The sequence below is a fragment of the Protopterus annectens genome, chromosome 1.part0 (assembly GCF_019279795.1).
Source record: "Protopterus annectens isolate FY-2018-M chromosome 1.part0, PAN1.0, whole genome shotgun sequence".
Classification (NCBI taxonomy): domain Eukaryota; kingdom Metazoa; phylum Chordata; order Ceratodontiformes; family Protopteridae; genus Protopterus; species Protopterus annectens.
In genome coordinates this window covers 126,470,898-126,542,986 of record NC_056725.1, presented here as the reverse complement: position 1 = coordinate 126,542,986, position 72,089 = coordinate 126,470,898, and positions in this window count along the sequence as shown.

The following is a 72,089-nucleotide window of genomic DNA, read 5'->3' as shown; positions in this document are numbered from 1 at the left end:
ACTACAGAATGACTAGTTTAAATTACATCCATCATATGAATGCACACTACTTCTCTCATACAGAAACACACACCAACCTAGTGCACTTACACACAACACACACACGCGGCACACACGCTACCTTCCACTTACGAACGGTTAGTTTATGGGCTATGCAAGCGCGCAATGGGCATGGAATGGGATGTTGATGTGCATGCAATGCACGCATGGTCCTCCTTACAGAAGATGCTACCAATGTAGCAATTAAAGTAGTATTACTTTTTAATTTGGCGACCAACCAGGCCCCCAGCCTCATACTCCAGGGCCGTCTGGAACCATGCCTATGTCACCTAGTGCTGGATCTAGCTCTGGAACAGACTGCAACATATGCCACAAAGCTAAAATTCCTTGTTTTCCAAAGAGGATTCAGCATCACCTCATTTTACTTTCATTAAAACTTTATACAGTACTAACAAGTAACAACATACTGCCCACTCCAGGCTGAACCGGTTATATATTTGAATCTGAAATCAGGGTACTTAGTCTTACTGAAGATATCGAGGTGACCACTTCCCTATAAGTCTTCTCTCTTTCTCTTTTATTTTTCTTCTTCCAGCTTTTTAGTTAGGGGTTGCCAGATCATCTGTCATCTCTCTGCTCTGATTGGAGTTTTCTGGTGTTGAGTTGCCAGCCCAGTGCCCAACCTTCCATGGAAGGTGCACACACACACACACACACACACACACACACACACACACACACACACTCCTAGGACCAATTTAGAGTATCCAGTCCACCTACAGCATGTTTTTGGGAAGAAACCAGAGCACTCAGAGGAAACCCACGCGACCACAAGGAGGGCATGCAGACTCCATACAGAAGGCACCCCAGCCGAGGATTGAACCGGAGAACCTCTTGCTGTGAGATAACAATGCTAACTGCTGCACCACTGTGGCCGCCCTGACTTTTATCTTCTAAGTACTTATAATAATAAGGCTTCAATACTCTTTGTAGGTAGATTTATTTATTTAGCTTAAGTACAAGCTTTCTTTAAATATTGCTGTCTATTATTTTGTCTGTTGTTTTGATATTCCTTGCACACTTTCTCATTCCTCTGTACATTTAAGCTGCATCTGTATTGTTTGCTTTATTGTTGAATTAAAGTTTGTTTATTCACTTTTAAACTCTTGTGGCTGGTCTTTACTATTACTGCCGTTTATTATCTGAGGCAAGTGTAAGATTATTTGTCACTATAGACTAACAAGCTCTTTTTTTTTCTCCATTTAGCTAGATCATTTGACCTACTAACAGTGAAAGATATTCATTTGTATATTTATATTTGGTAAAATTAAGAACAACAGGTAGCTGATGGCCTTTGGTCATCTTCAAAGTGGTAGCAGTATGACTGTGCCACCTGTGGCTATATTCTTGTTATCAATGCATCTTTGGCTGTTTGGTAATCCACCCATTTGTGGGTACTGATTTGATCATTTATCTCTGTTTGGGTATTAGTCTCCTCAACCGTCCTTCTGTAGACATTAATCTAAACATATGAGCATATTAGGTTTGTGTTGAACTCACATTCTTATTAATCATCAGCATTGCTGATGTTGCTTTAGTTGTTAAATCCACTGCATTTGGAAGTATGCTGTTACATACTTGTGGCAGCATTTGATCATGTCTGACCCCTTTTGGGGTGAGTTTCTCTGGCCTTAAAACAGCACTACTGGGCCTCTCCATGTTTGTAAACACAAATTAAAGCATCTAATGTTAACATGTTCGTCACAGTCCAAAAGTGTTATGTGCAGTTTTCTTCTCTTTCTGTGTAGACACTTCTTGGTGGAATATTAAAAGGTGTAATGCAAAGTTATGACACTGGCTCAACATTCTTAAGCATGATCACATTTTAAATGTCATTCAAATACTTAGGTGTCACCCATCAAGTATCCATACTTGTGTGACGACTAATGCATTTGATTGTAATATATAATATGTATGTGCATGCGTGTGTGTTTGTGTGTGTGTGTATGGAAACACCCAACATGGGTATATGTCTTTCTTGCTGAATACGTTTTGTGATGGGTAAACATACCAAACAGAATATATTTTGGTAAGACTGAGCAGGAGACTCATATTTTTGTGACATTCTTGATTATCAGAAATGGGGACCCCCCCCCTTTTTCTTGTATTCTACAGTCTCAGAGTTGGCATATTGTGTATATTTAAGCTAGTCAAGGTGTGGGCAGGAAGCATTCCCCCACATGGAGGGAAGCAGAAAGGCTTTTTATTAAAAGCACTCTAGTAATGGCTTGTTCACGCAGCACTCCTACTATAAATATGTTCCATATTCATGCAGGTCCAAAGGTTTCTTGTTATCTGATGTACTATTTTCTTCTCTTTCTTTGCTAGCCCTTCTGTCTGATTTGTTGGCCTAGCACCTTGAAATACTAATCACACACATGAGCTTGCCTGTGCACTAATCTGTCTTGTCCAAATTGCATTATACACTGCACTGAGATGCACCAGACTAGAGAGGGAGGTTCCATGCTTTTTTATGTGCTTTGTAGACTACAGAGTTTCACTGCGTTTGGGGGTTCACATCCACATGTAAGGGCTTACTGCAGGTACAGCAGCATCAGCATGTACTACACAATCCATAACAAGGGCAATGTCTCACAGGCCATAATGTGGTACAACATAGCTTTATCTTCAAGTCACTGATGTGTACTCGCCTCCTATCCTTCTCTTATTTGTGTATTTTGGAACATTTTCAAGTTTCTATACATGCTATTAATATATGAGACAGAACTTTTAGTTGTATTGAGCATCTGTAGTACACAGACTTAGCTAGAAGTTCAAAGGCTTGCAACTAAATTCAGTCAGCAACCCCAAAATCAGTTGTGATGAGTTTACAAGGTCAAACATTAATATGATCTGGTGAGCAGTCATGTCTATAGATATTGGGGATTGGCTTAAAAAGATTTGTAAAACATAAAAAAGACAGGGGCATTTAGAAGCCAAGCAGCTGAAACACATGTATGTTCTTAGGGGATAATTTCCATATATGCCATAGGCCTCTGTCAAAGGAGGTCTAAGGTGTTACACATACAGTGATGTCTTTGGTTTCCTTTTTTTTTGTCTATGAGCTTTTCTGTTTGACCTTTTTATGTGCTGTTTTCCACATTGAGAGTTCATGAAGTAGAACTCAAGAGGTCTTTGTAGTTCCAGTGATAAACAACTCAATGGAGTGCCTATAAGATAGACTTATAAGCAAAGAAAACAAATTATGTGATTCTCAAATGACAGGTTTAGACACAAATCTATTAATTCAGAGGATAAGAGAAAGCCTTACAAGTATTCAGTATGAAGTATACAGGGGAGTCCTTCTCCATAAACATGATTTTACTAACAACGTGATTTGTAGCACTGAGACACCTGTCCCTGCCCCACTGGAATAACAGTGACATCAGAAACAAGTACCATGGGACCAGTCAGCAAATTAAAGAGATGAAGTGCTGTTCTGCTACTGTAGCATGATACTAAAGGGAAGCCAGTCCCAAGAGCTTCTCCGGTTTGGCTCTTGGCTGGGGTGTCTTCTGTGCAGAGTCTGCATGTCATCCCTGTATTTGTATAGGTTTTCTCTGTCTGCTTCAGTTTCCTCCCACCTTCCAAAGGCATGCAGTAAGTGGATCTGGAACTCTTAAATTATCTCTAAGTGTGAGTAGGTGCATGTTTGATATGGAAGAAACATCTGACAACCTAGTTCTGTTTCCCCTTTTGCCTTACAAACTCTACAGATAGCAGTGGCTGCCCACAGGCTCACCCTAGGAGTTGTCTGTGACTTGTAAGATGGTGGTGGTGGGGGCAGACAGACAGAGCCAGACAGAGAGAGATACCTTTGGTTGTGGCATGTAGCAGGTAGTAAATTTGTCAGTAAATGAACTGGCATGGAAAATACAATCTGATCAGTTAAAGAAAAACTAAAGTAACATTGCAGTTTCGAAGAAAATTATAGCCAGTGTAGGTATAAGAATAAAAATAGCACAAACACGGAGGCATAGAAATAATGAAAGAAGTACAAATTTTAAACATAAGTACATGAAAAGATCAAAATGGATACATAAGATAACATCTTTTATATACACAAACATATGTGTGTGTGTGTGTGTGTGTGTGTGTGTGTGTGTGTGTGTGTGTGTGTGTGTGTGTGTATATATATATATATATATATATATATATATATAAATATGTATATATAGATATAGATATAGATATTTTTTTTCCAAAGCAGGAGACATTTCAACAGACCACAGCCCACAGCACCACTAACTCCAGCTAGAAAGAAATATACATCAGTACAAGTGGCACTGTGTGTAAACATTAAGTCCTAATACTTTTTATTATATCAGGCAAGGAGCTGCTGGGCAGGTTAACTTTTTAAAAGATGTGTGAGCTATCCTCTGTTAACCCAATTGACATCACCGCCAGTGCCAGAACGGCTGTGTCACAGCTCAGAGTTTAGCCTTCCAGTAGACGTAGCTTCAGAACTGATGTTTCAACATGAGTTGTTCTGGTATTTCTCTCACTTTCTGACTGACTCACTTAGCTTCACACCTTCATATGGAAGCATAAAGACATATAACTGTTGTGGTGTATGTTTGCTTACAGTACAGCTGTGAAAAAAAAAAATTCACGCTACTTTGAGAATATACCTAAACATCAAATACTTTATCCCCAGGCCATTTAGTGTATTTTTTTTTTAAAGAGCTCTATATAATTTGGTCAAGAGTTATTTCAGTACTCCAGTGGTAATTTTCCTCCTGGTGAAAGTCAGGTGGAACAAGACAGAGCTGTACCTGAATCGTGTCTTTAGGGGATACAAGCAACATCAGACCTGCAGAGGAAAATCTTTCTTTGTACATAGTTGTAGGCAACATAAGATGTCTTATGATTGGCTAATTTAGGGGTAAATTGCAAAGCAATTCCCACTTGCATGCAAAGCTGTCCCAAAATTGCACTAAACATATGAATTTTCAAAAGGGTTGTGCACTTCCAAGTGTCCAATCCTTAGGTTCTAAAGTAAACACTAGGCTAGCTGCCATTGTGGACCATTTTAGTTAGAGGTTTCTGTAACTTCCAGTCCTCCCAGAAAATGGGTCAGCAATTTTTCCACATAACATGAGTTTCCTCTGTACACAGAGTCTTGGCCTCTTTCTGTGGCTTTTATTAGGTCCTCTATTTCTCTTGTCATCCGTTAACTGGGAAATGATGGCAGCATTGATTAAAGCTCATATTGAAGTGGTTGTCCTCTTTGCCCTCTCCATCTCAAATTCAGCAAAGCAGGTTCCCTTTCCTTCCACTTCTGTTGCTCCTTTCCCTGCCCTTGTTTGCCAACATGCAACAGAAATAATGTGCCAGGTGTTGACTGCTAATTTGACATTGACTTGACAGCTGTGCTGGTGCTAACTCTTCACCTCTGCACTGGTGAATTCTGCACCAATATTTGTTGTAATGAGAGTCAGTTGGGTTAAGGTAATCAATGGAGGTGGCTAGCACTGCTTTTGATGCTGACTACCTCTGTGACATTGTCAGTGCTGGCAAGGTTGGCATTCAAGGCCTTGTTGCCAAAGCCTTGTTCGGTGTTGGTGTTGACCTCAACACTGGAAACCTGACACATCCCATAGTCACTGAACCCTTGGAATTGAGGCCTTGAATTCCATTTTCACTCATAGTGTTGAACTCCTTCACCTTGCCAACATGCTCAGCAAGTGGATGCAGGAAATAATACCCAGAAGCTACACAATCTCTTTTATACCCCCCCCCCCCCAAAAAAAAAATGGCCTTGTTTCCTTTTCTGGATGGTCCACACAATCAAAGGGGAGACAGACAAAATGGTGGTAACAAACTTGTTAGAGAAAATAGCAACCCAGGAGGTCCCACCAGACCAGAGGCTCTCTGGGGATTATTCAAGATTCTTTGCAGTTCCCAAAAAAACAAAGGGCATTAGGTCCATACTGGTTCTAAGTAGACTAAGTCTATATGTCAGGAAAACCAGATTCTCGCTGTCATGATACAACCAGTCATTCTGTCCTTACAGAAAAGTAATTGTCTCTCCAATATGCCTAGCTAAACATAAAGGTAATGCCAGCATCAAGGATATTCCGGCACTTCCAGTAGTAGATAGCTACTGCAATTTCATGCCCCTTCCATTTGGTCTTACCCCAGTCCACAGAGTATTTACCAAATGCATGGCAGCTGTGATCTGTTCCAGCCTACCTCAGACTGAGGGGCACCAGGATTTCTCCTTCCTGGAAAACTGACTCCTGGCATCTACAACAGTAGTCTTATACAAGCATCACTTACTTCTTTTTTTAAGTTCTGAGCCATCTTGATGAATACCCAAAATCTCAATTGGAGCCATTGCAAGTACAACATTCATAGGTCACCACCTGAATAAGAGAATCTGTCTGGCAAGTTTCCCTGCAGACACAGCAAAAACTCTACAAAACAATGGTCAGCTTCTTCTGACACTTCCACAGGTTTTGGTAGCATTGTAACTGAAAGTCATAGGTCTCATGGCAACAGTGATATATCGAATACCTCACACAAAATATGTGCAAGTTCTTAAATGTGCAATAAGGATTCAGAGGAAACAGAATTCAGAACCTTTGTGAAAGTAATACAATTATCTAAGGTATAGCTTCATCATCTTCAGGTCTGTTTGTTATTTCTTCCTCCCATCCCTCTTTCCCCTCTGAAATAGTCAGAATAGACAAACAGTCCAGGGAACTTGTTTTCATCAGAAGGCCTTTTTCACATCAGTGTTGCAGATGTTAGGGTGATCCTCGTCACTGTAGGTACTGCAAGATTTATTTTTTTAAGGTGCAGTTTTTATTCACTAGCACTATATAGCGGTGGCTTGTTTTATCGACAAGCGGGTAGGAACTTGCTGTTATTCCTTCTGTCAGAACGAGATGTGTAGATATGAGAATGAGCTTTGTCATCGCAACACTTTTTTATAGCAAGCCAGTTCTCTGGTGGACAAGCTAAGTTGATGTTTATTGATGCCCTACAAGTGGTCCTTAAGTCAATCAGTAGTGAACATATTTTTTAATTGCTAGGGAAAGAATTGCTGTGACATTATTATCATTATTATTATTATTATTATTATTTTGCTTCCCTGACTTCCCCATAAGTGCAGTATCTTCCTTTTCCTCATCCCTTTAGATGGACTAATACCCAGGATGCACTAGCTCAAAAGTGGCCACTGGTCTTTTTTATGCCTTTCCCTCATTTTCCCTAATCACGAAGTTCTTAGAGAAGGACAAACTGAGCAAGGCCAAAGTAATTCAAGTTTTCTTCAACTTGCTCTGGCCTCTTCTAATAGAAAAAACTCTCCTCCTCAGACCACTAAAAGGTCTGATGCTTCATGTGCCTGGAAAGCCTCACCCATGTCTCTATTCACCAAATCTAATTGCATGGTTCCTGCAGTTCCGCTAATGTCCAGTCACCCCCTATTATCCTACCAGGGTGGTTCACATTTTTGTGTTTAGAGAGCTAAGTTTTCACAAGTGGGCTTCAGTGCTGTTGCAAGAAGGAACACAAGGTACACAAGGAACTTCAGATATATTGTAGTAACTTTGTACAAGCTCATCGAACCTACAGTGCTTCCCAGTGCTAACATTACAAATCTGAGTGAAGATAGACTTTAAATGTAGTGCTGTAAGGGCCGTTCTCCTTTCCTGAATTGTGCTATTGGTTTATAGAAGAAATACTCCACAAGGCTCAGTCATACTGCAATTTTTTAAAGGCAACTACTGATCTGTGAGCAAGAAAGAAAAAGAGGCTGAACTCTGAGTCTGAATTCAGTTGACACACTGAACTGAGGAACATGTTGGCTGGGAGATATTCAAAAAATGTAAAGGTTTGTAATGAATGCCAACTGCTGGAGGAAGCCGTAGTTCTATCTATGATTATGCTTCTTTTCTTTTCTTTCCTTCATCTGTACTCCCTGGCATTCACTGTGACCAAAATAAATTTTCCAAATTCTGTCTTGATATGTGTGTGTGTGTGTGTGTGTGTGTGTGTGTGTGTGTGTGTGTGTGTGTGTGTGTGTGTGTGTGTGTACCCACTTCTTAAAAGCTTTGCAGTTAATAAAAAATATAACACATTGTTATATTTACGTTATTAATCTGAAACTACCAGCATCACTCTGTAATTGATTCATATAGTCTGTTTAAAAAATATAATAATCATATCCCGTGCAACCGTACTGCAGTAAATAGGCCCAGTAGGAATTAGGTATGCAAAGATATGTCAGGGATGGTAGTGCACACAAAAATTGTAGTCACCATGTAATTGGATAGACTGCACTATGAAAGGTCATGTGACTGATATCCATCGATATGTGCATGTGCTTTCCACAATGTTTGTTCACACATCAAAACACACATACCACACCACACCACAGCAAAGCAGAAAGGCCTTACAGGGGTAACACCCAAAAACTGACTTTGTTTATTTTACAAATTGTAAGGTAACTGGGTGTATTACAATCAGAAGGAGAAATAGCAATACACAAACAGTCGGAAAGAAGCAGTTGACATGGCATATGGGAAGGCGGGCTATTATTTTGTTATTTGTGGGACACATGCCCTTTTTATATTTTAAGAGGGGAGACAAAATCATATAACATGAAGACTGAGCGGAGAAGTGGCTGATACAAAAGTGAGGCCACAAAGAAGATACTCAGACAGACAGACAGTGGGCAAGTGTGATGGAGATGAGTGGACAACAAACAGTGAAGGGCAAGAGTTGTGTAAGGAAAGGGAATACCATTGTGGTGGGAAGGGTGGGATGAGGACCGATTGCAAAGCTGTTGCAGTAGGGACCCAACCCAGAAGTCAGTAATTTCTATGGCTGACATTATGAGTGGGCTCTGCCATTAGTAATTCAGTGATTAGAACTGTGCATTGTAGATGACACTCCCAGCTGCATGGGGATGCAACCCCGAGTATCAGTCCAAATTTCATGCCACTAGTTCACTTCTGTGCTGAACAGTCACAGCACCTCCTACAGAGTGACTCAAGAGGGCCCCTCTGTTTCACTTCCCAGTGTTGAGCCTACCTCCTCCACTGAAGAAGCAGCACCAAAGTCCAACAGAGTGCCTTCCAACTCACTGCTGAAAGAGTGACCATTGCTACCTGCAGAGAGGCTAGCCTGAGAACTGCTGGTGGGAAGCAGGATGCAGGTTATGGTGACCCCCCTGCTGCAGCACATCATGCTACACAAATGACTTTGCAGGATAAAGAAACACAAATAAGGAGAAACAAAACAGCAAGAAAAAACATTAAAAAGAATAAACTAACAGAGAGAGAGAGAGATATAGAGAGAAAGAGAACAGGACCAAAACAGCAATGGTCTGTATGATATTCACACTTTGCCCTGGAAGGTGAACAATACAGCCAGCAGAGCAAGATGATTTACATGCCTAGAGAATTCCTATGATAAGACAGGGAATATAACTGGCTGTGCTCCTATCAACCCCATGTAGGACAGCAATACAGTTTATGAATGGTAGCCAGTGGGCATGCAATGGACAATGAAATAAGGAATCGATAACCAAACTGTACACTAGGGAATATAACTGGCTGTGCTCCTATCAACCCCATGTAGGACAGCAATACAGTTTATGAATGGTAGCTAGTGGGCATGCTAGGACAGTGAAATAAGGAATCAATAACCAAACAGAAAAAATGAGATCTACAGCCCTGTGGAAAACAATGTGGAGTTGTTATACACAGTGTATGACATATAGAGATGTGTGGCACAGTTTGGCCAAGTACCACAAAGAGCATGCAATACAATACTAACATAGACAATGGACAAGTAATTACTGCTGCTATATTCTAGTGGGAAGATTAAGCCTCAGAGTAGTGACACATAGCTTCATAATAGTTGTCACATACATGCTATCCTTAGTATAACTGGCACAGTGAAAGACAGTGCCATGGGCATGAATACATTACAAAATGTCAGTCTGACAAGAGCATTAGACAACTATGCAGTGGTAATCCCATTTCTGGAAGGCATTGAACAATAAGATGCTTAAGTATTACAAAGGAGTAAAAGAGGTTAATCATTTGAAACACCAAGACTCTTCAGTGTGAGTCCCAGAATATTGAAACTAAGGGATGAAATGCACAATTATATAAACCAAATTCGAAACTGACATTTTTTTGAATATTCCATTTTCGTTTATGTATGGTGATCTTAGAGTTGGTTCATGCAAACTTGTTTGTGTCAGCATGTTGTAGAGGGTGGCTTGTTCCCTTGCAAAAACAACTTTAAAGGAGAAAAGTGATGTTCTCTATTCTCTGTTCTCCTGTATTTTTGGTCTTTTTAAAATTTTCAGTATTTCAGGATTCACTATTAGGAATCTCGACATTTCAATAGCAAGACATAAAACAACCTAACTGCACTGACACAGCTAAGGTCAATGTCAGAAATAACTGGCACATCAGGTTGGTGGCACAGTCAGTCCTACAAGCAGTGAACAACTATGCACTGGTTATGTTTTATAAAGAAATGCAAAACTAAGTAGTTCTGTGAAAAGCAGATGCAGTAGTGATTTACAGGCTTAACAAAGATTCAGTAAACTTACCATGATGCCCAGAGTGTCTGGCTTACCTACTGTGGGAGGCAAGTCAGTCTTCTGCAGTCACTCCAGTGATGAAAAACACAAAATCAACATTAATGAAGACAGTGTAACCATGGGTATCAGAAACAATCTATAGCTATACAGCAAGACCTACTGCAACATAACAGACCATTAAATAATCATTACTGTAACAGACTGGTTTTCTTTCCTTAACCTCTTCTCATTGGTAAAACAGGTCAAGATAGTGCCTCTTCAGACTCCTCAGTATGTCAGCACTGCTCAACAGAGTGAGTAATGCTCTCAGCATCACTCACTGCCTGGCAAGTGAGTTCCATTATATGTGCAACACTGTACAAAGGTCGTCATAGGAGTCCTACAGCAGCACACCCTGTGCTGTGTGCTCAACAGTTGAAGAATGATTTTAGTTTCCCCGTTGTAGAACACAAGAGTCTTGTCACACTAAGATCCTGCAGATGCCATAGACACTCACCAGATCAAGTCAAGGAGCAAAAATTATAGCTGAAGTGTAATGCTGCCCTTTACAGAAATCACATGGCACACCGATTGGCAGCACAGTATTGTAATGCATCCATCTATGGCATTGCAATGCACATCATCTGTAGCATGCCCCAAGCTGAAAGCTGTGAGGTCATGATTCTCAGGTGTGCACACTCTATCTGATTTACTTCCCTGAGCACTCCCTTGATGGTCAGCTGCATAGCAGAATGCCTGGACACATTAAAACAATGTGAATTTGAAGTGGTGGCAGTATAGTACAATGTTCTCTGAATTGCACCAGTAATGCAATGCAATGCATTATCAGCCTCATAATACTGACCAGGGCAGATAATGCATTGCATTATTGGTGCAGTTCAGAGGACATTGTACTATACTGCCACAGTAGCATAAATACTGTTCCATACACCAGTAAGTAGCTCAATAAACACCTCAATTGATTTTTATAAAAGAATGTTTTTAGAGAAAAAGAAACTTTTTGGCTCTTTCTTTCCTAAACCACTGTTTGATAGTGACCAAGTTCAAAATACTTTCCCTTCAAAGCATGGTATCCCTTCTTCCTCTTTTGATTTTTTTTTTAATTGACCTTAGATTTAAAAATGCATACCATTCCATTCCTGTTCATCCACATTTAATTTTTTTCTTAAGGTTTTATGGGTTGGGATCACATTATCAGTTCTCAGTCTTACCCTTTGTGCTATCCATCGCTCCTAAGGTGTCCATAAAATGTCTATCTCCTATCTTTGCCCATTGCAGGCTACAAGGTATACCTATTTTTCCATATTTATTCAACTTGCTTACCTTTACAGAGTATTTTTTAAAGTATCTGGAATCTCTCACTTGGGTTTGAGATCTCTTATACAATCTGGTATTCCAAGAGAATTTTCAAAAGTCATTTTGGCCCTTTCGCACTGGTTTGTGCACCTGGGGGGTCTGCTACACACTTCAGTACAAAAAGCCTTTCTTCCGCAGGAAAAATAGATCTATATTTAGATCTGTTCCACAGGTTTTCCACTCTGACTTTTGGTACTGGTAGGAAATAGCTCATGATTCTGGGTCCTATAGCTTCCATGATTCTCATAATATTTCTTTCAAGACTCCACATGAGAAAGATAAAATGGTATCTGAAGTTTCTTTGGTCCCAACAACATCATCATCATCAACATCAGCACCATCAACTCCCTTTTTTCCCATTTTCTACATGTGGTCAGGGTGTTGTGTCAGCTGTCGCTATCTCTCTTGATTCAATGTCACTCTCCTCCTTTTTTGGCAGTTGTGTCTGACTGTTGCAGGATTTGTCATACCCAATACATCCATCTGTTTGCTAGACATCTTAATTTCCTCTTGCCTTCTACCTTTCTATCCCAAATCTTCTTCTCCAGATTGTCTTCTGATTTTCTGCACATCTGGCAGAACCACAGTAATCTATTCACTTTGACTTCCTCTGGAACTGGAGCTATTTTGGCTTCTGCTCTGAAGTCCCCATTTCTTTGTCTGTTCCACACTGTGCATCCTACCACCCATCTCAGGCAATTCATCTTCATCACCTCTAGCTTCCTCAACTGCTGTGCCTTTACTGCCCACGTTTCTGTACCATACAGTAGTACTTGTTACACTAGTGTTTTGCACACTTTACTTTTCAGCTTCTTTGGCATTTGTCTGTCATACACTAACTCTGACACATGTGCAAGTTGGCTGCAGCCATTCTGATTCTAGCTTTGAACTCTCCTTTCCTCAAATCACCTCTTCCAGATATTTGAAGCTGTTAACCTGTTGTACTAGTTTATCTTCTATTTCAAAACTCAGCTTCTTCTGATTCTCCCTATTTGCCAATATTACAGTGTCTTATCTGTACTCACTTTTATCTTGCGTGCCTTCAGTTTTGCATTCTATTTCACTGTAGTTGGCGGAAGTTCTTGCCCAGAGTCTGCCCGTACTGCCACATCATCTGCATAAAGCATCTTTGTTGATCTCTCCCCTCCAACATGTTTCCTAATGTAGTCCCTCACCAGTGAAATCAGAGGTGAACTCTGATGCAGACCAAATCCTACTGGGAACCCTTCTATTAAACCAAACACTGTTCATACTTAGTCATTGGTTCCTTGTATATAGCCTGCACTAATTCTACTGATGTTTCTGGATTTAGAACCACTGAAGGACTGCACAAATCAATTTTCTTGGGACCATTTTATATGCTTTCTCCAAGTTTAGGAATGCCCAGTTGGATTCTTTACTCATTGCTAGCTTCTTCTCAACTATCTGTCTCACTGCAAACATCGGGTCGGTTGTGTTACATCCTAATATTACTTTCTACTACTCTGCGTATTCGTTTATCGATCACCCTTTCCAGAGCTTTCATGCAGTGTGACAGGTGCTTGACAGCTCTATATCACCTACAGTTGTGGATGTCCCCTTTGTTCTTGAATACTGGCATTAGTGTGCTTATTCTGCAGTCATCTGGGATATGCTTTTCTCTTCATACTGCTATGAGTAACCTCAGGAACCATTCCTCCCCTATGTCTCCCAACATCTTGAGCATATCTGGTGTGATCTCGTCTAAGCCTGCTGCTTTCCCTGACTTAATTTTCCTAAGTGCTGTTCTTATTTCATCTAGGGTGAGCTCCTCCTCTTCTTTTATTGTAGGCTGTGCGTGGGGTAGTACAGCTTCAGTTGAGTTATCTTCATTCAGAAGCTGCTAAACGTACTCCTTGCATCCATCTTTGTTTTCTTGTGACTTGGTGAGCAGGTTGTTGCAGGCATATCTTACAAAGAGTGTGTGACTATCTTCTTTATATTTCTGTCTTTGTCTTGCAACCTGATATAGTTTCTTTGTGCCATCTACAGAGCAACTTTTCAGAAGTTGGTTGAGTGCGTCAAATTCCTTGTTCTTTGGTATTGCAATTTCTGTCTGGCCTCTTTGTTAGCCAGCCAGTATTCCTTTTTAGTCTGGTCCATCTTTTCTATCTCCACTTTTTCCTGCACTCTTTTCTTTTGATCACTTTGTGGACTTCTGCATTCCACTGCTAGCTTTCCTTACATACCTTATTTCCATATCTGGCTCAGCCGGTTTACTATCAAAATCTTTATGTTAAAAAAAAAAAAACATATTTAATGTCAAAAGACAATGTTGAATTCATGCATAATAATTAGGTGAAAATGTTGAATCTGATGAGTGAATTCAGCAGATTTGACATTGTTACCCAATATTGAATGGGATGTCCATATAGGTGCTAAGGTAAGTCTTGGTCCTACCCTGGAATTCATTGTTTTGCAGGGGTCAAGACCCCTCCGAGATCTTACGACAGTGAGGAAAGGGATAAATTTGCAAATATGCACTGTACCATGATCTCTACTCATAACATCGAGCTCATATCAACGAATACACAGTGGCATTCACTGATAAGGACTGTCACACAATTAATGTTCTGCAACACAAGAATTGGCCATCTGCTGTTCAACATGCCCATGCTTGCCAAACCTACATTCTAGATTTTGATAGTAAACCGGCTCATCCACATAATTGTTTTGCAGTCCACACACATGCTGCTTTGAGAGGCTGGCATTCTTCTTTAACTCCACCTATTTCTTCTTCTTCTTTAGGTGCTATATCCATGAGTAATTCCTTGATCTTGTTTACTTTCACCCCAGTCATCTTCCAGGTCTTCAGCCTAGTCTCAATTGACCTTAGCTTCTTCTCTGACCACTGTGTACAGTTGATTGTGGCATCCACTCATTTATACTGTGGGCCAACTGTTTCACTGGAAGTGACTTTACAATTATTAATTCTACTCCACTGCCCTTTCCTCACTAGGAGGAATTCAACCTGAGTTGCATGTAGGTCACTCTTGTATGTGATCTTGTGACTGTCTGACTTGCTGAACCCTGTTTGGCAACCATCAAGCCATTTGCCAGACATAAGTCTAGAATGTCCTCTCCTTCCTTTTTTGTTTCCCCACCCATATGGACCCAGCAGTCCTTATAACCTGTTCTGTCTGTCTGTCCCAGTGTGTGTGTGTGTGTGTGTGTGTGTGTGTGTGTGTGTGTGTGTGTGTGTGTGTGTGTGTGTGTGTGTTCAGGTCACCTGTTATCAACACCAATTCCTGTTGTCCTGCTTTATCTAGCAATTCCTACAACTGCTTTCTGAATGCATTCCTTTCCTCACTATCACAACCTACCATGGGACATAGGCTGAGATTATGAATAGTGCACTATCCTCACACTGTTATCTGATTGCCACCATACATCTGTCACTAATTCTGATGATACCACTTTCAGTGTTTTGAAACCTCTTTCTCACCACAGTTCACACACCGTTTCTACTTTGTCCTCCTCATGAGTAGTAGACTCTGGATCTCAAGCCAAGTTTCTTTGCTGCAGTGCTATTTCATCTTGCCTCCTGGATACAGTGGATGTCCAGCCTCCTTCTTACCATCATGCCATCCACTTCCAAACTGCATCCTGTTAGTGAACCTAGTTTGAGTGTAGCAATCCTTAATTCATGTTTAGCAGGTTGATTTGTTTTATGTCCAGCTTTCACCCAATGTAGTTACACCAGGAAAAATAAGATGGGCAAACTGGACACTGGCCAGCCAGTATCTTAATGTTCCAGTGCTGCTGAGTTTTATGATAAACGCACATTGGCCAATGGGGGTGCATAAACCTCCCCCAACACTAGCATGGGTCCCTGGCAAAGGTCAGAGTAAGCCAGGTCTTGAATCCACTTATCACAGGCAAATACCCATGCCTATTGTTAGACATTAGTCAACACAACTGAATCACCTAGAGAAAAAAAATTTATACCATTGAGAGGCTAGCCCTGACACTGCAAGCAATCTGTGATCCATGTTCTGCTATCTTGAGGATACTGCACAGCACATTCTATGCACAAAGTGTTTGGTCTGTATAACTCTTCCCCTTATGGGGCACCACCTAGAGTCTGTGCTGCTGCTGCCAACAGCTCCACTCTTGGGTGAGGTTGAGGTGGAAACACTTAGCATGTTTTTGGAAGGTGACAGGGCCCCACAGATGCCACATACAGATCATGCAAACTCCATACAGCCATTGGGTGGAGGTGAGAATTGAACCTTGTACCTTAGCAATAGAAGGTGAAGATCATAATCATTATGCAAATGATCTCCTTAGCCCCAGCATCAACATCCATTATCCTTTCACATTCCATTTCTGAGATTTGAGAAAAGACAAATCACTTGGTAGAGACAGCAAATATCCCTGAATCCATGACTCCCCTTCTTGTGCAAAGCAGTGTGAGGAGAATACCTAAGGTTTCTGAATCTCATGGCTTCCAAGATTCACATGATACCTCTTGCAAGACTCCACATGAAAAAGATGGTATCTGAAGTCTCTTTGCTCCCAGCACTATCATCCACTATCTTTTCACATTTCAGTTCAGGGATTTGTGAAAATAGAAATCACTTGGTGGAGACAACAAATATCCCTGAAATCATGTCTCCCCATCTCCATTCCTGCTCCAAAATAGTCGGTCAGTCACCGCAGACATCTTGGACTTTGCTTGGAGTGCAGTATCAAAGGGGATAAAAGTGCAAGACCTCTAGGACAGGAAAGACAGACCAAAGCACATAAATGTAAAGGAGATGTGAGCTCTTATCAAGGCTATCAACTCTCTGAATCATCTGTGGTCCTCAGGTAGTTACCGACAATACCACAGTTATGTGTTACATAAACAGGTAAGGGGGATCCAGATCTTACCCCCTATGCAAACAAGTCATGTTATCATGGGATATAGCACAATCTCACTCTACAGGTATCTTACATTCTGTCAGAGCAAAACTGTGCAGCAGTCAAGCTGAACAGGACCAAGGCAGACCCACACAAATGGAAACTAGATCAGGAGGTTTTCTAATATTTCATCTATTTGTGGGAGCTCCTTAAGCATACATTTTTGCCTCTTGTCTGAATATCGGCTTACAAAATTCTACTCCAGGACTCCATGAAAGAATGCCTGGAAATCAGATGCCTTTCCTTTCCTTTCCTTTTCCTTGGACAGAAATGTCACTCTATGCTTTTTCACCCTTTCCACTGATATCAAGGGTACTTCTGAAGATTCAGAGGGAATCCCCAAAGGCCATTGTGGTGACTGTCTTCTGCCCCAGGCAACAGTGTTTCCCCTATTGTTTTGGAATTGACCTAGGTCAATCAACAAAAGCTTCCTCATAGACTGGATCTGTTCACAAAAGACTAGGGGTGTTTGATTCATCCTGATCCCAAACAACTACAAATGGCTGCCTGGATGAATGGATACCTTTTAGGCATCTGTTTAGTAACAACATGCAGCAAATACTGATGGAGGTAAAAAGGTTGCTACTAGAAAATCATATATAAGCAAATGGAGTAGGTTTTCTACTTGCTGCCAGCAAAATAACCAACACCCATTCAGGGCTAGTCTTTCTCTGGTGTTGCAATACTTATGCAAGTGACTATCCTATGGCATGTCTTATTCCTCTATCATGGTTCATGTGTCTGCCATTTCAACAGGTCTGCCCATGGATCCCTCTCATTCAATGTATTCTCATGTGAAAATATTTTTGAAAGGGGTGTTACAAAAGAGACTTCCAAAGAAAAACAGTGGCTCCTCCTTAAAGATATTAATTTTGTGTTAGAAAAGCTAACACTTGCTCCAGGTAAACCAGCTCTCTGGTCAACTTGAGGTTCTTAAAATAGAAAACAGTTTTACTGATTACTCTGACAACTGAAAAAAACGAGTATCTGAGCTGCAAGCTCTCTTAGTAATCAAACTTATCCCATTTTCCACAGAGGCAGGGTTTCTTTGAGAACTCATTTTTTGGGGGGGGGTAAAACAAGTGTCCAGATTTTCTTTAAGCCTGACTCTCCATCTCCCTGTGTAGTTACCTGAACCTAGAAATGAGAGAGGAAGGATACTTTATACCTTGAATGTTAAATACTAATTTGACAGAACGAAATCTTTTAGAACTTCCAATAAGTTGATAATTTCTTATGAAAGTAAAAGGAAAGGATAACCTGTGCCAAAGCAGACTGTTTCAAAGTGGTTGTCTCAAGCTATTATCTTTTGTTATTCCCACCACAACACAACCCAACACAACTGTTCCAGGCAGGGTCAAAATACACTCCACCAGGGCCTTGTCTTCATCTGTGGCTTTTTGGAAAATGTTGGACTTCTGAAGTATCTGTACATTCTTTTACAAAGCACTACAAGCAAGATTCCCTTTCCTGAAGATTTATTTTTGAAGTTTAGGTCAGACTTTGCTAGGATCGCAACAGTGATCAAAAAGATGAACATAGAATAGTTATTTAAGTAAATTTACCATAACAGTAGATGGTTGAATAATCACTGCTGCATTAGCCACTCCCTCCTTCCTTCGTTTCTCTTTTGTTTTTGCTGTTTTTTTATGACAGGGGATGGACATGTGCTTTTCTTTTCTTAGCAATGTTCTCCCATAGCTTAGCTTCCCTTCCTCAATTGGCATGAAAGTTCTGAAGTTCTTGGCACCCAAACCTGTTATGTTATGTAGTCCAATCTTACCTACATTCTTACCCGTAGGTTCGGAGCCAAACCTCGGCACCGACTCAGCCATACTCTAGCTCGAAGTCTTTCAATTGTCTGGGCTAAGAAGTATCCCATGCTGCACTGCTCCCTTTTCCCAGATCTCGTTTGCCGCTCCTAAAGCTCAGACGTGGTCTCGCTCTTGGCTGTGGCTAAGTATAACTTTTTGTCTTCTTTGACTAAAATTTTGTTGCTCCAAAAGCTATTTTCATAGCTAGGTGTGTGTGTTGTTGGTTTGTGGAAGCTTTTTTGTGCGGCCTTTCATGGCCTTTGTCTTACTTTGTGTCTTGGTATTCCATTAGCTATCTCCCACGGGCTAGGCCCATTTCTGTTAGAGTACCTAGTCCTCCTTTGGTTATCTGTTTACCCTTCTGTGTTCATTTTTGTTTTTAGGTACCTATCCCTCTGGGCTAGGGCCGTTTAAGTTAGAGGACCTAGTCCTTCCCCTCGTTTCATGTTAGGGCTGTTTGAGTTAGAGGTCCTTGTGTGGTGTCTGCAGCTTATTTTAGTCTAGTTCCCGCGCTTTGTTGCTGGTGTCTGTTTTGACTGTTGTGTTGTGTCTAGTGTCCTGACAACTATGTCCAAAGATACAAAAGAACATAAGCCTTCGGTCTTTAAGAAATGTGCTAAATGTGGGTATAAGATGTCGATTACTGATGGGCAATCTATGTGTGTTTATTGCTTGGGGGCAATCCACTTTCAGGAGTCTTGTGCATTCTGTCACGCATTCAGCCCTTGTGTTCTTCAAGAAAGGAAGAACAAACTAATTCTGAAGGGACTACTGAAGATTTGGAGAGGTCTTCTAGTGCTAAGTCCTCTCCCTCTAAATGAGACAAAACATCCAAAGCAAAAAAACGATCTCTGGCTCCGTCAGTACTATCGGACCCTCTGGAGAAAGTTACTAAGATTACTGTGGCATCCTCATTCTACTCTGTTCGTTACCGAAGGAAGTTTGTGAATCGACAGAACCTACATCGGCTCCCAGCCTCTCGGAGCTGGTCACGGAGATACTAGCTCGGAGCCAGTCTTCAATTTTTAGACCGGTTTCTCCTCCTCGCAGGTCTCCTTCTGAGAGGAGGTCTAGATCTCCTACCTTGTCCTCTAGGTCCTCCAGGACACTCTCTGATGTGGATGTGGATAGAGTGGTGCAGAGACTGCTCCAGTCACCGGTGCTGGCTAAATTGCTTTTGGCTCCAGCCCAGTCGGCTCCGGAGCCCATCACCCATCCATCATCGATAGATCCTCCTCCGAGCAAATCTCAGCCTTCGGAGCCAGAGTGGTCAGCGCCATCTGATGCTTCTAGGTCGGCTCTGATAGCCCATCCTGGCTTATCGGCTCCGATCTCAGCTCCAACCCCATCATCTCCATCCACGGGGTCTAGGACTCATGGTTCCTCAGTCGGACCGGAGAGGGAGGTCTCAGGATGCTCTTCGGCTCCTAGCCTCCCTCTCGGTGCTTCGGCTCGGGTGAGCCTGACCCTTGCTTTGGCTTCGGACCTTGTCCCTTCTGCTCTGAGGTATTTCACGGTTGATCGATCTTTGGAGCCAGGGGGACCAGCTTTTGAGGTCATGCAGAACGTGTTGGCCAGGTGCTCAGCTGCATCATACAGCACTGACACTCTACCCCCTCCAGCTCCGGTATCAGTCTCTGATTGCCCCCTATCTTTGGACAGCGGAGACCCAAGGCCTCAGGATACCTCCATGAGTGGTCCCCAAATTTCTCAGGGCCCCCCAGAGTTTTTGCCTGAGGAGCCACCCAGAAAAAGAACGTGCAAGAGGAAGCATATCGACTCCCAGGAAGAGTCTCTCACGTCGGACACCGACCTCGAGGAATCAGAGAGGTCCCCCAAGTCATCCTCTGAGGATATCTCTTTCTCTGATATCCTAGAGATCTTGAAGCAGAGAGGTGACTGGCCCTCTAAACCCCCCTCCGAGGAGGAGTCGGTGTTCCTGAAGGCCTTTGGGGCTCAGCCCACGCCTCCTGGGTTTCTCTGCCCATCGACGAACTCCTGGATCTGGTTTGTCGAAGTGTGTGGGAAACCCCTGACACTGTGGAACCAGTCCCCAGGAGACCCAACAAATTTCTGTCCGCCCCCGCTGACAAAGAGTTTCTCACGAAGGGCGTTCCAGTAGATGCCATGGTGGTGGCAGCGGCCACCAAGAAGGAACTGGCTGAGACTTCATCTACCGCCCATCACCCTAACAAGGAGTCTAGGACCATGGACCGGTATGGGAGGTGTATGTTTTCTTCAGTGGACTTTACTCTGGGGTCGCTGAATTACTTGTCACATTTTACATGGCTCCAAACAGATCTCCGAAAAGAGCATGGAGATTCTCTGCAGGATAACATTTCTGACGCAGTGGCTCAGAAAGTCAATGCTCAGATGTCTACCCTAAATTCTATTGCTAACTCCTCCATGAGGCTGATCTCTTATTCAGCCAAAGGGGTGTGTAGGGCAGCGAGTTCCGGAGTTTCTCTCAGGAGGCACTCCTGGATGCACCTCTGTAATTTCACGGAGGTCTTCAAGTCTACATTCACCAACGCCCCATTTGATGGTTCCTCACTGTTCGGAACCAAGGTGAAAGACACTCTCACTAGGTGCGAGCAAGAGGGAAAAACTCTGTCTGCCGTGGGAGTCTGTTTTTCCATGCCTTCTAGACCTTATCCCAAGGTCCAGAAGAGTGGGAAAATGTGGTTCAGAAAATCACACAGGTTTTTTCATGATGCACAAAGTGATTCCCCCTCCAGAGGCAGGGGAGGGGGTGACCCACGTAACCAGGGAGACCATGATTCCTTTCAGGGTTCTCCCTACCAGCACTCCTGATGGGTGGCCTGACTGCGTGTTTCCAGAGCCAGTCGGTGGTCACATTTCACTATACCCAGAAGCCTGGCAAGACATCACCCAGGACCAGTGGGTATTAAAAATAGTTTCCGGAGGCTATCACATTCCCTTCTCTTCTCCCCCCACCAATCAAAAGAATCCCAGATGTTCCACCCAATCAAAGAGATTCTGCAGCTTCAGAAGTTATAAAGCTGCTAGAAAAAGGAGCCATCCAGCATGTCCCCTCAGACCAGATCGGATTAGGGACTTACTCCAGATTCTTTTTGGTGCTGAAAAGAACAAGGGACCAGAGACCCATCTTGGATCTCAGCCGCTTGAACCTCCACATGAAGAAGTCCAAGTTTGAATGGTCAGGTTGCAATCTATTCTCCCATTGTTGGGAAAAAAAGTGTGGATGTGATCCATCTACCTCAAGGATGCTTACTACCATATAAAGATGGACAGGGCATCCAGAAGTCATCTACACTTCCGGCTGGGAGCCAGTCATTTTCAATTTTGTGCCCTGCCCTTTGGTCTCACCACATCCCCCAGGGAGTTCACCAAATGTATGGCAGTGGTGACGGCTCACTTGAGATGTCAGGAATTCCAAGTGTTTCCGTACCTGAATGACTGGCTCCTTTCTGCCACCACCAGGCATCTACTACTACAGACCAGAGGTGCCACTATCGAGCTGTGTCAGCAATTGGGTATCACTCTAAACTGGGAAAAGTCTGCCTTATTGCCCTTACAGAGTGTCACCTTTATAGGCGCCAAGTTAGACACTGTGCTCATGAGGGAGTTTTTGCCACAAGAAAGGATTCAAGGTTTGCAACAACAGATAAACGTGTTACTCCCTCTGAAAAAAGTGAAGGAAAAAACGGTTATGAAATTGTTAGGGACAATGGCTGCAACAATTATGCTGGTTCCTCTTGCGAGGCTACACATGAGGCTCCTTCAGTGGCTGCTCTTCACCCAGTGGTTTCTACAACATCTTCCGCTTTCTCATCTCATAATGATCACAGACAGGTGCAAGCAGGATCTACGCTGGTGGCTTCACACCAGCAACCTCAATGCGGGAAAACCCTTCTTCCCATCCCCTCCTGTTGCCACAGTGACCACGGATGCCTCCCAGATGGGGTGGGGTGGCATTATCTCAGCAGGACAGTCCAAGGCACGTGGCAGGAACATGAGATACATCTGCATATCAGTATCTTGGAGATGAGACAATTGAGATCCACTCAGACAATATGTCAATGGTATGGTATCTGAACAAAAAGGGAGGAACCAAATTGTACCCCCTTTGCAGAGAGGCCATTCAAGTGTGGCAGTGTCTTCCCAACATTTTCTTGTAACAACGCACATTCTGGGGAAATCCAACGTGCTCGCCGACAGGTTGAGCAGAGCTATTCTGATGCCTCACGAGTCGTCCCTGAACAGTTAAGTTGCAGAGCAGATTTTCCTCAGATGGAGTCAGCCTTGCTGTGACCTATTTGCCAGTCCCCTCAATACCAAGTGCAGCAGCTACTTCACCCTTACCCCCCTTCAGGGGGAGTCACCCAGGGATGCTCTAGTTCACAGTTGGCCCTCCGGTCTACTTTATGCCTTCCTGCCTGTTCCTCTGCTGACAAAGGTTATTCAGAAAGTGCAATCCTTGGGAAGCAGAATGATTCTGATTGCTCCACACTGGTCTCGTCAAATTTGGTTCCCCTTTCTCCATCCCTATCTCAGGGACGCCCCCTGGATTCTGGACCCACAGCCAGATCTACTGACTCATATGTCAGGGCAGCTCCATCCCTCTCTTCATATCGTCCGGTTGACAGCCTGGCTATTCCACCCATCACTAGTCAGGCTTCATCATTTTTCTCCAGAAGTGGTAAATATTCTGTCTTCCTCCAATAAGCCTTCGAACAGAAATATTTATTCCAGTAAATGGAAAAGATTCTCCATCTGGCTCTTGCAAGACAAATTGATCCTTATACAGCTCCAATTTCTTCAGTTCTGGAATTTCTCTCCATGCTTTTCAATCAGGGGTCAGCAGCCGCAACCATTAAAGTCCAGTTGGCGGCTATTTCCACTTATCACATTGCTAATGAACCCAGTCTAATGGTGCATAGACTTTGTAAGGCATTCTTGAAGGGCACTATGCTGCTTTGCCCTCCAGTCTTTGACCCAGTCATGCCTTGGGACCTAAATTTTGTGCTACAATATCTCACTTCGTTCCCCTTTAAGCCTGCAGCTACTTGTGAATTGAAATATTTGACTTGGAAGACAATCTTTTTGGTAGCCATCACTTCAGCTAGATGTGTCTCGGAGCTCCAAGCTTTGTCAATCAGACTACCTTACTTGATATTTCACAAGGACAGGGTTTCCCTCAAATCAAACCCTTCCTTTATGCCGAAGGTGGCTTTGCTTAGTAATCTCAACGAATCCATTGAACTGCCTGTATTTTTTGCAGAGTTTTCTAATAAGTCAGAATTTAAATTTCATCAGCTGGATGTTCACAGACAGTTGCATTTTTATTTGCATAGAATGAAGGATCTTAGAAAATCGGATCAGTTATTTGTCTCATTTTCAGAAAATAGGATTGGGTCTCCTGTTTCCAAAGTGACCTTGTCTAGATGGATCTCTAGTTGTATTTCCTTCATTATGCCTCAGGTGGTAAAGATTTACCATTTAGAGTGAAGGCTCATTCTACCCGATCGATGTCTACCTCTACAGCATTTCAGGCCAGGATATCTATGGATGATATTTGTGCTGCGGCTACATGGGCATCTCCTCACACCTTTATTACTCACTACAGATTGGATTTGGTATCCAGAGGCAGGTCTTCCTTTGGTTCCACAGTGCTCAGGAGTATTTTCCACTGAGCCTCCCAGGGTTCAGGTGCTGGGGACGCTGTCCCACGGGTAAGAATGTAGGCGAGATTGGACTACATAACATCAAGAAGTTATGTACTCACCATAACGTTCAATGTATGTAGTCCATCTCGCCTCACATTCTTACTTACCCCCCTGCCTTCCCCCATCCTGGAGGACCTAGAGGTTAGGTCTGGTTTCAGTACTCCTTTTGTTGTTGGAATGTTCTTCCTTCTCTATGTGTTATATGTATGGAGGGTAAGTGATTGAGCTTGCAGCAAACAAGATCTGGGGAAAGGGAGCAGTGCAGCATGGGATACCTCTTAGCCCAGCCAATTGAAAGACTTCGAGTTAGAGTATGGCCGAGTCGGAGCCGAGGTTCGGCTCCGAACCCAAGGGTAAGAATGTGAGGTGAGATGGACTACATACATCGAACATTATGGTGAGTACATAACTTCTTGTTTTTGTCAGCTCAGCTGGAGCTGTCTAATGGTTTGTGCGCATGGAGGGTGCCTGGAAGCTTTGGAAGCTGGCCAGCTGATATATCCTTAGCAGAAGAAAACCCATATTGCTTAGGTTTCTCCAGCAGTTCTAGCAACTTTCGAAATTTGTAAGAGCAATATTTAATTTTGTCTTTATTTTGGGGCTTTTGCCCTCCCCCCACCATTATTTTTGGCTTTGTCCAGATTTCTTGTGCCAAGTGTTTGAGAGGTATGATTCTAGGGCAAAGATCATCACACTATGACTGGATTTCAATAATGCTTATCATAATATGGAAACCTTAACTCAAAAGATTTCTGCATCACAGTAAGCCTGCATAACCAGTTAACAGATGCTGTCCCACTATCTTTTTCCCATATTGGTGGCAAAAACCACAGAGATCGGTCTTGCTGGGTAAGACGCATCCCAATGCAGCAGTCAGGGGGAATGACTAATGTAAATTGTTCATGTGCTGTAGCTGGAAATGGCATCAGCAGAAGATTAACATGTAAGAGTGAATGAATTGTCTACTGAGTCAAGTTTTTGCTGGGGGAAAAGTGAATGCTAGCTTTTGATGGAAGTCACCCATTCACCCCTGTGCAACTTGTCTCAACTCATACCACAATTACAGGCAAGTATTTTGGTGCAGTGTGTGTGTGTGTGTGTGTGTGTGTGTGTGTGTGTGTGTGTGTGTGTGTGTGTGTGTGTGTGTGTGTGTGTTCTGACCATGTTTACAAGTGTGTGAGTGAGAGAATGCTTCTCTGGGTACGAGTGAAGGTATGAGGGCTTGTTTGTGGCTGTTTGGATGTCAGTTTGTGCACATGTGTTGGGGGTTTCTGTGCTACAGAGATGTGGAGGCTGGTAGGGAGAACACTAGCCAGTCATGTCCAACAGTGCAGTGTACGATTCAGATACATAGTAATGAGCCACTAATGAGACATTTCTCTGCAGCTTTGTGTCAGAAGCAGACATTCTGTTTGTCATGCTAATTGCCTAACCTTTATTAACTGATTACTGTGAGCAGAAAGAATCCTTCTGAATCCCACAGATTGTTTTCTTATGTATATACAATGCTGTTGTTTTATCTATCTATAAAAATTGATTTAATGTGGAGCTTCTGTGCCCTGTCATACTTTTCTGATAAACAAACAATGGGAGGGGAGTAAGGCTCATTTGGTAGCTAAATGAGAGAAGAATGTTGGAAATAGTCAAACAAGGCTGTAGTTACCAAAACAGACGTAGTGATGTATCATGCTGCTTTATGTAGGAGGTAATATTAGCTAACTTCTCCATTTGAGTCCATGTACTGTCCAAACTAGGCAAATACTATCCTGTATTACTGAGAAATGCATCTGCAGTCACATTGTGGCATCTAGGAATCTATTTTGCACACTCAGTAGTCTGGAATGAAACCTCCAGAAATTGTTTTACCATGTTTAACCAGGAGTGCTTTTCAAACTGCAGGAACATCTCTTTGTTGACTTAAATAATCCTGTGAATACTTGATCTGTGTGTTATATCTCAGCATTTATTTGTTTATAAATCAACAATTGAATTCACTGATTTTCTGCCAGATTGTTTTGCCACAGAACAGCATTATAATATGTTAATGACTGTGAGAAATCAATGCAGAATATGAAATTAAGAAAAAGGAAATCAATTGTAGTAAAATAAACTCACAATCCATGAACCACTGTGATTATTAAAGTGTAAAATCCCTCTAGATTTCTTCCCAGGGAAACCAAATGTCAGAGTCAGAAAATAGATGTACTTAGCTGTGATTTTATAAATAGCTCTGATTCTGCTGAAAAGCAGACAAAAGCAGCATGAAGGATAATGCATAATTACAGGCCTTTCTCAAATGCCTGCTACAGGCATGTCTCTACTGCTTGTTGCATTTATGTGGGCGAGCTGTTAAGGGGTGGATGGGTGAATACACTAAATTTCTTTCTAAGAAATCAGCTGGATTGTGTGAAAGCAGCTTTTTTATTTAGCAGTTTGGCAAATCTGGCTACTGCTGCTTTCATTTTAAAAATAAATGTATACATATATAAATATACTTTGTATAGATATATTATGGATTTACTGAAAAAAAGATCGAAAGACCAAAATATCAGCATTCAATGACAAAATGTTGACAATGCAAACATCGATTCCCTTCTGTGCATGTACCAAGCAGTACATATGGCACATGCAAAATCAAGACAACAACAGCAAAAAAAAAAAAAATCAGGAAAACAATTTTTTGCAGGGGGGCAAGCTGTGTCTCTTCATACCCCCGATAATTACATATACCATCTCTGAGGCTGCACAATATCTGGAAAGGGCATATTCTGCAACTGTGAGAACTGCATGATCTCACACACCTGTCAACCACTTGAATAGTTGGCGAAGCAAATGTCAACCAACCCGACATTGAACGTAATTCATTGCTGATATATATGTATATCTGTATCTATATATATATCTATATATATATATATATATATATATATATATATATATATATATATATATATATGAATATATATGTGTGGTGTGTATGTGTGTGTGTGTGTGTGTGTGTGTGTGTGTGTGTGCGTGTGTGTGTGTGTGTATACCTGTATCTCTCTCTCTCTCTCTCTCTATGTATATATATATATATATATATATATATATATATATATATATATATATATATAGTTCCACTTTATAATCTCGAAATACTGAAATATCGAATTTCAGTATCTCGAGACCATAAAGTCGAACACTTGAAATCCCAAAACCCGAAAACTGTGAAACACAAAATTGCGAACATAAACACACCATACACCACACAACACATACACCATCCTACCCACACTACAACAAATAAACAAACAAAACACACACAAACACAAAAACACAAATCAACAAACCTACACTACATATAAGCTGGGGATCAAGCCCCTGTGCACCCCCCCATGTGAGGGGGCTGCATCCCCCACACCCCCTACTTATATATACTAACTCTGAGATCGCACCAAACAGAAAAAGATAGCAAACTCACCACTAGACACTCTACAGTACCCTCGCACATACACATCACAAATATACAAACACCACCACTTTCAGCACTTAAACACTCATACTTCTACCTGCCCACCCTAACCCGCACATAAAACTTCCAAACACACTCACATACACTCAAACAAATACCTAAAACTCTAACAAAATACTCACTTAACTTACATACCAGTCAAATCCACACACTAAACTGTACATGCTGCACACACTACATCCCGAGACAAATACCAGAACGTCATAACTGTGAATTCGACATTTCCGGATTTGTGGTTATGGAGTTTCGCGATTTTAAAAATTTGACTTTATGGTCTCAATATACTGAAATTCGATATTTCAGTATTTCAAGATTATAAAGTGGAACTAGATATATATATATATATATATATATATATATATATATATATATATATATATATATATATATAATCTATGCAATGAGAGCGTTTTTTAAATGGGATTCCTCTGAAATGTCCCGAGGTTCAAAAGAGGTATTATGAACTCTTACAAATTGACACCCCTTCACCTTCTGTCATCCCTGCAGTCTTACCAGCCTTTTTGGATGCCTCCAATACAGCCTGTATAAACCCTGAACCCAACCACTAGCCCCTAGAAGCCCTGGTCCCAGAAGGGGCCAAATTTCTGATTAAATGCTCTGTTACAGACCCTGGCACTGTTTCAGTCTCTGCAAACAAACCCTCCAGATTACTTCCCTCCACCTCTGTCCTTTCCACTGATAAGGACAGTAAGACCATTGTACGCATTGACAAAAAAAAGTATACACCTCTGCCACTTTGGCTTTTAGGGTGGTTAACTACCAGACACACATGTCTAAGTATGCCCTGGACCTTTTGATTCAGGTTTCTAAACTTTTGGCTGATCTCCCAGACTCGTCTACCAAGTCTCAAATATGAGACACTCGATCAGATGCAATTATGATGCTGCAGAGACTTCAGCCAGATCTGCAGCTTCTGCCTCAGTGCTTAGAAGGTATTCTTGGCTGAGAATCCAACCCGTACCTGATGACATCAGAGCTAAACTTCTGGATGCACCCCTGGAGAATTCTGCCCTTTTTGGGGCTAAAGTGGCAGAGCTTTTCAAAACCCTTCAGCAAAAGGGGAAGGAATTACAAAACTTAAAACATTTGTTTGTGTCTCCAGTCCCAAAATTCCATTATCCCACCAAGACACAGTTCATCAGGAAACATTCTGCTCCTACCCCTCATTCTAGGAGCAAAAAGCAGCCTCCTTCCAGGCCTGATCAGACTCTAGTTCAGAAACCTCAGTTTTAGGACAGGTCAGGTAGTCTGTGACTATCTGCCTTCCCCTTCACCCAGTCCAAATTCCATTCCCTTATCTCAAAGACTCTCTGACTGTCTTCCCGTCTGGCAAAGCATTACCTCAGACAAGTGGGTCTTGTATTTATAGAAATGGGTTACTTCATGACTTGGGTTATTCTTCCCTCCTTAAGAGGCATCCCACAGCCACCGAAGGAGCAGCTCCCCCTTTTTCAGACAGTCTTAGACAGCCTCCTTCTCATGGGACTATCCAGCCTGTCCCTCTGTCAGAAAATTGAAAGGGCTTTTACTCCTGACTTTTCCTAGTCCCAAGGAAACATGCCCTATGGAGAACCATCCTGGAGGTCTCCCACCTAACCCCTTTTGTACAAGTACCCACTTTTCTTTTCGCATGCTTACACTCCAGACTCTTTTCACCCTGTTAATGCCTCAGGCATTTCTGGCCACTTTGGACATCAAAGATGCATATTTACATATCCCCATAAGGCCCAACTACAGGAAGTATTTACGATACTCTGTGGGTTCCTTGCATTTTCAGTTCTCTGCCTTGCCCTTTGGACTATCTACTGCTCCAAGGGAACTCACCAAATGTCTGACTCCAGTGGTAGCCTATTGCAGGGTCCAAGGGATTCAAAATTTTCTATACCTGGATGACCTCTTTATCCAGGCAGATTGCTTCACTTCCCTACACATCTATCTCCAAAAAGTCATCTCTGTCCTGCAGTCCCTGGGCTTCAACATCAGTTTCTCCAAGTCCAAACTAAACCACTCCCAGGACCAAGTTTTCCTGGGGTGCAGAAAAAGGACAGATATTATGAGGACATTCCTTCCACCCCAGAAGGTGGAAAGCCTGAAGAAGTACCTGCTGTCTGTCCTCAACACCACTGCTATGACAGCAAGACAGTCGCTCAGACTAGTAGGACATATGGCCTCCACTATACCCATATTGCCACTGGCAAGACTCTGTGTGAAAAAACTTCAGTGGTACCTGAGGTCCACATGGATCCAATACTCCCACCCCTTGGAGCACAACATTCCCTTTCTACCATGCCTAAGGAAGGAGATTGTTTGGTAGTTGGATCAAGTCTCTTTCAACCCAGGACTTCCATTGCAACCCCTCACCCCAGTCCAGAAGATGTACACAGATGCCTCAGACCTGGGCTGGGGAGCATCTATGGGCAGCTTAACGGTACAAGGCACATGAACAGGCCACTTCAAGTGGGAGCACATCAACTTCAGAGAAATGAGGGCAATCACCCCTGCTGTGAGGGCCTTCCAACACATTCTGAAGCAAGGCCACCTGAAGTTGTTCACAGACAACATTACATTTCTCTGGTATGTGAACAAACAGGGGGGGGGAAATCATACTTGCTATGTAGACCTGCACTGCAGACCTGGTAATTGGTGGCCCAGCATGGAATCTTCCTGCAGACAGTCTATATTCCCTTAGCTCAGAACACTTAGGCAGACACCTTGAGCAGGTCCATGTCACAATCCCACTGATGGATGCTTCACAGGGACGTGTTCCTGGACATAGTTCACAAGTGGGGTACACCACAAATAGATCTTTTTGCCTCCCCTCTTAACAGACAACTTCTACTCTTTTATACCAGTGCACCCAGCCCCCTAGTGAGGGAAACAGATGTCTTTTTTATCTCATGGAAGGGGATGTTTCTCTATGCATTCCCCCTTCCCACTCCTGAAAATAGTCCTGTTGAAAATTCAGCAGGACAAACCAAACATCTTGCTGGTGACTCCCTTTTGGCCAGGACAGCTTTGGTCCCCCCTCCTTCTGCATTTAGCCAGGGGAAATCATCACAAGTTACCTGGCAGAGTGGACCTTCTCTCACAGGACAACGGATCCCTAATCCATCCCCACCCGGAATCTCTGAACCTAACCCTGTGGGTGATAGAGTTTTGATCCCTTCCGGATACCTTTACATAGAGGATGTGCTTAATGTCCTGCAGGAGGCCAGGAAACACAATAATAGGAGATCCTATTTGTCCAAATGGAAGAGATTCTCCATTTGGTGTCTTCAAGGACAGCTAGACCCATTTAAAGGAGATGTCCTCTTAGTGCTGTCCTACCTGTGTGCATTTTTGCAAGCAGGGATGGCATATTCTTCTATTAAGGCTCACCTAGCTGCTATTTTGCCTTGTCTGCCTGTTGACCCTCCTCTTGCTGCTTGACTTCCAGAGAAGTTATTCCTTAAGGGAGTACTACACCTCATGCCCCCCAGGAAGCCAGTTCCACCCCCATGGGACCTGAACTATGTTTTAGAGAAGCTCACTGTTGATCCTTTTGAACTAGCATTAAAAGCCTCTAAAATATTGCACTTGGAAGACTGTCCTTTTGGTGGCCCTGACATCAGCCAGGAGAGTGTCAGAGCTCCAGACCCTCATGGGCACCCCACCTTTTCAAATCTTCCACAAGGATATTGTGACTCTAAGGACCAACTTGTCCTTCATGCCTAAGGTGGTCAGTGAGCTGTCCCTGAACCAATGTAGTCACCTCCCCACCTTGTTTCCACATCCTCAGAATAACAGTGAGAGTGTCCTGCATTCCGTTGATATTCACAGACAACTAAGATTCTACCTTGACAAGACCAAGTCCCTTAGGAGAGCAGAGCAATTGTTTGTCTCCTTTCACCCCAGAGCTGTGGGAAAAGTGGTGACAAAGCAGACTATTTCTGCCTGGATTTACTTTTGTTACACTTACCATGGCAAACATCTAACCTCAAAAATTAAAGCCCACTCCATTAGAGCCATGGCCTCATCTGGAGCCTTCTTCAATGGACTGGACATTGCCTCCATTCTATAGGCAACTACCTGGACATCTGTTCATACCTTCACCAAACACTACAAACTGGACCATATTTTGAGGTCTAGATCAGGGTTTGCTAGGACAATCCTGTATGTATTCTTGGAAAACAGTTCCATACCCCTCTCTTTAAGCTGAGCTTTGACACTCACCCAAAGGTTGTGAATATTGCAACATGGGACAAGAAGGACATAGAATACTTGTGTCAAATCTTACCAAAACAATAGCAGTATTCTGTCCCTTCCTCCTACCCCTATAAATATATATATATATATATATATATATATATATATATATATATATATATATATATATATATGTGTGTGTGTGTATGTGTGTGTGATTGTGTGTGTGTGTGTGTGTGTGTGTGTGTGTGTGTGTGTGTGTGTGTGTGTGTGTGTGTGTGTGTGTGCGTTCTTGGATGACATAGGACTTGTGCAGCTATCCTGGGACTGGGGTCCAACTGGGGCATTCAGTTCCGAGGAAAGGTGTGTGCAGACTTCACTTTTATGGCCCATGCACCCTAAAGCTGTCAGACATCCCATGTACCTTGCAGTGACTAAAGCTTTTGCATACTGGCCACACATTTGGGTAGCTAAGCAGAGGATAACCCAAAGGTTAAGAATACTGCAACATGGAATAGAAGGACATCTATGGTTATGGCAAAATTTTACACAACTATTCTTTATATTAGCAGAGCATTATTTTTAGATTTGTCAAAAAGAATTTGATATTTTCACCCATTCTGTCATTATTTGCCTTTTCATTATCACGTTATGTAAATTCCTGTTTGAATTGATTCATGACTTACATTCAGGATCCGATAGACAATACACAGTGAGGAAGGACAATATCATTGAAGTCCATGTGCTGCTGATGAGTGTGTTCCTCATGATTTTACTGTTTGTCCCAACTATGTTTTAAATATGCAGAAAGTTACCTTACATGCTTAAGTTTTGGCAAATCCATTTCTGCTGTTAAGACTAGTATCATAGGTTCATAGGTTGGTACTAGGCTATTGGCCCTAGGGCCTATACAAGCCTAGCCATAACAATTCCCTGGCTATTTCTTCCCACACTATTTACTTCCCTGGACCCCTGTCTAGCAGGGCGACTGACATGATCCCCGGGGTGAATTTCCTTTCTGCCATCCAATCGTCAAGATTCCTTTTGAAGAGGGCCAAAGAGGCGCTCTGCTTGACATGTATGGGCAGTCTATTCCAGAGTCTGGGGAGTCTCTGGGTCAAGCTTTTGCTATGGATTAAAGGCTTTGTACTATCTCCTTCTCAAAACAAAAGTAATGTTATTGAATAGCAAGAAATATATGAACATAAAAATCATAGTCAAAAAAATGGCTGTAGTAAATTGTATCTGCACTTAGAGGTAAACGTTTCTGACAAGCAAGCTTGATTACTGTTGTCCTTTTTTGAAAAGCATCTGCATTCATTAATGTCTTTTTTTAAAAGTGTGAAACAACTGACACTTACAAGGTGGGAGAAGTTTATTCCAAAGGCAATGGAGGTAATGAATTATAAATGTGTAGTGTTGTTTTATTATTGTTTTTATAGACCTTAAGGTTAACTGCATTCATGCTCATGGTAGCTCTCTGATCATTGATTCATTCCAAAGGAAGAGTGTTAAAGCAGAAAACGTCTTTCATAACCCACAACAAAGCACAGATCTTCTCAGAAAAGATGGTATGGCACAGAAAAAACAGACAGCTCATTCTCAGTAGGAGTAAAACAGACTGCCAAGCATATACAATATATTAATGAGGAATCTTTAAACGCACTTTAACTGAATCATGTTTTTGTCAGGAGACAGTAAACGAGTTACTCTATGACTGGACAGATAACTGAGGTGCACAGGAGAGTAATAACACCTCCATGGAAGGGTTTATACTTCATTCCCTTCATTATTATAGAGGTTAACCTAAAGGTTCTTCTCACTAGAGAAAAATTGCACAGGACACTAAGGATAATCACAAGGCTTTCTTTAGTTATGTTAGGAACCTGGGTGAGAATTCCCAGATATGCTCAGAATTAGTCCAAAATGACAAAAATACACCGAACCCACAGACATTGCCAACATCCTAGCTGACAGGTTCAGTGCAAACTCCCCCCCCCCTCACCAAAAGGGCAAATATCTATCCCAGCAGAGTGCTGCCCCCCTGACATCTCAGATGCTTAAGTAAGAGCCGTCCTCTCCAAAGCAAAAAACACAGCATCAATGGGACCAGACGGTGTCCCGGGCTGCATCCTACATGAACTCCAAGAAGAGCTAAACCCAAACCTAAAACTACTGTTCAATCTCAGCCTTACTACAGGATATGTACCCAGCCTCAACGGATCCTGGAAACTATCGCCCCATAAGCCTGACTAGCTTGGTCTGAAAAGCTATGGAAAGGATCTTCATGGACCTCATAAATAAAGATATTGGGGACTTACAGACACTGGATCCTACCCAGTTCGGCTTTGTTAAGGGCAGATCCTGCCTCTTAAACCTGGTCGATTTCTTTGAAACAGTTACCAAGGCCATTGACGAGGGGAAGGTGGTCCACGCAGCCTACCTGGACCTCGCAAAAGCCTTCAATACAATACCCACTCGGGCAATATAGATAAGCTCACCAGCTTAAATATAAACCCCTATGTCACTAGATGGGTTGCAAACTGGCTCAAGGACAGAACCCACATGGTTAGAATTGCTGGAGCCATGTCAGACTCCAAACCAGTTACAAGTGGCATCCCGCAAGGCTCAGTCCTGGGACCTCTCTTGTTCGGTATATATTTCTCGGAGGTACAGGCCAACATGGAAGGACTGTGGCTGACCAAGTTAGCAGATTACTGCAAACTGGGCGCCATAATAAACTCTCCAGTTGACACAAGCATCCTCCTAAAGGGCCTCATAGAAACAGACAACTGGTGCCAGAGCCATGACCTCAAGCTAAACGCCAAAAAGTGTATAGTCATCCTCTTTGGCAAAAACAAAGTGCCCACAAATTACCACATAGGTGGTAATCCATTAAGTACAGAAGAAGTAATTAGGGACCTGGGGACCCAAGTTGATAGCAATCTCTCATTTGACAACCACGTGGCCAAAGTGGTTAGAAAAACATTTTATATAGCCCACCTAATCATGAAGGGATTCACATCTAGATCAGGGGAGGTCATCATGCCTCTTTACTCATCCCTCATCAGGCCCATAATTGAATACAATGCCCCTTTTGGGATGTACCTTACCAGACACCTGCAGCAACTGGAAAGACCCCAAAAGTACCTCACCAAGAGGCTCAAAGGGCTCAAACAGATGCCATATGCTGCCCGGTTAAAGAAACTCCAGCTCTACTCAGTGGCATACCGCCTGCTCAGAGGCGATCTGTGCCTGACATATAAAGCCATGTCCAACCCAGAATTAATGGACATGCTGCACCTCAGAAAATCCAAATCCCATCGAGCTACGCTCGAGAGACTTGAACCTCAGCACTGAAATAAATAGGACATGCTGGAGGGACAGATTCATAACCCAGAGGCTCCCTTCACTCTGGAATAAAATCCCAGTCCAGATTAGGCAGAGTCCCTCATTGACTCTCTTCAAGAGGAATCTTGATGAGTGGATGGGAGATCGTAGGTTTACCCCGGGTATCACTTCTGTGTCACTGTTAGACAGAGGCACAGTATACTAACCTCGAAAAAGGGCATAGCAAATTTAATTTAAAATGGGTGGCGAAAGCCAAACACACTCTGGCTAGGCTTATAAATTCCCTAGGGCAGATAGCCTAGTATGAACCTATGAACCTATGAACTACTGCACCAGCATTTTGTTCCAAGTAAACATTATTTGAAATTGGGTTAGAGTACACTTAAGTTAGTCCAAAAAAGTGATGGACTGTAAAAGTGGAAATGAGAAAATAAGAAAGCTAACTGTAAAGTCCTGGGTGATGTGGGGCCTAGCTCTGCTACAGCTTCTCGAAGAAGATTTCACCCTATGGACCTCTTTACGTAATATAACCTGCACAACCTTGGAGTAGATTAAGTGGTCCATCACTTCAGTGTAATTTCCTTAACTGCACAGTTTTTCTGTAACTACACAAAGTATTTTATAAAAAAGACTATCGTTAGTGCTACTGCCTTAGTGCTGTACATAGCAGGGATCATTTGCTTCACAAAAGTGACTTTGTTAAATTTATTTTTATGTAGTACAAAGTAATTGTCTTTACACCAGGTTTAGGTTGTGCCTAACCCTCTCTGAATATTTAATGTATCTGGCAAGAGAGAAAAATGTTAATTAGTTTGCAGGTGTCTGCAAACTTAGCGAGCTAAAGATTTTTATTTTGTAGCTGTATGTCAGATAAATGATGCCAGTAAGTAGTTGCCTAAGTGTAGAGCTGAGATACTGTGAACCCTGTAATGCACCTTTGGACATTTTCACTGGTAACCATTTGAAACATAAAGACTGAATGACTAAAAAAACAGGCTTACATATATTAAGTCTGATATGGTAATTTCTCAGAATATTCCATTTTCTCAGAGGTATGGCAAACTCGTCATTGGTGTATATAAGTTAGGGTGATGTGGGGCTTGCCGCCCACATTTGGGGGTGCAGGACTGCTTGCTCCGTGCAAGAAAAGAAGTTTAATGGAGAAGAGTGATCTTCAAGATTTGCTCTTCTCCTGGATTTCCGGTCTTTTTTTTCCCGGTATATTCGCACTCAGCATAACGTACCAACATTTCAATAAAGGGCCCATTTCACCTGGTGGAAAGTTTACTCCTTACCCTTAGCAGTTAAGTTCATTATGATACATATTTTTTTCAGTCCAGTGGGCATCATAAATATTATCCTAAAGCATAATTAAAGCTTTCTAAGTTCATTTGTAATCAGTGCTTTTATGGGATGATGTCAGGTGACTTCTTGGCAATATATAGGTAGGTTATGTGAACAAAAAAACTCATCTATGACTAGCATGGCCCCTTGCACAATGCTAGCCAAGTTCAATTGGCATGAATTACCTTTTACCAACCTGCTACCTATGGTTTATATTTAGAAATAGTAGATCACCAATATCCATCTGTACTGATTGTATAATGATCCTCTCCAGAACCTTATACATGGCTCTGATGAGGCTGAGGACACTGCAGTTACTATGGCCAGCTGTAGAACAACCTTTGTGATTAGAATTTTACTGTGGCCTGATACTATAATCCTGAGGACAATGCCTATGCAGAGACATTTTATGTAACACAATATGAAAGGAGGTTTAACAGGTTCAAGGACTTACCACAGACCACTGAAACTGCTATTTTTTTGATTTTAGCCAGATTGTTTCAATACAGTCATGAAGTATGTTTGTTGGTTACCCTCCATGTACAGTAAGTAGTTTTTATACTTACAGTGGTGCCAATGTTTGTAGCCCATTTGTTCACAAGCATATTGGCAATATACTGCACTTCAAATTACTTATTTTCCTTTATCTCAAGGGCTGTGCATCCATGATAGTTGTTTCTATTTTACTTGTGCATTTATAACATATGCTACTATGTTTTTTTCTTATTGTCCAGCATAAGCAAATAAGAGGGTTTTGTTTTGATGGTAATTTTTGGGCTTGGCTGAGTTTGGTTTTATTTTGCATTCTTTATTTATTTGTTTGACATTGTGAACATATTATAGGCTCAATAAAACATATTTTTGTGGTATTTGCTTGCTTACTTAGCAATTTCACCATTCAGGTTTGTCTTTTAGTCTCCCATTATATTTAAGCTTCAGATGGGGATTATTTAAGACATAGGACATACATCTCAGCCTGCAAACAGTGAAAGAGGTATAAAAGCTATTAAAAACTAGGTACATCTGTCCAAAAAAACCTAGATGCCTGATTAGCATAATATTTGCAGGTTATTATGTATTATAATATCCCCTGAGATATGTAATAGCAAACCCTGCCGATATCGCAGCTAACCACGTCCTCAATGGGTCATCAGCAATGGCACTGAATAATGCCCACAACTCCTGTCATGAACTGTTAAACTAATATTTGACCATATTTCTCTGCTGTCCAGATTTTCACAGAAAGTCTAGATTTTTCTTTACTATTTTACAATTAATAATGACAAAGTGTCAGACTTCCATATTCTTCATTAAAATGTATGTTAATGCAAATCCTGTTATTCTAACAAATTTCTAACAATATATGAGGAATATTTAAAATCTGTCCCTGATTCTGAGTCCAGATTATTTGAACTAAGAGGTTGAGAGGTGTACAAACACTTTTAGTCAACGTAGCTGGAGTGTCATCTTTTAAAAAATAAATGGTAACATACACTGTTTTATGAACGGAGCTGGCCTCCACTTGTGGAAAAACACAAGCAGTAACAAATAATTTTACAAAGGGAGCTGGCATGCCACCTTTTAAAAAGTAAACTGTAACTTAAAGAGTGTTTTAAAAGTTCAGGATCAAAGCACACCTTTACCTTTAGGGGGTACAAATAAAAAGTTTGTCTGGAGATACTTTCTTTTTAGGCATCATTGATTGCTGAAAACAAGATGTGTGCAGCTTAAAAGTGGTTGTCTTCATTTAGAGAACACTATGTCTGTTAGTGTCAAATTATTAGTGCACTGTGAGGCAACAGAATGAATAGCTGAATTACAATTTTTACCAGATAATGTCAATTCTTCAGGAAATGTAGAGCAAATGAATTTATTTTGTATAATGAGTAATGTATTTACAGCACATGCATTACTGTATGCTGTGCAAGTCCATCCTTCTTTATAGGTTCATTGGTAAGTACTAGGCTAGCTGTACTTGTGGGCCATTTTAAGCCTAGCTAGTTTCCCTTGTTGTGCTTTAATTAATGTATTCCATTTGGGTAGAGATTTGTCTTGCTCATCCCATGGGCGATAGTATATATTAGCCCTAATAAGAATAGCTGAGGTCATACCATTGATAATTTGTGGGAACCCATGCATGTGATAAAGCATTTAGGAGCTGCCTTTGTTCATTAATAGTACATAGGGCAGTCCTAGGGGAAATTTTCTGTTTAATGTCAATTGTGAGTCTGTTCCAGAACAGCAGTATCCTTTGCAAGATATACCTGTCCCTCCAAACCATTCTGTTGCTGTTGCATAAGAGGTTTAGATCCCTAGACCAAGTATTTCTGATGCCATTTGACTTGCTGAAGTGCAGCAAATCCATCAGTACTGGGTCAGAAGGTGCCTTATATGCCAGACACTGGTCACCTCTTAGCAGTCTGTAGGATACTGAATATAGTGACAGGGCTTTGAGTTGATCCACGTAGGATATGTTGGTTAGGCCTTGTATCCATTGGGAAGGTATCTCTGTGGGCATTCCAGTTGTTTCATTTGTCTGGACAGATACATGTCAAAGGGTGCATTATATTCAATGACTGGCCTAATAAGGGCTGAATAAAGGGGGACAATGACACCTTAGATCTAGACACAATCCCTTTGTTTGTAAGCTGAGCAATATAAAAGGACTTTCTCGCAACAATGGACACATGCTGGTAGAAAGTTAGGCCACTGTCCACATAAGTTTCCATATCCCAAACAAGTGGGTCAGCTCTTAGTGGCATATTGTTAATGTGGTAGTTCCCTGGGATTGATAACTTCTGAAAAGATACAATAACACTTTTTTTGCATTTAGTTTCAGTCCATGATTTTGGCCCTCATTATTTATTTAGAACAAACCTTCCTGCAGGATGGATACATCATTTGGGGATTCAATCACTGCTCCTAGCTTGCAGTCATCTGCAAACTTAGTCAGCCAGAGCCCTTTGGTATGGCTATTACTTCAAAAAAGTAGATGCCAAACAGGAAAGGTCCTTTATTATATATAAAATGTCTGCATTATAAACGGTAGGTCAAGTAGTATTGGAATGCCCAAACCTGCGCAAACGTCATTAGAGTGTATTACATAATAAACCATTTAATACCAGCTATGATGTAACTACTCACACTTCTCATAGGACTGAGGGATAAGACTGAAAGACACATTTTGAAAACAATGAGAGTTACAACATGATGTAAAAGTTAGGAGTGCACTTAGGGGAGATCACAGGGAATAGCCATCTGTTGCTCCCAACCTGGACAGAGCCAAAAATAATGGGGGAACAAAGGCCTTGAAATATGAACAAATTTTAAATATTGTTCTTATAAACTTAGAAAGTAGATAGAATAACAGGTTTTGCATTACCATATGTTTTTGAAGGATATGAAGCCTGAAATTCAAACATCTGTCATTATTTATCAAATTCAGTCCTCGGTGATTTGCCAGAAAACAAAAACATTTTGTGTAAAAGAGACCAAAAATATGAGGAGAATCTGGACATTGCGCAAACAATTGGATAGTTGAAATGTATGCAGCCACCCCAGGCATAAGTCATTAGAGGGCATATTCATCAGATGCAATAATGTTTTTATCTAGTTGCATTAGCGGGCATAATCATCAGATACAATCATTTTTATTTAGTTGTATTATTATTATTTATTATTAGTATTGTTGTTATTATTATTATTATTTTATTTTTGGTCTTCACTCAGATGTGAGGGTTGGGCATAGATGATGTAGTGCTGCACCTCATTAATGTTGCAGGGCACCTGATCTGGGATGGCACCAGACACCAGATTGGCCAACTATGGCTCTGCAAAAATTACAAGTGCTAGTAGGCAGTCTGTACAATTGCTTCAGGGATTATGACAACATATACAGTAAATGCCAAGGAAGTAGCTTATGAGAGAATCTTGTCAGTTACTAAAAACACAATTAAGAAAAGAAAAGGCAGCTTTCCTTGAGCATGAGTTTAGCAGCTTTAGGTACAAATCTGCAATGCATTTAAAACAGAAAAAGATCTCAGATTTTGATGTCGGTAAGCATCCCTGTGTTCACCATTTATAATACACTAAGTAATGCTCATCCATCTCCAAGCCCCCCCCCCCACATATGTCTGTGCTTGTCATTAGTCCCCAATCACTGCATTTCTTAAAACTGTAATGAAATGCACTTCACTAATAGTTTCTGTGTAAGTAAAAAAATCATCTTGCCAACTATGAAATATATGTTGCCACTGGCAGATCACAAGGTTAAAAAAATTCTGTAACTGTGATTGTTGTGGAAAAAGAGGACAAGGAGAAATGTAACCCTTTATTCCAGTGCTGTACCTGATTTTTTTTTTCTGCACTCTTGCCTCTTCCTGCTGGGCTAACCTGCTCCATTTGCCCTTGCTACACTCAGGCTCACTCCACTCCCCTACCCTACCCCCATTCTCATCCACCCCCAAATCAATTACATTTATACCTAAGCTTGTCCCACCTGCCATCCCATCCTCCAATCACAAACCCATCCTCCACCCTCCTTCCACTTACCTCACCAACTATCACTCCTGCATCCCACTTCATTACCAATATATACACCAACTCTTAATTTCTGCTATTCCTCCTACTGCCACTCACCTCACTTCCTAGCTCCACACCCTCCCCTTACGTCTATCTCCCACCCCTCACAGCTCCACGTATCCACATCCCTGTTATCCCTACTCAATATTTATATCCCTACTTAATCTTTACACTCCCTTACTTCCTACTTTATCTCTACACTCCTACACTCCTACCAATACTTCCCTATCCTCAATTTTTCTCCACATTACTCATCCTGTCCTTCTAATATTCCATACTTCATAATTATGCCCCTTATATCCCACATCTTACTTCTCTTATTTACTGTTTACTTCTCTCTCCTTCCATTTCACTCAGTCTATTTACTTCCCACATCCACCTCTACAGCATCATCCCACATTCACACCCTCCCCAGCTACTCCGCAATCTGCTCTAGTCTATATGCAGCTGATTTAATTTTACAAAAGAAACTGGTCATCCTGTCTCCACATCATAGCCTTCCTTGCAGCTATGTTCACAAATATTCCCAACACCCTAAAAAGAAGTCCCTACCTACTTCTCTCCCTGTTCTCTATAATCTAGTCCTGTGTGGTGACATGCACCCTAACCATGGCCCTTCTCCTCCCTCTAATAATTCCCCTATCTCCAAAAAAATCCCTAAATTTTACCACAATTAATATGCAAAGCACAAGAAACAAAATTCCTCAACTGCATGCATGGCTGAGTTAACATAAACCTGACTTTATTGCCGTCACTGAAACCTGGCTAAAACCATATATCAAAGATTCTGAATTTCTGCCCCCTAACTATTCCTGTCATAGAACTAACAGACTTCAGAAAAAAAGGTGGAGGCATTGCATTATTATCTCCAAGCACCTTCACAGCAATTCCATATTCTAAACCTTTCCCCCTCTTTCCCACAGCAGAGCTACTAGTCACCATCCTAAAATTTATTGATTGCAAAAGCCTTTGTATCATAGTCATTTACATTCCCCCAGTCAATAATGCTCCTATTGTAGAAGAAATTCTTGCCTGGACAACCAACAACATAAAAAATGAAACTGTCATCCTAGGCAATGTTAATATTAACTGGCTAGATATCTCCAATAACAACCTGTCTACAAATATCAGCCTTCACACTTATACTCAGCTAATCTCTGATATAACCAGACCTGACAATAAGAATAACAAAGGTTCTATCTTGGATTGGATCATGGTTTCCGACCGAGATAAAGTCTCCTCCTCCGGCACACTCCCAAATAGTATCAGTGACCACTCTGCAGCATTCATAATACGTAAGCCCACCTCCATACCAAACATACACCAGTATCGATATGCTAGAGATCTATCCCACATCTCTCCAAATACCTTCAAAGACATCTTGCAAAACACTAACTGGAGTCCACTAAAATTTCTCCCACTCAGTGAAGCTGTAGAATTATTTAATTCTACATTTCCTAGGATCTTAAATAGTCTTGCCCCTCTCCAGCTAAAAAGAATCAAGGCAAAACATGCCAGCTGGCTTGCCAAGTCCACAAAGCAAGTTATGTCCTCTAGGGGCAAAGCCTGGAAAGCCTGGCAGAAAAACCAAACTCTTTCCAACCTCATGCAATATAAGCAACTACACAATCAAAAACAAAAAAATAATACTTCCAAACTATCCAAAACCAACATAAACAAAACCCCAAGAAATTGTGGGGAGCAGTCAGTTCCCTTCTCCATCCAGGAACTAACAATAATCCATGCCCAAATCCAGAAAAACACTCTCTGAGTTAGCCTCAGTCCTTAACACATACTTTATTGACACCATCTCTAAACTTTCTACCACCTTCCCACCCATCAATCCACTAGTACCGCCATTATTACATTCCCCTTCAAATCCACTACCTACTTTCTCACTCTCACCTATACACACCTCCACCATCCAAAAACTTCTTCATAAACTATAACCTTGTACTAACGCCCCAGATAACCTACCTGCAGAATACTTAAAACTATTAGCCTCCTCCATTGCATATCCCATTAGCATTTTCCTCAATAGGTCCATTCAGGAATCATGCATACCTGAGATCTGGAAAAAAGCATTTGTTCTTCCACTTCATAAAGGTGGCAACAACTCTGACATCTCAAACTTCCGGCCAATCGCCATTCTTTCCCCATCTCCAAAATACTAGAGAAGTGCATCCATACTCAGCTCCTTAGTCATCTGGTAAAACACCAAATCATTTCCCCCACTCAACATGGCTTTAGGCCAGGACATAGCATTAACACTGCCCTCATTGCCTTCTTGGATATAGTAAATAGAGCCCGAGATGCTGGCTCCTTAGTCTCTGCACTCTTTCTTGATCTATCAAAAGCATTTAACACAGTTTCCCACTCCCTTCTACTTACTAAACTCTCCAACCTTCGCCTGTCTTCCCCTACCTTACAATGGTTTACTAGCTATCTCAGCAACAGGCAAAAATCTACAATATGCCAGCTCTCTTCTTCCCCTTTCATCAATACAAACACAGGTGTACCCCATGGTTCAATACTGGGTCCCCTTTTATTCACTATATCCGTCAATAACTTTCACACCACTCTTACCCACAGTACAGTTATCCAACATGTAGATGACTCATCTATTATCTCCTTTTGTAAATCTGTCACTGCACTACAGCAACTCACCCAAGAAGCATTTACTACTGCCAAAACCTGAATGTCTTAGAACCATCTTGCCCTTAACCCCAATAAAATAAAACTCCTAATATTTACTCCCACAAAATCTAACCCTGTTGACAAGTCACTATTTTCTGTTCACTCCCAAAACAACACTATCATTAAAGTTGTCCCAAGTAGCAAATTTCTTGGTGTCATCATTGATGATAAACTAAATTTTAACCTTCAAATCTACAGCAACATCAAAAAAAAAACACATCAGAAGCTAGGATCCCTTTATAGGCACAACTATTTTCTTAGCTTGTCTGCTAAAAAGGCACTTGCCTCTTCCTGCCTGCTTCCAGCTCTCTTATATGGTGTGCCCCCTTCCTCACTAATGTACAGTCCTCCCTGAAAACAAAACTAGACTCATGCTACAATAAAGTCGATAAATTTGTTATTAATGCAATATTTTCCACAAACCACTGTTCCTCTCTGCACCAACTAAATTGGCTCAAATCCCCTCACAATCTCACTTATCTATAACTAACTACAGCCCATAAACGTATCTACTACCCAGCAACCTGCCCGTCCCTCTCCTCCATACTGACCATGTACCATCCTACTCGACACCTCAGGTCTGAAAACAAAATGTTACTGACTGTCGACAAACCAAAGCTCTCAGGCGGCCAAATGTATTCTTTTACTGTCTCTAAACTATGGAATAATCTCCCTCCTTCACTCAGGACTACCAGTAATCCTGCTTCCTTTAAAAAAAATCCCTCAGACTACATCTCTCCTCTCACTGGCTATGCACCTGCACCCCAACAAATAACCTCAAAACCTGACCATTTAAATTACTGTTTTTTTCCTCTCCTCCTCTCTACCATACTTACTTCTTCTACTGTCACTCTGGTTTGACGTTTCCCTCCTTTAGCCCTTCTGCCTTGTTCTACTCTTACCCTGAAGCTGGCTCTCCTCTACTATAAAAAAAAATCTGCATTTACAATTGCACTTATGTGCTATTTGAATGTATTCTAGTTTTACTTCTATACCTATACCATTATTGCAAACAATATCACTGTTGTTGTTCTTATTTTACTGATTGTTCTACTACCTCTCGACATACTTTGTTTTTGTGTGTTAACATTTCTTTGTATGTAATTAATGTGGAGCTTTTCTCCCCAGAACTCCACTGAAAATGGGCTCATTTAAGCCCAATGGACTTTCCCCGGTAAACAAATGCAATAAATGAATGAATGAATGAATGAATGAATAAATAAATGTCAGCAAACCTGGCCACATATATACCAAACCCAGGAAAAATATACAGTACCTACCAAACTTCTTAGTTAGCTGAAACATTATCCTTAACAAACATCAGTGTCAGACCAAGCTGCCTACTGTAGGATCATCAAAAACTTTATTTTGCTGGCTGACAATATCACTTCAAGACTTACATTTATTTTGTCTGAAGGTCATGCTTGCTGCCATTTTTTCAATAGCAGAAGACAAACAGGGAGAAAAAAATAAATGTTGCATTCATGACCAGAAAACTGTAAAGATCTGTATATAGTCTACAAGTAAGAAGCAATATCAGAAGTTACTGTAATATAATCATCAGCCAAGTGCTCAACTTACTTTAGTCGAAATGTACTTCTAAAAAACCTCCTTGCTCAACCTCTACTGTAGAGATGAAGTGAAACTCCAAGTCAACTGACCTCTACCACTAGCATGTCCAAGCAGGCTGAGCAAAGCAGCCGAGCAGAACAAAGTTAGGCAGTTTATTTTGTAGGCTATATATGACATACCTGTGGCTACAGTTTTCAGATAATGAAAGGGGGGGGTCCAAACTGGAAAGGAAGGGAAAACTTACAGCTTTAAAATCAGAAAATAGAAAATACTGAGTAAAACGATCATTTAATAGGTATGATATAGGATTTTATAGAATTTCTTAAGTTGCCTGTGGCTAACATGTCAGTGTCTTTTAGAGTTAGATCCCACAAATCCATAGCAAGGGTGTAGCCAGAGGGACACAAGCAGTTAGTGAGCATGACTGCTGCATTTCTGTAGACACCAATCAGTTTCTAATCTGTTGCTGGTCTGCTACCCTGCTTCTAGTTGTAATATATTTAAGCAGCCATGTTCATGATCTGATCAAACGCCATTCAGTGTAGTTTATGAGCAGCACCAAGCAACACGTTGTTACAGATCAGCAAGGGTCTTTGATCTCCTTTTTTCATCCTTGATTTGAAAACCTTTTTTGATCATTAACCCTAGCAGGGGTGAGAGGTTGCCAAGCAGGGACATTGCCCATGGTGCCAAACAACGTAGCTGCAGCTCTGAAATCCTAGTCAATATTGCAAGGGGCGCTATTTATTTTAATGTAATAACTGTTTAAGGAGTCTCTGTAAATTGAGTTTTTGTGAACATAGTTGCACTTGGTTTTAAAAGACAATAACACTATGCCAAGAGTAAGGTGATAGCTGTGACAGTGCACACTAAGGCTATGCTGGTAAGGGCTATATCTTACAGCATTTCGAATTAGCAAAGTCAGAGAAGTGTAAGGCACATGCCTCTGGTTCAGTTGTCTGCACTGAAGAGGGAGCCCACTGAAGCAGCTGACAATGCAAATACTTAGGGGTTCTCCTGTATGACTCGCTATAGTTCAAGAATCAGAGCTCTTAAAAACTAATCAAAGCTTTCAATGTCCATCTTGTCCCAAGCTTGTAAACTTAGTACTGCTTTTTTCCTTTGACACCATTTTATACTAATCTTTTTTTCTTCATCAGAGTTATAAATAGGAAAAGGTTTATCATAGAGTGGCAGTTTTATCAGATGCCAGTTTAATTCAGGGGTCCATTACTGAAGAATTTTAAAAACTCTTGCCTGAACAAAGATTATAGCTACAAACTATTCATCTTGACTGCATTTTTTAAAACCTTTGTACAAACCTAGGCCCACAGTTTGCAGTTTGGTACAATGCAGCTCACTCTGCTCTTTGGGCTACAATCACATGCCATCTTGTGGTGGCACAGAGTAATAGGTCACTCTGAGGTAGATGCTTAATGTTTGCACTACATCTTAATAACTGTAGTCTTACTGGGGTATGATTAACAAGGATAACTCAGAAAACTTTGTATGATTAAAACTTCATTGTGAACATGTTCAAACACTGAGCTGCTCATAAGTCAAGGACAAGGACATACTTTGTAGTCATGTCAACAAAATGAAGGCCATATGTTCAGTGCACATGGGTCATGAGAATACTGAGTTGTCATCAGTTGATAGTGAATTGGATCAGATGTCCAGGATGGTGGCTGGACAGATCCAGAAAACCCAAATGTGGAGTGAAGCTATCCTGAGAATATCTTGCAAACATGTCTATACTGCATGAATTCAACTCCTGCTTCCAGAAGAGCTACTCCTGTATCCCAGGGAGAGGTTGTAGACATGGAGTCAGAATAGATCTCTTCAAGATGTCATTGCTGAAAGCAGTGGCAAGGAGATGTGGCCAGATGGTGGTTAGGCGTTGTCATGGTGGTAATCCAAGGACCTGGTAGTGAACACCAATGATGAGGAAAGCAATAAAAATTAAAAAAATATATATTTCTTATTTGCAATGCTAGTGAGAGTTTTTCTGAATCTGACCAGTGTGTACTGATAGACTGGGAAAGCAACACCTGTGGTACTCACTGCAGAATGGCTTCCACATGGTCTCAAAGAAGCTGTGGCAAAGCTTCCCATGATGCAGAAACAGTGGGATATTGTCTAGGCTGTTCTTAGCAAAATGTGAAGAATGCTGACTTCAAATCCGTACCTTGTTGGGAGGTGGAGGAACAATCTGATAAATCCCTGAAAGCAGTACGCATGCCTTCTTCTCAGGATGCAGTGCACTAGAAGCAACTAGTGAGACTGGATCCATTTCTGTTGATGGGGTAACTGCTGTGACTAAAGATCTCTGAAGTGTCTTGATTGCAGGAGTGAGTGAGTGGACAAGGTTTTGCCGGTAATGCTTGAGTTACTTTGACTTTTTAAGTCTTCTGGAGAAGGCAGGGAGATTATCTGTGGATTGGCAAACAGGGATGGTGGTTCTAGTTTACAGAAAGAGGGACCAGAGTGCTTGCTCCAACTACAGAGGGATCACACTGATCAGCCTCTCTGGGAAAATGTGCAACAGGGTACTGGAATATTGGCTCTGCCTGATAATCAAGTCTCTGTTGCTAACATTCTGAAATGTTGTGATCCACTAGACTGAGTCCTGAAAAATGGAGCCTGAATGGCTGATGAAACAGACTTACATATACTAAGTCTGAGATGGCCATTTCTTGGAATATTCCCTTTACCATGAGATGTGGCAACTCAACACCATAAAACTCCATTGCCAATCATGAGCGGACAGGTGATCCGCTGTGGCGACCCCTAACCAGCGCATTTATGGAGAGTGTGAGGAGCTTGCCTTCCACATTGGGAGGTGTGGGGGGAGGGAGTTGCCTACTTACAAAAAAGTCTTAAGTCAAAGAGAAATGTTTGAAATTCATTCTCCTGCATTTTTAATCTTTTTTTTTTTTTGAGTGTTGGCACTCAGCATTTGAAGTGTCGACATTTCAATAAGAAGCCATCTCTGATTTAGGCATAGCAATGTGGCTTTCGTCCTTGTCACAAAACAGTAGTTTCATTCTTGCCCTTTCATGAATATCAGAAGGGTCATGGAAGTTTGTCAATCCTATTTATATGATAAAGCACTGCAGAATATATGGTGAGAGGTGATGAATCAATATGGGGCTCTGGGGTTACTTTTATATGCCATTGCATCCCTGTATTTACAGAATGGGTATCATGTCACTATTCTTAGTGTTAAGTCTAATATGTAAAGTCTGCATAGGTCTATCCAAGGGTGTACCTTACCAACCCTCCTGCTTATCATCTTCATTCTCAGGATATCAAGGCACAGCCAAGGTTTGGAGAGTATCCATTTGGGGGATGTAAGGGCTACAGCTCTGTCTTTAGCAGACTACATTGTTTTCCTGACTTCACATGACTGTGCCCTGCACATCACTAGAGTAAGTCACTGCTGACTGTGAAGTGGTTGTTGTAATAAAAGTCACACGTTGAAATTTAAAATCAGTATTTTCTCTCAGGAAAGAGTGCAGTGCTTCCTGCTGGTCATAGAAGAGCAACTACCTCAAGTGGGAGAGTTTAAGAATCCTGTGGACTTGCTCATGAATGGGCGAGAAGGAACTGGGAACTGACCAGCATATGGTTGCAGCCGCAACAGTGTCACATGCATTGTAACAGATTGGGGTATTGAGGCAGGAGAGGAGTCATTGTATGTCCCCATCTTCAACTGACATCACAGATTTTGGGTATTGACTGAAAGGATGATATCACAGATATAAACAGTGAAATGATGTTCCTTTGTAATGTTTTCTGGGCTCACTCTCCATGATAGATCGATGATCCCAGGAAGATCTTAGAGTAGAGTCACTGCTTCTCAGGATTGACAACAGCCAATTTAGATGGTTTGAGCACCTTATAAGGATGCAACCTGCACATGTCCCACAGGAGGTATAGGAGGAACACCTGGGCATGTCCCACTGAAATAGCTCTCTGGTAGTAGTTCTTGAGGCAGATGTAGGATATGATGGCAGTATTACATATCTGTACTAACCTGTGAACTCCTGGGATACCCAAAATGAGCTTCCCATTTCCTGGAGATAAGGAAGTCTGGTCTATCTTACTCATCTTTCTACCACAGGAGCACTTCCCATGATAAGTGATATAAAAATGGATCATGCATAAAAACATCATCTAAATGAGACACATGTTTACTAATTCTGTGTGCGTGTAAAGAAAACGAAGCACAAGTCTAGACTTGTAATAACAGCACTGTATGATTTCACTCTTCCTTTTTTGGTTATTTACTACAGGTATAGTTATTTTTAATTCTAGCCTGTAATGTCTTGAAGCACATTCTGATTTGTTATTTTGATTTCCTGTGTAGTGTTTCTAATTATTATTATTGGTACTTCACCTGCTAGTGGCACATTACCCCATTTTTTACCTCATCTCCAGAGAGGCACTGATCTATTCAGGGGAGGCCAACCACATTTGAAAATGCTGTCTATTTGAAATGTTAACTTTTCAGTTCTAATTTCTGAAAGATCAGGCTAAATTCATTAGTCAATGGATATTGGCATGTAATTGCAAAACAATAATAGAAGAATAATGTATTTAAGCCAAATCATGAATATCTCCGCTGAGTGTGAGTGTGGAGATTTTGGTTTATCTGCAGTTTAGAGAAAGCCAAAAGTTTGGTATCTAGAGAAGCATCAACAGCTCTTTTGCAGTTTGAGGAAAGCTCACTCTGGTACCTTCCGGTGCTTATATATGCTAATTTCGAGATCTCTGTACCTCAGAAAAAATGGAAGAACTCCAAGATGCTGCAATCTTTCAGAAGGACAAAACTCCAGAATCCTACATTCCTACAAATGGGGAATACTCCAAGATACAGCAGTCATACATTTAATAAACGTACTCTTCTTTTGAAGATACGCATAGCCTTCTCAGTGACATTTCTCCATCTCTTCTATAACTTTTACTACAGTGTAGCTATAATTTTCCCTTATTCTACACCCTCTTAACAATTATGTCATACCCTTTTGCAAGTCTTGTTTCCAGTTCTCTCCCCACCTGTCCATTCCCCTTCATTTTCTGACTAGTCTTATAAATATATAATATTTTACCATACACTACTCACTGCATGCATTTTCATTTTTGCTTTTTTAGTTATTAATTTGTTGACCTGCCTGGTGGGTGTGGTCCAAGGGCCCTCTACAGCCATGACCTAGGCATAAGGCGTGCACTTTCAGGTTAGTAGACACATTAAAAACAATCAAACATGCCTGCAAATTACCAAACGAATCAGTAAAAGCATAAATGGCTACCAATGCATGCGTTTAAAAAATAGATTGTAATGTTTTTTTTATTTATACTTTAGTTGACATTATTTTTGAGACTACTGCAGTTCAGGAAAGTTTTTTTGAGGGGGTATGAAAAGAAAAAGAACTGTAATCCACGGAACTCTTATGTGGTTAAAACATATCTCAGAGAAACAAAAAAGAAAATACTTGTGCAATCTTGAAATGAAGTTGAAAAAGAGAATATAAAGAGACATTTAAGCAAACATTTTGCAAAGAAGTTATGTATATTAGCAAAGTGTATGATAACAGAGGATTATGGGCTGGTGGATGGGATTGTCATAGTGTACTGAAAATGTAGAAACTAGTTTATATCCCTAGTAGGATACATGTAGAAGGTAACAGGGGTGTTTTAAAATATTTGGGACGACCTAAAATATGTCTTCTGTATGGAAAGGATCATCATTTGATAGACAGAAATACATGACAAAGAGAATCCGTGGCCTCCAACACCTGTCCTATGCAGACAGGCTCAAATCACTATGACTTTACTCGGTATCATATAAATTGCTCAGAGGTGATCTGTATCTCGCCTACAAGGCAATATCGGACCCTGCCCTACTAGAGATGCTCCATATTCGTAAGTCTAACTCCTCGCACATTACCTGCTCGATAGGCCTAAATCTAATATACATCAACAAAACCTGCTGGAGAGACAGGTTTGTCTCCCAGAGACTGCCCCGTCTCTGGAATAGACTTCCTATACATGTCAAACAGAGCACCTCGCTGACTTTCTTCAGGTGCAATCTTGATGATTGGATGGGAAACCACACATTTGTCCCAGGGGTTCCACCTTTGTCCCTCACTGACAGGGGTGACAGGTGTTGACTGAGGTTTTTTTGGGGATAAACTCTTGCCTAGGCTTGTAAGGGCCCCAGGGCCATTAGCCTAGTAACCTCCTATGATCCTATAAGTAACTGATAAGAAGAAATGTTAGACTTGTGGGGAAACAGGTCATGATCATAGGATCATAGGAAGTTACGATAGGTTATGATGCAAAAAAATGTGAATCAAAATGTTATAAATGTAACAAAAAGGACAGTATACAGAGAGAAGAAACAGTTCCAATAAAAGATAAAGAGGAAGTAGGGAAGCAAGATGATAAATAAAAATAAGGATAAAGAGGAAAGTATAACAGAAGATAATATAGAAGAAGTTTCTGAAATAAGTTATGAGGAAGAAATAAATTATAAAATAATAAAAGTTAAAATTAGTTCAATTGGGAAAAGAATAAGAGACAGAAAATAACATTTAAAGGGATAAGTATAAAAGAGAAAAAGAAAGAAACTGATAATGCAGACAAGATAAATGCTTCAAATTCTTTCAGTAAATGTAAATAGTATTAAAATATAAGTTGAAAAGTAGGCATCCTAAAATGGTCTAAGTAAGTGTGATGTTGATGTAATAATATTGGAAGATATAAGACTTTGACACAAGAAGAGAGATTACAAACAAAGAAAGTGTGGGGAAGAAATACAGTACGGAAGCTAGGAAAAGAACTATATTCTGGAATAGTTGTACTTTGTAGGAAGTCAGTGAAAATGTAACATTTTTAATGATAAAAATATCAACTGTTGTCAATCTCAGATGGCATAATTGGGTATATAGAATTATAGCATTGTATGCCTATATTACAAGTAAAGAAAGCGATAATTTATTTCCTAAAATTCTGGATAGTAATTAATATGAATATAATATTAATGGGAGATGCTAATAGTGATTTGAGAGGGAAAAAATGAATTGAGGGAATGATGTTAAGAACATTTTTGAACTTATAAAATGTGGGAGTTTAAAGATTTGAAATAATGATTTGTGGGCATATAGTTGAGGTGTATATAAGACTGAAATAGATTATTTTTTTATATCATAAGGTTTAAATATAGCTAAGAGAGAGACACTTGTAACAGACTGTTCAGGTCACTCAGCCATATGGGTAGAGGTACAGGAAATAAGAATCGTCTCCGATTAGGAAAAGGAATAAAAAGAATAAATGAGAAATTATGGGATGAAACTGGAAAGTTAATAAGTATCCAGTTATGGAAAGATAACATTTCTACTAGAGTGTGTATAAAAATTGTTCCAAGTGGTGGGTAGCTTGTAATGAAAAATATAAAAAAATTCTTTTCATTATGGCAGTCAGATGTAAGAAAGGTAGATAAGCAAATTATAAAACAACATGTATAGATGCTCTAAAGGATCTGGAAAGGAATGAAAGAGAATATTATGTGACCAAGAATCAAAAGAAAATTAAAGAATTATTATTTTAGCAATGAAAGAAAAGAGGTGTCAGCTTATCTGAGTAGAGCAGTTAAAGGGAATACTAGTATAATGAGAAAAATGAAATATGGTAGAGGAGAGGTATGGTCTTCTCATGAACAAATTTTTTATATCATAATAAAACATGCAAAGAAAACATTTCAAGATAGAAAGAAATTACAAAAAGAAAATAATGACATGTTAAAAATTAACAGAACAAGAAAATAAAGAATTGGAAAATTAGATTTCCTTATATGAATTAGATAAGGTATTTGGGCAAGTTAATTTATAGTCAGTTTCAGCACCAGATGGAATAGGATACCAATTTTATAAGAACTATACTGATTGATAAAAAGTACTTCTTAAAAGCTATGAATGAGGGGTTAAATGAAGGCATTATTTATTTATTTACATTTGTTTACCGGGAAATTCCAACTAGACACAGGTCCTTTTTCAGTGGAGGCCTGGGGAGAAAAGTTCCACAGAACAATAAATGAGCAGCAGAGTACATGAAGAACAATTGAATATACATATAATAGGAAATAATACAAACTGCAACAAACATTAGCTATACATGCGATATGAAAGATAGTAATGAACAGATATACCAATATCTAGCTAAAGGCTAGGAATAAAGGTAAGATGTATATACAGATAGTACTAAGCTCAAACAGATACTGTTCTAATCCCATATACCTAAATCTTTTATACAAATATTGCACTAAACTCAAGCAGATATAAAGCAGAAGCTCCACACAAAGGTGGAACAAGCTAGAAGGGGTAATGGGATGGAAGGGGAAGATAGAGGGCTAAGAGAGGAGACTGACTGAGTAGTATACGTGGTAGTGAGAGGAAGCTAGGTGTAAGTCAGTTGGATATGTATTTGGAGTTGAGATGAAGTGAGGTAGTTAAGCATGTTATAACAGGTCTGAGAGATTGAGTGAGGAGGGAAGGGGAGGGTAAAGGGTGAGCCAGAGCCTGCAGAGGAAGGAATGGAATGATCAGGAGGTGTGAGGCAGGGTGGCTAGGGGAGGGGAGAGGAAGGGGAGGTAAAAAGGAGGGTTACTAGTCGGGAATGGTGCATGGGCATAACCAGAGACTTTTTAAGTGAGTTTTTAGTGCAGTCTTGAAGTGATTGCAAGAAGGTAGTGTGGTTACAGAGGAGGGGGGGGGGGGTTGTTCCATAATCTGGATATGACACAGGAAAATAGTGCTTCTCTCGCTGAGTTCTTGAGTTTGGTCACTAGAAGTAGATTTTTGCTGCTGCTGGAGCATAGAGGTCTAGTGGAGCAGTAGGGCTGGAAAAGTTTTTGAAGGGATGGGACTTTAAAAGGATGGTTTACTAACCTTTGGGCAAGGGAGAGTTGATTCAGGTGAAGAAATTGAGGAAGGTCAAGCCAGTCAAGTTCTCTAAGTGAGATACAGTGGTGGCTGCGATAAGATGCACCAGTGGAAAACTTAGCAATTTTATTGTAGCAAGCCTTGAGCTTGTTTAGGTCTGTTTGTCTAAGGTAGGTAATTATAGGAGAGGCGTAGAGTAAGGTGGAGATTAGGTGGGAATTGGCAGCATAAATTCTGGCTGTCTTGGTGAACAATTGTTTGTTTCTGTACAATGCACCTAGTTTTTTGTGAACCTTTTTTATGGTAAGAGAAATGTGAGCATCAAATCTGACATTGTTATCAATCTCAACACCAAGTAGTTTGGTGTGTTCTGTTGGGGAGATTACAGTATTGTCTTTGGGTAGAATATTAAAGTGGGGGATAGCTGGGTTAGATTTAGTGGGCTGGAAGATAAGGAGTTTAGTCTTGCTCGGGTTGAGTAATAACTGGACATTAGATATGTATAGTTGGGGCTGAGCAGATGAGGGTGGAGTCATCTGCGTACATACTTGGTGGCTGAGAATAGATCATTGGTGAAGAGTAAGAATTGGAGGGGACCAAGGATGGAGCCTTGGGGAACACTGAGTGTTACAGTAAGTCGAGGAGATAGGTCATTTTTCCAGACAACTGATTGTTGGCGGCCAGTTAGATAGCTGTGAAACTAATCAGTAGCTGATTGGGAAAAGCATAGGTTAGTGAGAACAGAGATTAGTAGTTTGTGTGAGACCATGCCAAAAGCCTTGGATAGATCCAGAAATATAGCAGAGGAGAACAGGCCATTATTTTTATGATGAAGGATAGCATTAGTGAAAGAGAGCGAGGCGGCAATAGTGCTGTGGTATGGCCTGAAGCCATGCTGGGTGCTGGAGAGGAGGTTATTAGCTAAGAGGTAGTCTAAGACTTGAGAATGGATACATTTCTCAAGTATCTTGGAAAGTGGAGAAAGGATGGCTATGAGGCGGTAATTGGAAAGTTCAGTGGAGGAGCCACCTTTATGGAGGGGAATGACATGGGATATTTTCCACAGTGTGGGGACATAGCTTTCTAATAAGGACAGATTAATTAAGATAGAGACTGGATAAGCTAGGGCTTCTGCTGCTATTTTTAGTTATTCAGAGGGCAGATTGTCAGCTGCAAGTTTTGTAGGCTTAAGTTTCAATAGAAGTGTTTTTTATATAGGAGGTAGGCACTGATGAAAAAGAAAAGATTGTGATCAGAGTATTTGGTTTTGATGTAGGGAGGGTGGGTAGAGGGTTGTGTTGTTTAGTCAAAAACAGCATGGTTTCAGTAAAGTGTTTATTGAATGAGTCAGCAATACTGCTGGAGGAAGGGGGAGTGGTAGTTGGGGAGGGTGCCTACTTTACCTGGGTGGAGAATTGAGTTTATTGTTGACCAGAACTGCCTAGGGTCGTGATGGGAGGACTTAGGGCAGACTGATAATATTGGGTTTTATCTTCTTTTATTTGCTTTTTGACCTTGTTGTGCAACTCTAGGAATGGCTGTCTAGAGGAGGGGGGTTTTGTTAAGTGCCAGTTCTCCCAGGCCTTATCTCTGATTTCATCATGAATTATTGGTCATGTCTGACCATCACGGATGTGAACTTACAGAACTGTTAGTTAAACATAACAGTTCCACCATGGAAAACCTATATTCTGAGATCAAAGAATTGGATAAAAAAATAACTAGCAATGACTTCTTTGGGACTTCAAAATTTAAATATGAAGGTATTTTCAAGGATACTGACAACTTATGTAATTCCATAGTCCATCATAAAAATAAGAAATTAGAAAGGGACCGTTTAGCTTACAGTCATGGTAAAGCTTACCCTTTATCACCAAGTGGGCAACAATGGTACAGGGATGAGAGGAATGGTCCTGAAGAAAACGCAGACATTCCCAATGGACATCAAGCTGAGGATGAGGAGGCCCCTTTATATGTGTTGGTAATATGACACTCAGAATACATTCAGAATCAGAGGTACCAGAATCAGCCATATCCACAGGGGAATCGCAGAACCAGAGGAACACAATGAACAGTTACAGAGCTTAGAGGTGACTTTAAATGAAACTTTTTTTATAATTTATAATGCTACATGGGACTTTAAAATCTATAATTATAGCTCTGTAGATTTGACTTCATTTCATGCTGATTTTTTTTAGTAAAGGACATACTTTTGTCTCTAGTAAACAAGTGGATATGGTGCAGCTGTTGTGTGATCTTAAAATGTATGTTCGCAATTTAAATTTGTGTGTCATATATGGGGGTGGGGGCAACAATGTACCAGTGGACAATTGTGTTATACACATTCCTAGTACTTTTAATCCTGACACGAATAGTGTTTTAAAAATGTTTGAGAAAGCATGTGAAACTGATTTCAGGTATTATCTGGAACACAGTAAGCGGCAGGACAATGTGTCCACTAAAGAGAGATTTTTAATAAATGATTTAAAAACTCACAGTGATTTGAGATGCATGCAACCAGGTAAAGTGGTTGTTTGGTAATAACGCACCAGGATGACTATGTACAAAGAATTTTCCAGCTTTTGTATGCCGAAACTTATAGGGAAGTTTCTCTCAATGAAGTACATGCGGCATATCAAAGAATTGATTGGGAATTGCTTGATTTGGTAACACAAGATCAGATTTCTGTTACTGAGTACAACTATATGTCCATACAGAGTCCTAGGATCCCTGGCATTTTTGGGGTACTAAAAATTCATAAGGACTCAATGATCCCCCCTTATGACCAATAGTGGACTCGGGATGGTCCAGGACTAGTTATATTGCCAGTTTCTTGGACAAACAGTTGAAGCCTCATGTGTTAAAAATCCCTCATTCTTGTTGGGATTCTTGGCATTTCCTCACTTTATATAATGGGATTTTACCATTCCAACATGGGGTTTTTATAGCCATTGATGTGAAAGATTTATTTAGTTGTATTCCACATGGAACAGGTATGGAATGGTTTTCCTTATATTTGTTTGAGGAATTTAGTTTTAGCCAGGACAAAATAAATACATATTGTCAATTGATGGAGCTAGTACTAAGTCACAACTATATATATTTTGATGGACACATGTTTAAGCAACTCAAAGGTGTGGCAATGGGGTCTGCTTGTGGCCCCCTTTTTGCCAGCATTGTCATGGCCTGGTGGGAGAGATGCTATTTATATCCTAGCCCTTATTTTCAGTATATTTCTTTGTATGTCTGATATTTGAATGGTCTTTTTATAGCATGGAAGGGACCCATGGCCATTGTGCCTGAATTTATTAAGTATATCAATCAGACAACTGAATTTTTAAAATTTACCCATACTGTTAGTCCAGACCAGATAGCTTATCTAGATGTGTTAATTTCCAAGAATGAGACAAGAACAGGACTAAGTCTACCATACACAGAAAGACTACCTTTTCCAAGAACTACCTGCATTTTTCCAACAGTCACCCCTTACATGTTAAGCGGGGTGTAGTTAAGGGACAGATGATGAGGGCAGCACGTATGGTATAGGAACACAGTGATTTTTTGAATGAATGTGCTTATATTGCCAGCCTGTTTTTGAATAGGGGGTACCCTCACCATCTTGTGTCCAGAGTGCAGGAGGAAGTTATTAACAAATGGGAGGGCGGTGTATATGTTCCATTATTGTCCAGAAACATCACTGTGTGTATGTCTGATACAGGTATGGTCTCTGATTACAACCAGTATTTTATTGCAAATGTCAGCGAATTTGGAGATGGTAATAAATAAGGGAAAATTGTTAGTAACAGTCCACTGAATGTCAACAATTCCAAGAGTGTGGTTTGTCCTTTTGTTACCACCTATAGTAGTAGTAACAGTTATATTATTTCTGACATCTTCTTCTCTTTCGGCTGTTCCCTTTAGGGTTCACCACAACGGATCATCTGTTTCCATTTCTTCCTGTCCTCTGCATATTGCTCCGTCACACCAACCGCCTGCATGTCCTCTCTCACCATGTCCATACTGAATAAAAATTGGAAGATTATTAAAAATGATGTTGATATGGTGGACTTATTGGGGCAATGACCTAATATTGTATATAGGAGGGGTCCCAGTATCAAAAACTTTCTGGAAAGAAACAGCTTAGTGAAAGTGGTAAAATGACCCCATGTGGTATGTGTAATCAGTGTTGTCATGTATTCTCTGGCTCACAAATTAAAATAGCTAACAGGGCAATTTCTATAAGGGGAAGGTACAGCTGCCACAAACAGGCTGTGGCTTACTTTGCATTTTGCTTACAGTGTCCTGATTTCTATGTGGGTAAAACCAAGCGCAAACTAGCTCAAAGAATTTATGAGCATTTTTATGAGGTTCAAACCAAGAAAGAATCCAATGCACTATTTAGACAACTTAAGATATTTTCAGATCATGTTTTTAAATTTGCAGTGGTGCATCAGGTTAAAAGGGATTAAAGGGGGGGGGGGGTCCCTGGAAAGTATTTTTAGAGCAAAAGAAAACCTGGTGGCAAGTGTTTTTAAATGCAAGCTTTCCCCCTGGTTTAAATGATGCCATTTCCATTTCCAATTTACTAAAGTTAATGGTTTATGACAGGTAATCTTCCTGTCAGTTTAGGTAAAGGTTGTAACAGCAGAGAGATACATATGCATGTATATGCATATATTTTTTCCAGCATAAAAATGGTTAAAATGCTTAGGGCATTATTCTAGTGTTTCGTTGGTCTAAAAGTTTTGAATTTGCTGATGTCATGTATAAACTAAGTGTTTTTTTAAAATACTTTTGTCTGAAGAAGTTTGGAGATTGTTCTAAATGAAAGCGCTTACAATAAATGGTTTTATCTTGATTCAACTTGTTTGACTGAGCTGCATTTTCCAGTACTGGTTTAGTCCATTTTGTTTTTTCTGCTGTGCTGCCTTTTTAGTGAGGTTCCTTATCTCTGATTTTCATTATTGCCCTGGTGCTTTATTGTAGCCAACGGGAGTACCATGTTTTGATTCTGGCATTTCTTATGGGGGCATGTGTGTTTAGGATGTTTAGGAAGGTGCTACTGAAGAAGTGGACAGCTTCATCCAGTTTGAGGTACTTTAGTGGTGCCCAATCACATTTTGAAGGGATGAGATAAAGGAGAGAGGGTTAAAGTTTACCCTATTTTGGATTTACGTATAGATAATGGGTTAAGCGCAATTTAAGTGGTGTCGCAGAAGAAATGTTGGAGTGTGGTCACTGAGGCTGTCTGGTAAACAGCCAGCCAAGTATGAGTGAGGGTCTTTATTGACTAATATCCAGTCAAGAGTAGTATGTTTGTTAGTTTTTATTTATCCGGGTAGGTGACTATATTAGTTGAGAGAAACCATGAAGGTTTAGGTGCTGGGCTGGATGATTGTTACTACAAGATAGCCAGATGATATTAAAATCACCTAGGATTATGGTTTCCTGGGGTAGGGAATTGTTAGCCTAGATTAGGAGGTTTTCCAGGGGTGGGATGTTTTTGCCAGGTGGGAAGTAGCAGCCTATGATGTTGATTGTTTTATTTGGGTTTAGTTTGAGGTTGGCATATAGGATTTATTCATTTCCAATGTGGGGGCAGATGTGTTTAGGATCTGGATGTCGAGGTGGTATTTAAACATTAGAGCCACACCACCCCCTTTCTTAGATTTTCTATCTACTCGAAGAATGTTATAACCTGTTGGGAGTATTTCCTCACTTTTTATGTTTTATGTATAAATATTAGCACAATGGTATACTTAAATTTATATAGAAAGATAAAAATGAAATTAAAAATTGGAGACCTGTAATACTCACAATGCAGATGTTTATGAAAATAATTCAGAAGAGAATAGAAAGTAAAAGGAAACATTGTGGAAGACAGTATATATAGTTTAAAGAGAAAATGATGTCAGCAATTATTATTAATAGTAAGCTAAATTGTGGTTGATATTATAAACAGGAGTGATGAGACCAAGATTATGACAGGAGATTTAAAGTATTTGATATAGTACAACATGACCTTTTGCGGACAATAATGGAAGAATATAACATCAGTGAGAAAATTAAGAATCTATGTTGCTCTGATTGTAATAAAAATAAAGTAAGAATTTTAATGAATGGATGGTTAAGCAAAGAAATGCATATAAAGAATGTTGTATGCCAGGGATGTCCTATGAGTAGCATATTGTTTGCATTAGTTATGTATATATTAACTAGAGATTAAATTTGCACACGAAAGGTGATACTTGTGTTAATAATGAAAGGATAAAAATTCCAATTATGATTACTTATGCAAATGATATATTGATTACTGAGAAACAAAATCTGGATGAAAGAAGTTATATGTTATGTACATCAATGTCTAAGTATAATATATATGACTCTAAATAAAGAACAAAGTAAAAGAAGGATGATGTAGTAAAGATAGGAGGAGTATACTTTTCAATGAAAGAAATGTGTGTGTTAGGAATAAGAGCAGTTAAAGTGTAAGTGGGGAACAGTGGAACAGGATAATAAATAAATGAGCTTTGTTGTTTTTGGAAAACATACAAGCTATCATTTAATAAAAAAAGTTTATTTGATTAATTCAGTTATACTGCAAAAGAATGCATGTTTACCTAGTGTCTATATGTTGCCACTAATCTAGGAAAAAGAAATACAAGTACATTTTATCTTTTATATGGTTTTGAGATTGAATCCAGTGAAGAGAGGAGTCTTATATATGGATAAGGGCAGTGGAAGTCTATGATTAATCCACCCAATTGTTTATGCTGCTTTTTTGAATTTGTAGTTTTGTATGGATAAATGATAAAAATGAAAAGTTAGTATTTTTTTAACATAACAATATGGACAGCATTTGGATATGTTAAAAAATTAAAAATGGGAAAAAATGTTTAAATGAAGAAATTAGATGTTTTATCAAAAATAAACATTCATGAAATAGAAAATGAGAGGAAAATGTGGTATAAAACATCATGATACAGTATTATTATTATGCTAATCCTTGGGCTGAGCTAGCAAATGAAAAAGTTAAAGCTATAAAAGTACAAAAAGCATGGTGTAATAAGCAAGTAGAATGTAAAGATTTTTTTATGGTGATTAGTGATTAATGTATTACCAGTAAAAGGAAGAATGACATGAAAAAAATCTGTGAAAGAGTTTGTATATATTGTGGTAAAGCAGAAAGTATAGAACATGTTTTCTTACAATGTATAAGAGTTGCAAAATTGTGGAGAAATTATGTGAAAAAAAGTTCTTTGAAAATATAAAGGACAAAATGAAATAAATATGGATGTATGGATGTGACTATGTATGGATATTATAGCCACAATAATAAGGAATATGTGCTAGTAAAATAGATAAAATATAATTTTACATTGTGTGGACCATTTGGGTTGAAAGGATAAATGAAATCGTATTTAATGGTAAATGAAGACTATCACTAATTTTAAGAAAAGTTAGATGAAAATAGAAGTTTAACATAATAATGAAAAGTAAGATATGTGTGATTGTATGACAATAACGGAAAGGAATGGAAAATTATACACTGTATAAATTGTAAATATGTAAGTTTGTAAATAGTATTGTAAATAATGTTTTAAATAAAGAACCCCTTCTCTTTCTGATAGGTGCCATGGGATCTTTTACAACCAACTGAGCTACCACTGAATAAGGCAGATGGGACCTCAGTTGAACGTCTCATCCAATCGATATGAAGTGGATGAATCAAGTTTTGAGGAACTAACTGCATTAGACACTTCCATTACTGAGTAGTACTTTTTAAATTCTATTTAGCCATTATCAAGATGACATCTGAAAGAAGAAGTTTGTATATGATGTGACTGTAAAGCATATCTAAATGAACAGCATATTTTCAATGAGAACAGAATCCTATGTGGTTTGGGCATTTTTGGAGAAAGCCCTTTCAGTGGAATACAAAAAGAACCAGGACCTGAGGATTTCTATATCAGAAGTGTGAGATCTGTTAATATGCATCCCTACACTTTGAAAAATAATTTACTGCTGAAACAGAAAAACATATCCCTCCACTCTTCTGGTAGTCAAATAGACTAATTACAAGATCTCTGTACCTCAGAAAAAAATGGGAGTACTCCAAGATGCTGCTGCCTTACAGAGGATGAAAACTCCAAGATACCGCAGTCTTATAAAAAGGCAATTACTCCAAAATACAGCAGTCATACACTTAGAAAATATCCCTTTAATTTTATCCTTTAGTTCTGCAGTTCAAAGAATCATTCACCATCAGGGTCCTCATATACTCAGCAGGCAAAAGAGGCCTGATAAGGTACATCACTCCTTGGTGCTAAAACTCTAGGGGTATTGTAGTAAACTGCATATTAGTTTGTTGGCAGGAAGGGCACAAATATTAAGAAACAGGTTTAAGAAGTAGTAGCAAGACAAGGAGAATAACTCTTTCAGTTATAGAAAGACAGTGGATTTGAGCAAATTGCAGTGGCTGAGTCTTGAATCAGCCTGAGCAATGAATCATCAGCTGTTAAAGTGTGGTGTCTGTAGTTCTAGTGTTTTGAAAGCTTTTGTGCTACTAAGGAAAATGTATCTCTTGTACTTTTTCATTAATTGTGGTAAATTATGTACCCTTGTGTTTCATTTCATTTATAAGTAAAAGAGTGTTTGTATGATCATTTGACAAACCTTTGTATGGAATTGAAAATTCAGCTTGTATTTTTGCCACTTCAATTAAGTTTTCAACGCCAAATTCAGTGTAGGTTTACTTTTTACTGCTTTATCCAGCATTGCAATGATTACTAACTACAGCATGTGTTTTTTCCAGTGCTTATTTCCTTTAAAGTAACAGTCCATAAAAGAACTTCATGAAAGTCAACAATTACATGTTTGTTTTCTTTATTTTAGAAATAGCCTGAAATATGTCTTTGATGGCAGGTGTCCAGTTTCTTGATGTTTCTACTACCATTTGCCATTAAACAATTTACTTCTGTTTCTTGAACAAGCATGCCCAGGCAAGTCTTCTATAAATCAGCCTGAATGTGATTACAAAATGATCCTCAGTGCTGTTCTAATTTATTGGACTGAATTACAATAACAACCTGGCATAGCTGAACATAGTCATTAAAACTTTTAAAGAAAGTAACCATTTCTTGTATTGTAAGATGGCTTGAAAGATTGTTATGTAAAAATCCTGTATTCAATCATGTGTATTTTGTTCTTTTTCATACAGATGTGGTATGCAATTACATTTCATTTAAGAGTTACTGTCCTTTCCCTAAACTAGATTTTACACTTAGTGTCATTGATCCAGCTTTTAGGAAATCATGAGGTCTTTATTTCTTTGACCTGTATCTTGTCTGACACTCTGTTATCTGTCTCATATGAAGGCAGTAAATATTAGGTAGCATCTTTCTGTCATGGCCTTCATTAAATAGCATTAAAGCAGTATTTGTAGGTCAGTTGAAGTAATCTGAAGTAGGTATTTGCTCATCCATTTGCCTGTAGTTGTTACAGTGATACAAATTACCTAAGATTATCAGATGCATAGCTACTAAAGATTGTTTTTTCTTCTGTAAGAAGGAAAATAGTCATCAGTCAGAGTGGCTGAAGAGTAAAAGCAATAAGTAAGCTCGACCAACACAAATAATCAGACAGTTCTGTTGCAAAATTGATTTTGTAGCAGTGCTTGTTGTATTTATGGTCCACATCCTGAATCTGTCACCAGCTGTAAATATTGCAGTAACATTGATAACCTTTGTTAACATGAAATTTCCCTGGAGCTGATGAAATAACCACAGATTCTGCATATAAAGCCAGTCCCAAACCATCAGACAAATATACAAACACACACAGGCGTGCGCACACACACACACACACACACACACACACACACACACACACACACACACACACACACACACACACACACACACACACACAGACGCACACACACAAAAAACACACTCTGTGTCTCACTGTCCTCTGTCTCTCTCTAGAATAGTATACCAAGACAATTCTCAGATCAGATTATGACTTATGAAAAGCAGGGGTATTAGCCATTGACATTAACATAGCATATAAGTAAATGCATGTATATGTGCTCAAGTTTTAAATGTCATTGTCTTGCTGTAGTGCAAGAGTTTGCCTTTTTCTTCCTAGAAGGGTAAAACAGAAAGTTTAAAGTTATGCTTATTTTGAATGCTTATAGTATAAAAGCATGTTGATGTTATATAGTGACAGCATTTAACCTTTATATTGTCTTCTTTGGATGAGTCCATTGAATCTTACATCATCAGAGAATTGCAATACTCTGCTTGACTGGGATATGTTTAAAAAGGGCTAGTTGTCATTGGTGAATGTTGAGCACATGATTTGTATACTGTGTTTTTAAAAACAGTTTGTGACCAATGTTTTATCTGAAGAAGTCTGTACATTTGTCAGACAAAAAGAGCTTAATGCAATACATTTCTTGAACTTTTTGTTGGAGGAGTGCCACTTTGTCTTATACCACCTGTCGCCTACCATTTGTGCTCATTTTAAAAGTCTAACAGAGTGCTGCATGTTTGATGGATTGTTTTCCCTTTTGTTGCAAAGAGCATGTGGAATCTGTGATCCTCCTAGGTATCATCAGTAGATAAACAACAGTCAGAGCTGGGTATCTGTAGGACTACTATATAAGTATCTAGTTTCCATCCCTGTAGTCTGTAGGCAGCTCATCCTGCTGGATCATCCCCATTTTGTGCATTTCATACACCGCTTTAGACTGGTAATGTTTCTCCTTTAATTTCACCAGTATTCAGGAAAGTTTGTTGACTGCACACTTACCCAAATGACATTTAATATCAGTTTTTACTGAGCTTTTGTAGTAAATCAGTATTTCTCCAGCTATTAATGTTACCTGTGCATGAAATGCTTCAAAGTACACGTGGTCAAATACTAGCAAATAAATCAGCCAGTTAGTATTAGTATCATGTATCGATCCAGCAAAGTTTCCACTTTAAAGTTTGATTCATGCCCATCTGCACACAGGCCATGCATCTATAATCTCTCAGGCAAGTACAGGCCAGCTCTAAAAATATTGGTCTTGCACACTTATTTGTTCTCTGTCTAGATCTGCCAGAAATCATCTTTAATATAACATATACCACTATACTCGTGTTTTCTTTTCTAGCTTTCGTAATTTCATTTTTTTTCTATATTTTGTTTTTCTTAATTTTTGTAATGTTTTTCATTTAATTTCCTGAATTGGCTCCTCTACAGTTTAATTTTTGGTTATGTTTCAGTTCAAGAAAATGTAGGTGAACTCAGGAGCATAGTACCTTGGCTTAACTGAAGGCATGCAGAATCGATAGCAGGTCAAGGGGTGGCAATATAAAGGGAGGAGCAATGCAACTGAGGGACAAACACAGGAAGAAACCCTGTGGAAAAGAATGTAAGTAAACCAGACTCTAGAAGCAGATGCAGAGAGATGATAAGGGAGAGGAGATGGATCCCAGGAAGCATGTGAAGGCTTAATAGATTGACATGCAAAGGAAAGGAGTCAGTGGAGACAAGGCCAAAACAGCTAAAAAGGTAGGAGTAAGACCTGCAAGGCTGAACCTGAAGACCAGAGAATATTACTGAGCAGGGATACAGGCAAGCTATAAAACAGAATGCTGAGGGAGCACGTACCTCTCGTTATTTTGCAGATTGTCCAGATTTTTGTCTCATAATTTTGGTCTGTTTCTTGCAGATGTTTTTTTCTGGCAAATCATTGAGGACTAAAACCAAAGAAAATAAGGCTCACATAGTGCTGTACTACCCAAGGAAGCTCAGTCCAAACGAGTGTAACAATTTGCTTAAAGAAACTCAAAATGTATGCTTCATAAGCCATCTATAAGTGTAAAAATCAATGAACCACCAGGGTGAACATATAAAACAAGTAACTGTGCTTATTTAACAAAAAAAAAAAAACGGTTAAGCGCTTTCATCCTAAAACATATTGGACTTCATCAGAACCATTTAAGTTAAAACCATCTTTCTTTAAATACACTTAGTTTAAAAAATCACATGCTCATTAATTAATTATAACGTAAACCAGCTTAACATTTAAAATGAAATGTAATGTAGTAAATTGAAATACAAACTGTATATATCCAAAAATGGTAATTAAATAATAAAATGGACCATATTAAAATGTTTAACATTCTATGACTTATAAAAATATGTGTAAACACTGAAGGTAAGTATAGTTAATAAAAAATGCAAACAGATAATGTATTTAATTAATTGAGGACTCACAAGAGTCAGAGATGAGCAGCATTAAATTTTAACACTGGTGGAATGGAAATATAATCATTGAGACCCTTATCATTGGCAGTATCTAGTCTAAGTTGCCACAGCAACTCTCTCATTTCTAATTTTGTTTCCCAGGAACCTCCTCTAATGTCAATAGGTGCAATTTCAATAATACCAAAAAGAAACTTGCCAAAACCTTCACAGTTTTGAGTGTGCCTACACAGTGCATTGCTAGTGTTCCCTTTGTTGATAGCACATACATGTTCATAAATTCTGTTATGGAATTGATGTGCAGTTTTTCCTACATAATAACATAAACATTTTTGGCAAACAGCAATGAACGCTACTCCCTTCGTGGTGCAATTACCATCCCCCAAGAATATGTTAATAGGCAAATTGCCAACAGAAGTATCCATATTTTCCAAAATATACAGGCATTGTTCACATGTACTACACTTCCTTGTACTGTTTCTTTCTCTTTTATGAAATGGGTTGTATTGGTGCTCAAATAAATGTTTTAAATTCTTCCCCATTTTAAACACAAAAGATGGAGTAGTACCCAGGGTTTTAAAAATAAACTCATCAGTCTTAAAAATACTCCAGTTTCTTTTAATAATATCCTGAATATTTTTCACATAACTACTGTAAGTAACTACTAAAGTGTATGCAAAGTTTGCAATGGGTGTGTTATTAGATGTCACGATCACCATATGTGACTCAGGTTGTTGGAGTTTATCTTGAACAAGAAGTGGCATATATTTTTCCCCACTGTTGCGTAACTTCAAACACAATGTTTCTTAAAAAGTCTTTTGGGTACCCTCTTTCTAAAAATATATTTGTCATTAATTCTACCTCAGTATTGAAATGATGAATTTCAGAACACATTCGAGCAGCTCTAACCAACTTGCCTTTAAAAGTATTTTGTTTGACAATTATGATAGCCTAGACAACTATTAGAGAAGGTGGCTTTTCTATAAATTTTTGACCCCAAAACAACCCCCAGGGAGGTCCTTAAAAATTGTTACATCCAAATAATCTATAGAATCCTTATCAAAATGCCTTGTAAATGACAAAAAAGACATTGTGTTGTCCAAATAAGACACAAATTTTGTGTGTTTCAACATCATTTTCCTTCCATATAACAAATATGTCATCCAGGAATCTTAAATAAGTTTGCTATTGGGTAAAGAAAAGACTAGCCAAAATAAAACTTTTCTCCCAAACCATACCAAACCAGGTTAGCATATATTGGTGCACAACTTGCCCAATTACTTCCCCTTTTAACTGCTTATAACATTCACCTTCAGAATGAAATTGTTTGTAATAATAAGCTCCATGAGATCAACAATACAATTTGTAATAAGACAATCAAGTTGACTGAGTTCTGTGATAGCTTCAAAAGATAACTCCAGGCGTGTTTTTGTGGGGAATGGATGTAAAGAGGTCAATCATATCAATACTAGAATAACTGGCTGAAGTACTAAAAAAATTTTCTCTGATTTTACTATGAAAGTCCCAGGAGTCCTTTAATGTATGATTAACTAATCTAATGCACTTCTTTAAAATGCGATCTATGTAAACTGCCAGTGGATATGTTCTGAAGTTATTTGCTGCCACAATCAATTGATGGGGGGGGGGGGGTGATGTCCTTGCGAATTTTGGATATTTTAAACATGGTAGAAATGTATGGGGGTTTGTTAACTAGGAATCTGTAAGTGTCTATATCAGTACTTCCCTGCATTAAAGCACCTTTGACAGAAATCAATCTTCTTATATGCAATAGCAATTTTGTTTCTAAAAGCGATGACATATTTCTTGGTATCCTGCAATATATTATAAATGTTACATGTATAGTCTGCTCTATCTGTGAAAACTATGACCCACCCTTGTCTGGTTTCATTACTCTGATAGGCTGTTTCTATTTTCAAACATAACCTCTTTTCTTCCTTAGTCAGGTTGTAAAGATGAGGCACTTGAGACTTTTTCAAACTGTGTACCTCTCTCTCACACAAGCCCTTTCAAGCACTGCTGAGGTAGGATTTGAGGGGGATTTTACACACTCATTTCCTTCACAACATTTGTATTCTCAACGCCAACTAATGAAGAACCATCATTCCCACCATCATTTTTACCATCTACATTGATCACAAAATTTAATTTATATGTGTCTAATTTTAGTTCAGTTATGGTATCTGCAATATCTAATCTAGGGGTTGGAAAGAATTTAAATCCTTTGTTAAGAAGTGAAAAGTGTACTGGCATAAAAATCACATCAGTGTAATTGAAAATACTGAATCCCTGATATGTTAACATAATGCCTCAGTGGGTGCTAATAACAGAAGGAAATGTTTTGATAATGGGGGCAAGTTTCATCTATTAGTTCTTCCAAATGTTCTTACCGCTCACATTCCCTCTCCCTTGTCCCCTGTACTAGGTCCCATTTGCCTGGGGATTTCTCTAAAAAACACCTTCTCTACCCTGATTTACAATCCTTTTGGACCTCCTCAATGGTGGAAAAATCTAAATCTAAATCATGTGTGTTGTCTTGACCACTGTCTGTGTGTTTGCCTGTTGTCTAAAGGGTGAGTGAATAACATTGCAGTGGTTACAATTATCCCACTGTAAGTTGGTTCTAAATGAACCTTCTTGGTTGTAAGTGGTTTTAGGAAGTGGGTAAGCTTTGAAATTATAATAGTCTGCCTGGTCTCTAATACATTTTTCTGCTTCCTTTGCAAATTAACATTAACTTGCTGCTCTACTTTATTAAAAATCGTATTATCCTTCATTTTGTACTGTTCAAAAAGCAAATTTTCTGTAATCCGTCTGTTCAAGTCATTAAGTTCATTAAACAAACTTTTGAGCTGTAAGTTATTAAACAATAATAAAATGCATAAGTTTAAAACAATGCTTATCAAAAAGTTCAAGAAGTTCTTTGTGTGCTTCTGTCCCTGCTGCACGTCTGTTTGGAAATGTATATACCCGCAATCCTTTTGGAACAATTCGTTTCCTAATACACTTGGTTAAATTTCTACCTGAAGATTACGCACCTTAAACATCAAACATACCATGAAAATTACAATAAGACGGCAAGGAAGAGGTTACAGAAAAATCTTACATTTTGAGTTTCTTTAAGTGAATTGCTAAATTCATTTGGACTAGCAAATTCAGAGAAGAATAACCACAAACAACTGTACACAATCGACAGCATACTACTCATATGAACCTTACTTGCTCCGCTGACTAGAAATGCTTACAAATAAGCATAAATACAAATTTATAAACAGCAAAACCTTCCAACACACTTAGACAACACAGCAGTTGGCCACCATAAATGAAGTGTTACCAAGTACTTGCTTACTGGTAACGTATCTATAAGGAAACCTGTCCTTTCCCCACTGTAGTGCGACCTTGGAGTTTGCATATATAATTAGCGGGGGGGGGGTGCAGTCCCCTACATAGCAAGTGTCCAGGGTTATATTAGTGTTCTTCTTGTGAGGGGCTGTACCACCCAAATCTCTCTGCTAATTATATATACCAACTCCGAGGTCGCACTACAGTGGGGAAAGGGCAGGTTTTTTATAGGTACATTACTGGCAAGTAAGTATATGGTAATGCTTCCTTTACGGTGGCCAACTATCATCATTCAATAAAAATCATTACAATGATATGGCCATTTATTTAAAGGAAGGTTCGACAATTAGTATTCGGTGAACAGCCGTTCAATGAAAGTGCTGTTCGATGATTAACCATAGACCCATTCAATACACATAAGGTTGCTAAATGTTTTGTGCAAACATAATACATGTTAAATTCATTTTATTTTACTTACGTATACCACTACTGGGATACACTGAGTATCACATGTCTCCTGTCATGTAATCCTGTAACCTTTATTACAAGGGCAACAGACTAAGATTGATTGGTGACTGAGTACTATGCTAACAATAACAGCTCACTTCCTAACATTTTACTCACAAAACTGAGCCTATCATAAGTAGTAGAAGTAGTGCTTAGGAGTAATATGTTATCATAGTGTTACAATTAACTTGACTGCACAGTAATTGTGTGAACCAGCATCAACTTTGTGTTACACATTGCATTACACTGTTCAATAGTGTACATTCATATAGTCATACTGCATAGACTACCACATACAAGCAGATATCAGCTATATGTATATCTATGCATGACAGTACTGTACTTTATTATAATTACCTGCAATATTCAAGATGTATCTGGAAAGCCCAAACATTTCTTTAACTCTGATCATATCTCACACTGATAATTTGTCCTGTGTCATACATATGTTTAGCTGCAAGACGTTTTTTGTAAATTGGTGGGGTTTTGTTGGAAGTAATGACTTCTCAAGAAGTGTGCTTCTTCTTAGCCCTCCTCTCCATGTCACCATAGTTATATGGCCTCAACCAAGCATTTGGCACCTTACCTGCCAGGTTCTCTAGCTGTTATGGAGTGGGATGGCTGGCTTGACAAACTACTGGGATACCCAACCCACTGTGTGCTGGTGTCATTCAGAAGAGCAAAGTGAGCTGATAAGCATAAGCCTCACTTTAAGTAAGACCACACCCCCTTTTAAAGTTGTGACTGCAAGTTCGCCTACTGTGGGCTATAAGCTTTACTGTGGCTCAAGGAGTGGTCATCCCATGCCTCCTCTGAAGAGGGATGAGCATGCATAGCCTCATCACTTGTCTTTCTTCCCCCACCAGCTCTTACAGATGCTTGGTATACTAACTGAAACCAGATTGCCTGGATCATAGTAAAGATACTATACCTCCAGACCAACAGATCTTGCTTCTTGTGCAAGATTTTTAGATTTTGGCACATACATTTGGACTCAGCAAAGGTTGGAAGACATTGGTGCTTTATGCTGTCAGCCTCTGAAATTGTGAAACATTGCTAGACTGTGAAGTCCATTAGTGATATAGGGTGCTGTAGAGCAAAGTATGGCAACCAAGATGTATTGTAGGTCTATAGTATTCTGCGATACTCATATGTGGGATTATCTCTACATGGAGACATAATGTAGCTGCTGGATACAAAATGCACCTCTCAACCTCTTAGCACAAAATATCTGGACAAAGCCTAAAATAATGGGGGCAAAAAGGCCCAGAAATAGGGACAGATTTTAAATATTGTTTTTTATAAACTTAAAAAGTA